This window comes from Magallana gigas, chromosome 2, assembly GCF_963853765.1.
Source record: "Magallana gigas chromosome 2, xbMagGiga1.1, whole genome shotgun sequence".
NCBI lineage: Eukaryota > Metazoa > Mollusca > Bivalvia > Ostreida > Ostreidae > Magallana > Magallana gigas.
In genome coordinates, this window is record NC_088854.1 from 59745337 (window position 1) to 59817425 (window position 72089).

Consider the following 72089-nt stretch of genomic DNA (forward strand, 5'->3'; position numbering starts at 1 on the left):
TTATGTGTACCTAAATACTGCGCACTGAATGGTATTACTGATAATTAACAGAATGAACTCTGTGGCTCTTTTAGCAATGCGTAGTATTCCTAAATGATGTTATGAAACCAGGTGCATAATACGGGCATAATAATATCCAAATTGAGAGTTTAACAACAAGTGACATATTTGGCGATTCTGTGTCTGCAACGATAGCTCTAGTACTCTATATTGACTCATGTATTGTGTATTCTATATATTAACCTTTGTAACCTTTTATGCCGTGTATGAATGAACGTATTGTGAGTAAGTGATGCCTCATACTAGGTGGGGGACTCCCAGACCCAGGACTCGGAGACTCAAATCCTGCATCCGTACTCTTTAATTGGCAGTTTTGACGGTTTTGTTACTTTATTTAGAAATAAAATATTAATCTTAATTTTGAACACTAAATGTTCACTCATGATCATCGTAAATGGGCCGAACTAGTCAGAACTGTCTATCATAAGTAAAATGTTATATATACCCATGTAAAATGATGTTGAACAGATTTAGATTTAGATAGATTCCGCTTATTGAGATAGATTATGAGACTCCTGATTTGGGCTGCTATTAGCTGATGTAATTGTAACTATACGATCACGCTTAATAAAACCGCTTGAGAAAGAAATACTGGACTTGTCATCACTAAGTTTGAGCTGACCCTCAATTGGATCCGTAAGACAGAAGGCTTACATGAACTTTCTTGGTGCCCGTGACCAGGACTGAGCGAAGTTCAAAACAGAATAAGGTAAGAACCATTTCTATATGTCTTTTATAGCTATCTCGAAGTAAACAACTTTGTCTAAGCAACCAATATGGCGACAGGTGATGGGTTTTATAAAAAAGAATTAAAAAATCAATTGGAGCAATTAGAAAAACAATTCGCGGGGTTGGGTCAGAACAAAGAAAATAAAGGGCAAGAAACAGGTCAAAAATCTTCAGAAAAAGAACAGATTAAACAAAATACTTTTGAAACATATCATGATGCTAGGCCGTATGAAACTCGTGAACCTCGACACCGAGTCCCAAATCAGGATGATGATAAAGATTTTTTCATTGGTCAAGTTAAAGCTATAACAGCCGCACTCTCGGTGCCCCTATCTTCTGTGATAACTTCTTTTGAGGGAGATGCTCAAAAACTTAAACAGTGGATAAAAGAAGTTGAAAAGTACAGTGTTATGTCTGGGAAACAAGGTCATGGGATCCCCATGCTTGCATACATAACGAGTAAGGGTTCAGTGGGGGATTATATTAAAAGGTATTTAGATGAAACAGATGCGTCTGAAGAAATCCCATCTTGGAGCGATCTTAAGGAATCCCTTAAAAATAGATTTGCAGAAATAACAGATCCCCAACACGCGTTAGCAGTAATGCGTAAGACTCAACAAAATTCAAATGAAAGTGTTCAGTTGTTCGCCGAGAGACTATTGCAAATCGCGGAAGACGCCTACAGTAATGACAGACTAAAAGATCCTTTGATACAACAACAGTTAGTAGATATCTTTTGTGACGGGTTGACATTCGACTACCTCAGAATGAAAATTTTGAGGTCCCGTCCTCAAATAAATAAACGACCCAGTCAAAACAAACCCGTCCATAATATAGAGCAGAAACCCCGTTCGCCTGTGGAATGTTGGAATTGTGGTAAAGTAGGGTGCAGATTGTTGGGGCTCGCATATGTATCAAAGAGCGCAGCAACATCGGGGCAGACCATCAAGTCGTCAAGGCCGAACATATAAATCTAGCGACCAAGTAAATAGGGGATCGTCTCAAAATTTCAAACCGCGTTCTTATTTTGACAAACAAAAACAGGAAAACTAAGACGTTCTTCCTTCGTTGAAGCCCGAAGAAAGAACTTTAAACAAAGACCTACATATGAAATTAATTTTACTAACAACCCCAGTAGCTGTTTATTAAAAGTAGGTAAAAATAAATTTAGAGCGTTGGTAGATACAGGTGCAGCCGTATCTTTAATTAGTAAAAAAATGTATGAAAATCTATTTCCCCGCCCCAAGTTGTTTAATAATGATATCCCCTCTTTACAAGCAGCAAATGGCAATTCTTTAATTGCGATAGGGTATGTAAATATTTCCTTTAAGATTTCAGGATTAACTTTAGACCACAAACTTTATGTGACAAAGGGACTAAACCGAAACATGATTCTCGGTCGGGATTGGCCCAAGAAAAACAATGTTCGTTTATACTTTGATCTTGGACTCATGCGTATTGATGGCAAAGTATACGCGGAACTTAAAGAAGATTTACACATCTCAACTATTGTAAGAACTCCTAAGAAACTTATTATGAGACCAAACACGGTGACTGTATTCTATGGAAAAATAAATAACAATTTTCCTCTGGAAAAAAGTGACTTGGTTGAAGTGAACAGCATAGACAATAACTGCATTATGGAAGACCCAGGACTATATTTAAAAGACGCCGTTTGTATAGTTCGGAAAGATAAGAAAGTTCCAATGATCTTCGTTAACCAAACTAACAAAAATTATAAAATTCCAAAAGGCTACATAGTAGGACGAATTACCGCATTAAAACAGAAGGAAATCTCAGAAATACAGACTACTCAAGACACAAAAGAAGAAATTGATGTACCTAAAAGATTTGAACACTCAATCAAAAGACTTGTGAGCAAAAACAATGATTTATTTGCAAAGAAAGACAGTGATCTTGGAGTGACTGATACTGGTAAAATGAAGATAGAAACTGGAGATCACCACCCAATAAAGAACAGACCCTACCGTGTACCCTTAAATAAAAGACAGATAATTGACAAGGCCATACTGGAAATGATGGACGCAAAGATTATTGAGAGATCACAATCGCCTTGGTCATTTCCCTTAGTAGTGGTGAAGAAAAAGGACGGATCAGACCGGATGTGCGTTGACTTTAGAAGCTTGAATAAGATAGTGAAACCCGTATCATTCCCGCTACCGTTGATTGATGACATCCTATGTTTACTAGGTAAGGCAAAATATTTCACTGCACTAGACTTAAAGAGTGGATATTGCCAAGTGAAATTAGAAGATTCAAGTAAAGAAAAAACGGCTTTTGCATGTCACAAAGGACTATTTCAATTCAACCGGATGCCATTTGGGTTGAGTAATGCACCGGCAGTCTTTCAAGAGCTAATGAACATAGTTCTTCAAGGACAAGAAGAGTTTGCCATCGCATACCTGGATGACATTCTTATATTCTCAGAGACACCGGAAGATCATCTTCGTCATATTCAAGACGTTTTCAACCGCCTAAGGAAGCATGGACTTAAAATGAAGCTAAAGCAATGTAGTTTCTTCAAGGAACAGACAGAATATCTTGGTTTCATCATTGATGAACATGGCGTTACACCTGATCCAAAGAAAGTCGAAGCTATAAGAAAGTTACCAGCGCCCACTACAGTCCGAGAAGTTCGTGGCTTTATAGGTATGTGTAGTTATTACAGGAGATTTATACCGAACTTCTCCAAGATTGCGGAACCATTGATTGACTTAACCAGAAAATATGCAAGGTTCAAATGGACACCATGTTGCCAAAAAGCGTTTGACTTTATTAAAGAAAGTTTAACGGTAGTGCCTTTACTAGCATATCCAGATACTAATAAGCCGTACATCCTGTACACCGATGCCAGCGACAATTGTATTGGAGCGTGCCTTACTCAAAAGACAGATGAGGGAGAAGATAAGCCAATATATTACTTATCCCACAAGCTGAGTAAAACTCAAGAAAAGTGGTCAACCATAGAAAAGGAGGCATTTGCAATCCATTACGCCCTTCAGAAGTTAGACCATTATTTACACGGTGCTCAGTTTACTTTAAGAACAGACCATAAGCCGCTCAAGTATATCTTAGAATCTCCAATGCAAAATAAGAAAATTCAGCTATGGGCATTAAGTATTGCAGGATATAACTGTAAGGTAGAGTACATAGAAGGAAGATTTAACTGCTGTGCAGATCTCTTATCCAGATTACCGACAGTCAACCTGGAGTGTGAAGAGGAAGAACAATCAGAGCATGATGAACCAGATGTTAAGGACAATTTCTTTGAAGTGAACGTACTTAACTCCAATGCCTTTTCGCCTAAGAGATTAGCCAGATGTGAAGTTAAACAACACGACGAATTGGTCAAACCCTTTATTGATCTACCAGAAGAAATCAACATCAAAGATAGTCAACAACACGATGAGCAGATCAAGAAACTGAAGAATCGGTTAAATAAAGGAACAGCAACGGCAACCGAAGAAAAGAAGTTTCTGGAAATTGATGGTTTAATGTACTATCTTTCAGATGGAGACTCAGATGGCCCAAAGCTTCGCCTGTATGTACCACGTGAGTTAGAACTTTTAGTGGTGCAGCAGTATCATGACGGACTTGGACATATGGGAGTGGACAAAACATATGACGTAATCAGACAAAAGTACTACATACCAAATTTGTACAAAAGGTTATACTCTTATATAGGATGTTGAAAAGGATGTGTAGTATGCCAAACGAGGAGCAATAAGAAAAATCAACCTCCACTTCAAGAGACAGATATACCACCTTTTCCAATGGCTAAAGTAGGACTTGATCTATCAGGACCATATCCAACATCCTTGTCGGGAAACAAGTACATAGTTTCTTTTATTGACATTTACTCTGGTTGGCCAAAAGCTTTTCCCGTTCCTGATAAGTCAGCTGACAACATAGTACATCTTATCCTAGAAGAAATATATCCAAGATATGGCTGTCCTCTTCAAATCTTCACAGACAACGGAACAGAAAATGTGAATAAGAAAGTGGAAGAAACTTTAAAAGAATTGAATATCAACCATATCAAAACCTCTTATTACAGCCCTCAAGGTAATGGTAAAGTAGAACGATTTCATAGAACTCTACATGACGTGATGGCTAAGAAAACAACAGACAACGCTCAAACATGGGATATTCATCTTAATCAGACGTTGGCAGCCATTTGTTTCCATCCTAACGATTCGTCAAAGTTTTCCCCATATTACCTTATGTACAACAGAGATGTCGTATTACCTCTTGATACGTTAATGAAACTTCGAAGGAGAGATGCGGGAGAAGATCAACACAAGATCGCCCTTCAAGAACAACATAAAGCTTTCCTGCTAGTACATCGTAATATGAAGGAAGCCAAGAAGAAACAGAAAGCCCAGGCCGATAAGAAAAGCAAAGATGAAAATTTTCAGGTAGGTGACCCTGTCTACCTTAAGAACAACAGAAGACAAAATAAGTTAGATAAAAAGTGGCTACCATATTATCGAATCATTGAGCAGAAAGGACCAGTTAGTTTCGTGGTGAGAGACCAATTGACTGGATTAACCACCAAATGCCATGCACGACAATTAAGACTGGCAGATATTTCGCACTGGCCCCTTTCACAAACTACTGAAGATGGTGGAAGAACTCTAAGAAAAACTAACTATGTGGTGCCACTGGAAGATGAATCGTCGTCAGAAAATGAAGACATGCAACCAGAACGAGCTATACAGTCCAAACAATGGGAAAGAGAAGGATCTTCAGACGAAGAGGATATTCCCCTAGCAGAACTTCAAAGACGTATACGAGGTAAGAAGATCATAGATGATCAGCAGTATAAACACGAGAACGATCAGACCGTAGATTCAGAATCGAATGAGACCCGTGAGTCAGAACAATGTGATGAAAATAGTGGTCAAGACTATGAAATACCCTTAGATAACCCAAATGTACCCTTAGATGAAAATATGGAAATAGATGAAATAGTCCCTAAAGTAGGTCTAGGCTTCAAACCAATCCTTAAACCGCGTAAATCAATCCCTAAGCCCTATAGAGAAAATAACAAACAAGAGTATGCGTTGGCTATCATGAAGGAATTAGCCAAAATAATAAATTAAATAAGTTATATTTATCGTCTATTGTAGATGTAAATAATCTTGAATAAGCTTAGCTTTATATATATTGCACGCTTTTAAAAAAGGTATGACAGGATGACCCCCTGTGACATAAAACATGTATTGAGATACGCCGATTAGTAAACGCGGACTCAGCACCTCGGTTAATTGTATGAATATGCGGAGTTAACAGAGATTTAACATATACTCGAAATTCGTGAAATAGCAACTAAGTAATAAACTATTTTTTGTAAGTGTAATTTTTGTAAGTGATTTAAGATAATTCGTAAAAACAATCAAATTTTGCGATCAACATCTTGAGAATGGGACAAAGTTGATCAGGTTTTTATGGTTCAATGTCTTAAGACCAACGATATTAAAGTTTTTCACTATGAAATCACTTATGGCGGAATTGCCAGTAACTAATTTGCATCCCATGATAATTCTCATCTTGGGTGGGAAGCCCCTGGTTTTATGTGTGTTTAACTTTGGCAGTAACAATAACGATATGACTTTGTATTAAGAAGCGTAAAACTATTAAAAAGTGGGGTGGTATATGCTGTGGTGGTTGCTGGACAGGTTGTCGAAAAAGGGGTAGTGACGGAGATACGAAAGGTTCTTCCAAAGACACTGTATTTTGTTGTGAGAATCCAGAGAAATGGACCTCTAGCGACATTATTGAACTTGAACCAATCCCAAAAGTCACTAGGATCCAAGAGAAACCCCGACGAAGCGGAAGAATCGCAACTCGCAAATTGACCAGTAACACGGGGACAATTTCGACTAAACTAGCACAACAATTTCTTGGAGAGGAGGAAAATGAAGACTATCCATGGACCAAATACTATCGACCGGACCCAGAGCTGGTACGTAAATACCTGGAAGAGAAGGCCGCGATGTCTACGCAACAGAGGAACGCAGGAGACGCTCCGCGAGAAGTCGCCTCTCCATCCGCGCCGACCTTCTATCCACGGGTGCCGATGATGGATGAATAATTCAGCTTAGGCCGCGAAGAAGTTGTGTATTCCTTATGAAAGCATTGTGAAGTTTAGTGAAAATTAAAAATGTGAATTATGTAATCTTGTGCTAATATAAATCTTATATTTGGTGATTCACTCCGGAGAACTTCAGGAAGAAACCGATGGACTCCGAACCTATGACGCTAACCTCACCCCTGCGATATTTTGTGAATTTACAAGCATGCATGGACTTAGTGTATATATGTGACATTAAGCTTAACCATACTTATTATTACTTTGATGATGAATTACGATTATATTCAACTATGGTTATTTCATCTTGGTCATTATTATCATACTTTATTCATTATTGTTTTCATGATTGTAATGCGATATAATCAAGCCATATGATTTTATGTACGTGTATAGATCCTGGTTATAGATTTGTTTTTGGAGATGAATGATGTTCCAAGCCGGAGGTGGAAACATGTCACTTGTTACTATCTCTTAACATAGATGTTCTGACTGGTATGTCACTAGGAAGTTCGTCTGATCAAGGGTAGATCAAGGACGCTTTCCTATTCCGGGCGCCAGGCATGAGAAATCTCCCTTCGGGACATTTCTTTTGTTTGGGGGACGTATGTAAACAGATAGCCATGCTATGACCTTGAATTGCTAGTATTACATAATAGTCACTATGGTATTTATGTGTACCTAAATACTGCGCACTGAATGGTATTACTGATAATTAACAGAATGAACTATGTGGCTCTTTTAGCAATGCGTAGTATTCCTAAATGATGTTATGAAACCAGGTGCATAATACGGGCATAATAATATCCAAATTGAGAGTTTAACAACAAGTGACATATTTGGCGATTCTGTGTCTGCAACGATAGCTCTAGTACTCTATATTGACTCATGTATTGTGTATTCTATATATTAACCTTTGTAACCTTTTATGCCGTGTATGAATGAACGTATTGTGAGTAAGTGATGCCTCATACTAGGTGGGGGACTCCGAGACCCAGGACTCGGAGACTCAAATCCTGCATCCGTACTCTTTGATTGGCAGTTTTGACGGTTTTGTTACTTTATTTAGAAATAAAATATTAATCTTAATTTTGAACACTAAATGTTCACTCATGATCGTCGTAAATGGGCCGAACTAGTCAGAACTGTCTATCATAAGTAAAATGTTATATATACCCATGTAAAATGATGTTGAACAGATTTAGATTTAGATAGATTCCGCTTATTGAGATAGATTATGAGACTCCTGATTTGGGCTGCTATTAGCTGATGTAATTGTAACTATACGATCACGCTTAATAAAACCGCTTGAGAAAGAAATACTGGACTTGTCATCACTAAGTTTGAGCTGACCCTCAATTGGATCCGTAAGACAGAAGGCTTACACCCTTTTCGGAGTTTACTCCGTTTTCGGAGTCTATTACTCGCTTTTTTTAATTTTCAGTTATTTTTTTGTCGTCCCTATTGTAACGGATGAGCGACAACAAGACAAACAACAACAAGACATCTTAAATTTGACAAAATTTATTAACAAAAAAAAAAAAAAGAAAGAAAAGAGAGAAATATAAACACTTAAGCACTCAAACACTCACACACCTTTCACACAACTAGAAAAAAAATATGATGAATATACAAAAGACCAAAAAATATGATTCAACGAACACCTCTTAACAACTTTTCAACTATCATATAAGAAGAGTGTCCGAATTTCCGGGGCTGTAGTCCTGGACCAAGTACGGACAACCACAACTAAAGTAGTTCCGTCACTACAATCATCATCATCATCATCATCGTCATCATAATCATCGACACTATCGTCAACATCATCATCTACAACACCATAATAAAAAAGACGTCATCGTCATCACCATAATCATCTACTTCATCATCGTCACCGACGACACCATAAACGACATCATCTACATCATCATCATCGACATGACCATCATCATCATCATCGTCTTCATCACCATAACATCATCGTCGTCATCAACAGCACCATCAAATCGCCATCGACATCACCATCGTCATCGATATCACCATCGCATCATCATTGTCCTCACCATCAACAATATGACACTACAATAAGTGTACAAGTGACACCATAACACTATATTAAAAACAATATTGTATAATACATTATATAAGTATCTCACTGATAGTATCAAACTATGAAAATGTATAAATAGTATTATATTAAAGCAACATCTCAAAATATTGTAAGAATATGGTAACTAAGTTATTTAAGTTATTTGCTTACAGTAAAAAATATGGCGTCTGAAACTTCCAGTGACGCACTTCCGCCCGAGTAGTTAAGTGGAAAAAGTGACAATAAATTGTAAAAAAAAAATATAACGCATAGAAAATAGTCCTTTAAATCAGCGTTTCTTTATACAGCAATATCAAAAACTGTACTATAGAAAAAGACGAATTCTATTATCGTTTTACTAACAGCGTGCCAGTTTGCTTGTCGGGCCGTGCTAAAATTTTGTATGCTGATTATCATATTACTCATCGATTGGTAGCAGGATTTTATTGAAGTGTATACTAATTTGCATATGAAGCACAGAACCCAGAAACGCACTGACCAATGACATTACATGATTTGTTGGGTAGTGAATATCAACACGTGGACAGTCCAAAGCTTGTTGTTTTAAAGATTTGAATATATAATGTAACATTACCTAATTATTTAGAAAAAAAAATATATTGTAACATTTAATCCTTTAACGATTTTCTTTTTTTAAAAATTAAAAACAGTATTACAGTATTATTGTAAAATATTACAAATTATGTAAACTTTATGATATTTCTTTTAATGTATTATTTAATTATTTTATTAGTATGCATTGTGCCTCCGGAATTCAGCATCAGGGGTTACCTGCAAAGCTTGTTGACCAATCACATTTGTGGGTCAGTACACGTGACAAGTTTTAGCGTCATTTTGGACTTAAGTTGTCAGTGTAAATGAACAGAATTTCTCGTCAGAATTAGCGTCGAAAGTTGTTGTAAAATAATCTCCCCTTATATTGGTTATTTCAAGTCATTTACTAAAATGACTTGAAGTCGCAATACATGTGTTGTCTCATCTTTTAGCCTCTAGCCAGATCAGAAAGTATTACATAAATACAGAACCTTCATCTACAAAAATATTTCATGTAAAATTATGACATTATTTAAATGAGATTAGATATAAATGAAATATACTCAAAATATATACAGGTAAAATAAAATCTCAAAACTTATACAAAATATGTACAGAGAGCATGCTGTAATAACAGCCATATTTGTTGTTGAAGATAAGTAAGACAAGCAAACTATAGTAAACATGTATACCTATGTAACAGTTCACACAGCTATTCTCTTGCAAGTCATTTTTGTTAAGGGATTGGTTAGTCGGATGGACAGTTTTTGTGAAAATTCACATAAAATGTTCACCATCACTGTTAGCTTGTTTCAGAGACTGTGACTTTGGCGAATTTTTCCGTGTACAAAAACAATCGCGCTTTCTCGTGGTTCTTAGCTCGCCGAGCATACTAGTGATGACCGCTGGAAGCTGTCCTTGGAAATTCACGGTCCGGAATTCGAGCGCTGAGTGGTTTATGTCGTTAGAATGAAACGCAGCGACGTTAGCAATGATTTTTTGCATTGACCAGGCCAGGCAGTAAGGCGGGCTTAGATAGATACCGGACGCCCAGAAAGGTTGCTTTAACAAAGATGGTTGATTTTTTTTTGCTTTGCGCAAAGCCTCCCGGAAATCGATTCCTGGTTAAATTTTGCTTTTATTATTTCTGTCATCAGCGCTAATTTTTTCCGATTTGAAACATATAGAATGAGAGATGGTCTTCTAAAGCGGTTGTTGCAGACTGAATTGCATTTGATTTGGGGATATTCCCACTTCGTACAGCTTTCACGTATTGGAACGCAATTATTTGTGAGTAACACAAAATGCTTTTACTTCGCATGGAAAAATATTGGATAGGGTATCAGAAGCCATTGCAAAATGTTCAACTTTGGGTTAAGGCACTGTGTAATGGTCACATGTATCGTCACCTGGGCAGTGTCCGCCCTTCTTACAAACACTTGGATGAGTTAGGACAGTCTCTTTTTAGTGGGTAGCCTCCTAGCAGTTAGTACAAAGTGAGGTGCGTTTATTCGAAGGTTGACTGTAGTGGTATATGAAACACTGCAACCCTGCATATTTGCATTGAGGGGACAGACATTTGTCTTCCGAAAGAGCGCTAACATAGATGAAGCGATTACCATTCAAAATTTCACTAAGTTTTCTTGTTTTGAGGTGTCTAATATTGTCATACTTTAAATCACTGTTGAAATTTAGATCAAACTGTTTAGCAATTCAATGATTTCATGATCATCTACAGACAGATACACTCCTTTAACCGTAATTTTGAGCACCTGATCAGACGGCTCATTTGTGCCTGCGGAGAATGGGTTGATGTCAAATACACAAATTTGTCTGTTTCGTATATCAAAGCCTTTTTGTAGAAGTTTCGATTTGCTGATGATCGGTTTGACATAGACCCGCTATACACCTCTATCTTTTTTAATGTATTGAATATCGGACACAACTTCGCTTGTTACCACAGAGAGTTCTTAATCAGAAATACGATTTGCTTCATCTGTTGTAATCCCATTAAACTCTTTGTCCTTAAAATATATAGGTTTCAATAGCTCGAATTTCAATCAATTTAACCCTTCGTTTTCCCGTTAGGTAAAATAATTTCACTCAGAACGCTGTTCAGTTCAGCTCGATGCATTGAATACAATTTACTATGTTGTACAAAGGTTTCAAGAAACTGATCGAAATAATTTCCAAAGTCAATAAGAAAAATAATTCAAAGAAAACCTATATAAACAATCACAATATATACAAAAATAGTGAAGAAGATTTTGCCAAAAGTCTTCCGCTATAGACCTCTATCTTTTTGAATGTATGGAATTTCGGACTCAACTTCGCTTGTTGTCGCAGAGAGTTCTTAATCAGAAATACGATTAGCTCCATCTGTTATAATCCCATTGAACTCTTTGTCTTTAAAATATATAGGTTTCAATAGCTCGAATTATAAAGGGCAATCAATTTAACCCTTCGTTTTCCCGTTAGGTATAAGATAATTTCACTCAGAACACTTAAGTGAAGAAAACAATAAAGAAAAACTATATAAACAATCACAATATATACAAAAATAGCGAATGATATTTGGCCAAAAGTCTTCAAAATCCCTCAGGAACTGCCAATAACTCGGAGCGTGGAACAAACAGGACCTCACGGTTACCGTCATTTGAGGTGGTGTTTATTTGAATGTTATATCCAAGTACATCAGCTATATACTGAATTTTATCCCAAGTAGCAGTTTGTATTCTCTGGCAAGAATCCCTTGCCAGTGACTTTTTGTATGAGTTTAGAGCAGCATGGAGGTCCCCTGTGATCTGTTGACAGATCCCCAGGATCTCCCAGGAGATGTCTCTGTAATATTCAGGTACATACAGTCCCTGATCATGGTGGACTAGGACCTGTAGCTCATCTAGAGCTGCTTGTGATAATGTTGTATCAATGTGTCTGTAACACAAGAACTCTAGGAAGTGTAACAGTACAAACACTGGGATATGTAATTTATGCATTCTGTTCTGTAGACCAGACTGTTGTTCTGGTATTAATTCACTGATATAGCAAATGTTATTGTCAAGTCTAATATCCTGGGCTACAGCCTGTCTCATCTTTGAAGACCAAGTTTGTCCCCCTACTGCCTCAGTATACCTCTCTCTGTCTACATGTCCATCATACATCAGATATGGCTGTGCTAACTTGACCTTTGTCATCTCTATAACAGATAAAGCTTCCCTGTATCTGAATGTCTTGTAATAATACATGGCAATGTACAACATGTCAGAAACACATCCCAACTTGGCTGCTAATTTCAGCATTTGACAAGATATTCTGTCGGCGATATACATCTGCTTGTTGAAACCTGTGTAAATGCACATGGTGTGTAATACAAAAGCAATACATTGAAGGTTGGAAACTGTAAAATTCTGTAACGGGACAACTTGATAGTGTGTAAGGGGCGAATTTATTAGCTGCTCGATTATGTGCATGACTTTGCTAAGACAGAATAGGTCTCCTGTAGTTGCACCAACTTTAGAAGACTGGTCGAAAAGTTCTACATCATAATCAACTTCACGCCTCATTATACTTTCATCTGTACAAATAGAAAGTCTAGGATTGTACAGGGCATCAATGATGTAGGACCTGATTGAGGAACTCTGTAACAGACAGGCCAGACCTTTCTTGTACAATTCATGTAACTGTAGGAACAATCTGTTTTGTGCTGAGCCATGGACCTTTGTCAGAAACAGGTTGTTTTGTGGAATGAAAAAGTTTGGACAATACCCCTCGAATACCCATTTAAGGAGGAGTTTAAAGCAGACCCAGAAACCGGCCAGGATATTTTGTGGACACCATTGAGGCAGTGTGTTTTGTTGAATGGCCCAGAAAATTGTTGTCTTCATGTGATAGGAACACAACAGTTTATTGGTATCATCTAATTTGGGATTTATAACTTCATTTAAGAACAGTTTTAACAGTCCATATGTCAAAAACTGAGAGTGGTTCATCGAGTAAACTAGTTTATATTCTGCCTGAGAAAAAGACATTCTCCATTCTTCATGTTCATGTGGGCCCAATGGATGTCCTATCGCTACAAAATGACATCCATTTCTAATGATGTCATCGACAACTTCAGGAGCGGGCCAAGAGTGACACCTGTTTATCCATGAAGAGGCAGATAGAGGCCAAAAATCACACACAAAACAGCAGGCAATGTCTACATCTATAAATCCTGTTGAAATAGTACCACAAGGTCCATGTGCAGTAGAATAAGGCAGTGCAGAACAATTTAACTGTCTGTATTTAAAGCTAGATATGTAGAGTTTGTCATTCATTTGGACACATGCTGGTGTGACAAATCTTTTTGTTGTCGGTGTCAGTAATAGAAGTAAAGTGAATCCTGGTGGACTCTCAGAACTGTCAGAGAGAATCAAGGTTGTAATGGCTGTGTTGTAATACTCAGACTGAGACGTGTCCATGATCACTCGTATGTTATTTGACCATTGCATCAAGTCGAAGTCTGATCCTTTCAGTCTAAAGCCTTCTCTCCTACTTCCACTTGTCATTTTAAAGTCCACACTACTACACTTAGGTGTCAATCTTCTTTCAAGCATCTCGCTGATGTCATCCGTTTCTCTCCTTATGGCAACCTGTTGTGAAGTTCCTATTATCTCACACAGTCCCACAAACATTGATCCTGATATGTGCTGTATTCCCTCACACCTGCCATTTTAAAGACATCTTTATTATAAACGCAACGATTGAGAAATAATTCTTTATCATTCCAATATTACATTTAATATAATTTTAAAGTATACAATATATGTTAACTGTTAATTAAAAATTGTCTGATTTATCTGAACTTAATTTAAATTTGTCAGACCACCTATGGAAGATTCCCAGTTTTTATCATGTTGACATTAAAAAATACTTTAACGTTTTGTTTGAAATAGTATATTTTCAAGGACAGATTTTGACTGAAAAGTGAGAACTTCATGATTGGCACTATTAAACTTAAGTAGTAACTAACTGTTTATAATGAATTGATTTCATGTTGCGTGAATGCCTAAAGTAAACCAAACGAAGTGTTTAAATTTTTATATGGTAGAATTTATCTTTATATCACCAATTAGATATAAGATTTCAACCTAATATCCAGTCAACCAGAAGTGTAAGCTTATCAGCTTCTAAATTATATTTTGCAACTATGTGTGTTATTTTAACAAAAATTAAATCAGTAGGAATCTTCAAATTTGTAATGTATACATATACATACAAGTTGACTGACAAAATGAATCCCAATTAGAACCTATGAACACCCGATGTCATGTTTTTCATGTTATCAATGGAATTGCCTCGAACATTATATTAGAAAAAAATCTTGTTACTTGAAGCACTGTAGTGCTAACATGCATCTACTAACAGAACATTTTTATTTTAGATACATTCTAGAGAGAAAGTCCATTTTGTAGGTTAACTATTTCTACACAAATGAAAATTACCATGATCTATTCAGGTAATTTTCCTGTAATTTTGCATGATTTTTGTAACATACATTTTGTTCTGTCAAATATCACTTTACAGGTATGTCTTAATCTTGATAATTGGAGTTACTCAGGAACAAACGTTTACTTTTTATTGATTTTCTTTTCTTCTTGATATTCTATTTTCAAAAACATCAAATAAGGGTGTTGCTATAACGCTATACAGAAAGTGGAATAGAACGGATAATGGAATTGGTTTTTTGAAAAAATGATGAATACTTTATAAAAGTAACCAGAACTAATAAAGATTGTCATAATTGTATTTCATTTTGAATGATTGTGATTATGAGATCTTATAATGCAAGAGTGCATAACTATCATTCATGATTGAATTTAAGGGAAGAATCAAAGTACTGAAGTACTGTCGGGAGTTGAATTTATTGATTATTATCAATTTTAAAATCAATGTTATGCAAATTTTTATAATATGAATTTTCGAACTTTTCCGGCAGGAATTTCGAGAAAACCCCGTATGAATCATGTTATGTAACATTTAAAGATGGAATTAATTCCATCAAACAAGTATCAGTAATCGAAATGTTTCTAAAATTGTACACGTCTGGATCCAAGCAATATTGAACTCTAGTCTCGTTTATGTCGGATATTTTCGGAGACAGCCGAGCGTCTGGTTGAACGAGACTATATTGAACTCTAGCGTATGAATACATGCAACTACAAAAACAATTGAGTTGTTCGTACTATATAAAATCTGACTATTTTCAAGGTATTTATAGATAATTTTCTTTTGAAAAACAATGGTACAGCATACAGTACACCGAATTTATCTATTATTTTCAAGATCTACGTCTTGTCAGCGGTGGTGATTTGTGCTTAGGTCCAAACACTGTTTCACTTTCGGTTTGCCAGAGTAACTGCATAGGAGAGTTGATTAAAATCAACTCCCAAAAAGAACATTATACAATATTTCTCATTGAATTTAAGCAAAAAAAAAACAAAAAAAAAAAAACTACGTATACCAGACAACTTTAACTAGACTTGCTCAAGACTACATGTTTAATGATTTTGTGCTCTTTTGAATACCCAATACTCAAATGATGAAAACCATAGAGACTTGTAAACAGTTCCAATTCATTGACAAAAACGGAAGGTATATGGATCATGATACAGCACTGCAATTTGGTGCTACAGAATCGATGATAAGTTGGGAGGTAATGTATGGCAATAGGGATAACCAAGATGTCACAAAGTTAAAACAATTTCTGATGAATAAAAGCAGTTGTCTTTAAGTTACTTTAACTTTAAATAAATGTTGTAAGTGCATAAATATTTATAATTATTTATGCTAAAAAAACGGTTGTGTTTCGATTTGTCAACGTGGAGTGTTAAATTCTTAACAATTGAGCTGGCACTCTTTTAATTTCAAAATTTACGTTCAAAGCATTGTGTTGGTAATTTTCCATTTGGCCTTTTTTATTAGAAAGACTCGGGTTAAAAACCAAAAAATGGAATTAGACAACATCTTCGTTTTGAGTGAATAACAAGATTAAGATGATGTTTCACTTATCTTTGCAAGTCCAGAATCCATCTTAGGAACTCAAAGTAAAGTGACATAAAATCAGGCAAAAAGAAATAGAGTAAAATCACGAATTTTAAATATAAGGTTAAAAAATAGACAAACTAGGAATTTAACAGATATGCTAAAACAATTTAATTTGGGAACAGGTAATTAGACATCCCTCGGGGAGGCGACAGATTAGATTAGGAGGCTGATAAGCCCTTTGCAGAGTCTACAGGTCTCTTTGCTTGATACCATTTAAAGGGCACCTCTAGTCAAAAGATTTTATTTCATGAAAATACTTAACTGATCATTAAAACAAAGTCTTGAAAAAACAACAAGTTTGTAGGATTTATGGTTGAGCTTGAATAAATTAAAATGTCAAACCTCACTGAGAGTAATCTTTCGCTCGGCTGTTTCTGCCGACGTCACAAATGTGTCAAACTGCAAAGGCAGTCTCTGTTGATTTACAAACTAAGTATTTTTATCTATTATCACAATGAACGAAGTCGGGTAGAAGGTGTGTTTCGGGGGGGTGTTTAAATACACATTTAGATGGAGTGTCCGAGCTTAAAATTTTAATTCAAGAAAGAACTACATTTGATCCAAAATAAAATGGATTGCCTTTCTCATGGGAAATTGACATACATGTATATCTGTTAATTTGCTATACGTACAAACTTCTTTCTTTCATAAAAAAAACCCCCATAATCAATTTATTAAAGGAGATTCAATCATATATTTTTAAAATAATTATTTTACACAAAATATTTGCCATTAGAAGTTGGACTAGTATAATTATACAGGATACTTTATGGACAGTTATAGTGGTCTGAATTAGAAGGGCAGAATGTGAAAAATGTTTTACCCTAGTTGGTGCCAAATTTTCAACAAAGGAAACATTCATACTTTATAAAGAGTTCTTATCTAATTATTGGCATTACATTCAGAAGAGCGTTTGATGGGGAGAAATACTGATTCACTACAACCCTTATCAAGCATGCTACAGGTACTGTAAGTTTTCCAGTATAGTTGTTGAGAGAGAGAGAGAGAGAGAGAGAAGAGAGAGAGAGAGAGAGAGAGAGAGAGAGAGAGAGAGCTTTTATTGAATACACCTCGTGCATGTATTTGTATTTTTTACTTACTTGCAAAATGGGTCTATGATTCCCAGGGGGTGTGGGGTGTTTAATTTCCAAAGTATATCATAACATTCACGTGTACTATATCAAAATGGAAATTGAATTCTGGGAAAGGGGTTCAGAATGTTACCTCTACCTACCCATACAGAGAGAGAGACACACACAAATATAAGTATCCTATTGTATTTTTACATTAAAGAAATGTGTAATCGAATCATATTTAATTATGAGCGAGTGATTTCTACATGTGAACAAATCTAATCTGATGAGGCAGACATTAGAAAATGTTTAACTTTATTAAGATAAATTCCTCTGATAGTTAGTGATATACTCTCTGACCATAGAGAGTCTAAGGCATCTAAAATATTTTCATTTCATTAATGACGGTGTTGAATCCTAAGGAATTGTTACACATGTGTGGGGACAGGATGCTATTTTTATTGTTATTTGCATCCTATAGGTTAATTGTATATCTTCACTAAAATAATCTTTAATGATTTGTAAAATCTTCCTTTACATTCAAAAAACATCACTTTCTCTTTTAACACTTCAGTTTTACTAATTGTGATGCATTGATGCTGGTGTTTTACACTTTGTTTACATTTGTTAGGTAGCACATTCCTCAACTGATAAGGGACTTTTTCAGATGTTTTTTTTTCAGATGTGCTTTTCCATGCAAAGGGAGAAAACGTAACATTTAATTGCTTATATTCGCTTAACCAGTGCAGATGTCAGGGTGCGAATTTTTTAAGCTTTCTCAGATAGATCAATTCTATCCTGCTGAAAAAAATGCCTGAAGGCATCCTTTAGGAATGATAGAGAGCAGGAATCAAAACTCCTAAAGCACAGTGGCAAGAAATATAATAAACACTCTAAAACCAAAACATAGAGACTTGAGCAACTCTAGCTGCAGGTCTGTATCTCCCGGTTACAAAAAAATTGGATGGACGACATGGAAGCTACAGTGACACGCATTGTAAAAATTGTGTTTTCATTGCGCACAAAAATGTGCGCTAGATTTTGACCAATTAACTTTATTTACACGCACATTTTCTGAAAACAATTAGTACCACTAAAATTTTCATGAAATTTACCACTGATATCGTCTCTTTACTTGTCTCAGACTTTCTACGCAACACGTTACCGATCCCAGAAAATCAAGTGTGTTAAATTTACATCGTGATCGAGAGTCGCCATTCTTACATGTAAACAAAGTGCACCATTTCAGTTCAAGGAGCTGGTGGTGGTGTTTAAAAGACTATCATAGGAAAAGTAATCTTTCAATAAAATAATTCGTATTAATAACTACTCATTTATCATAACGTACAATGAGCAGCTTGTATTAAGGATAACATGTCTAGTCCATTTTTCTCCCTATTCAAGCGATTAATTGGTAATTATATATTTTCCGTTTCTATTCGGCTCTCTGTTCCGTTCTCCGTTCCACGTTTTAGCTACACTCCCATGCAGCTATTAAACTAACAGATTGTAAAATGTATTTTTTGTCATGTGCTGTTTATTTGAACAAATTGTTTTCACTTACATTGTTGGGCAAAAGGAGTCCATTTTGTACGGCAACAACATTTACACCTTCGTAACAACTGAAAATTACCATGCTATATTTAGGTGCAGTAATTTTCTCTACCGAGTATTGACTTATTGATTTTTGAGACGTGATTTTGTTCTGCCAAATATCACATTTCATGTAAGTCTGAATGTGATCACTCGGGTATGACACGAAATGACATATCTAGTTAATATGAAATTACATGTCTTTGAGGCTTTATGCTGGAGTTTAATTTCAAAAATCAATTTATATTTAATTGGGAAAATGAGAGAGAGTTTAAACTATATATACCCCTGTCAACATAGATCTGGTAAAACTTAAAATTGATCCCAATTCTTTGCTATATTTACTTTATGAAAATTTTTGTCATTGGATGATATTTGTACACCAAGGGACACTTATTAAATTAACAGAACTGAATGCTGAACATGAGACTAAAAATGCTGGAGATGGTTAAAATATGTATGAATCAGTTTTCGGGCCATTTTTGAATACAGAGGGTTGCATACAGAGCAAAGTCCAGTAAACATCTTACATAAAAGTATAAGTTTGCCCTGAATATTCAAAGTGTAATTTTGGCCCTGTTGATTTGAGAGAATATGTGTTTCCTTTTTGGCAGTTTTTTTTTCAATTACTTGGAATTGAAGAAAGAAGGCTGGTGTAATAAAAAAGGATGGTTTGAATCCAAATCTTTCATAAAACCCATCTAAAGTTCAGATACCATTGTTGTTAAGAATATCCTCTAAAAACATTATTCCATTCTTATTCCACTCTGAGAAAAAGATTGGTTTGTTTTCAATACGTATATGATTGTTAAACCATAGACACTCTGTGAAAATAAGAGGATTTAGACTGATTTCATTCATACATTTTCTTAATATTTTCCATGAAGTAATAATATTATGGTAAAAAGTAGGTAACCTGATTGTAGAGGTTGACAGACTACACCATGTTAAGAGGAGATCGGTGATATTCATAGTTTCTGTGAAAGCATTTATCAACTTTTTCCACTTTGCTTCATTTGCTTAAAAAATTCTTTAGATCCAATTTAATTAAAGTGACTTAACTTGAATTTCAAAGTTAAGAAATTTGAATCCACTATCTTCAAAACTTTGACAACTAATTGTGTATTTTATTTTAGGGATTTCCGAATTCCATATAATCTATTTATTTCTTTTTGAGCCAAATGTATTATATTATCTGGAATTGGGATTACAGAGGCTACCTATACAATGCTAATGATTTTGTCACCAAAAGGTGATAAATTGCGCATTTTCTTCAAATTGTTCTTCTTGCGCAAGATTAAAGGGGCATGGTCACGAATATGGTCAAAAATCATTTTTTGATTTTAATGTTTACAACGCCTCAGTAAGGCATTTTTAATAGGCAACCAAAATTTGAGTGTCATTTGTTGAGTTATAAGCAAGTTGCAGAGCTTACGATTCTTCGCTATGTAAACAAATCTTTTGTTTACATTTTGAATGTTCAAGTGAAAATTCCCGTTTTAGACCTATAATGAATGTGGTAATCGTTAGGAACTGTTTATTTATGCTTAAAATGAATAAGAAGATAGACAAATCAGCTTGAAAAATATTTTTTTCTAGTATATTGAACCTATGTAAACAAAAACAGGCACATGCCTTGTTAACATGACAAAGAATTGTGAGCCCTGTATCTTGCTTAAAACTCATCAACTGGCACCCAAATTTTATTTGATCATTATAAATGCATTTCTAAAGCATTTTAGATAATAATAACAGAAAAATAAAATTGGATCAAAATCGTGACCATGCCCCTTTAAGGGTTACTTTTAAGTCCTCTAAATAAGTTTTCAGTTTTTTATTTATGACATTGTTTTCATTTCCACTGTTAAACTAGATACCTAGAGTGAAAAAATCCCCTTTGGACCATTTTACTGGCAAAAAGCCTGGTTTATGATTTCATTTTTATCTTATCCATGTTGCTTCAGTTTTGTTTAGATTTATCTTTAACCCAGATAAGCTGTGAAATGTTTGCATGATATTCAAAACTTCAAAACCTGGTTCTCCATCACTAAGGAAAAAAGTTGTATCATCAGCGGATTGAGCTGGCACTTTTCCGATCGTGTTCGGTATTTTTGTACTACTCATGAATGTATAAACTTTCAGAAAATTACAAAGTTCTCCATTAAATAAATCTAATTATTTCATTAAAATTAATAATTACGTATAACCTATCACATAAATACATCGCAACGTGTTACATGGTCAGCCTTCAATACTATTAAGCATGCGTATTTACTGTAAACAAAACACATGCAGGGCTCGCGAAGATTCTCCTGTACATGTTTGTTGATAAAAATATGTCTTTTCTACTTCTCCCAGGTAATAGTTTTTTAAATAACCACAATTATTATTTTGTAAGCATGTATTTTGCGTGCTTGTCATAGGAGTTGACTACAAGCTAAATTTATTTTTGTAAGTGAGGCTCCTTGATGGGTTATTTGACTCATTAACAGTACCGATCAGACACAACCTAACAGAAAGTAAACCCCAACTAAACCCTGGGTTTACTTTCTGGGTTTACTCTGGGTTTACTAGATTGGACCCAGAGTAAACCCCAAGTAAACCCAGAGTGGACCAGAGAGTAAACCCCGATCAGAAGTATACCCTGAAAGCAGACGCTACATGTGTATTTGGAATATACAAGGGGCAGGAATCACAAGCAGTAGGATGGAAAGATAAAAGACGGGTCTGCTTCACACTTCAGTGCGTATAGTTGACTCCAAAAGCAATTCTCGAGTAAACCCAAAGTAAACCCTGAGTGGACCCAAATTTTCAAAAAGTAAACCCAAAGTAAACCCAGAAATTAAACCCAGGGTTTAGTTGGTGTTTACTCTTGTGTTAGGTTGGGTCTGATCGGTACTGTATATCTGTTCATTTTAAAATGAACCGAAATTGGAAAACCATTAGTAGATTATCGACAAAGGGATCATATGTTCCGTTTAGAGAGTCCGTTTTACCTCATATACCACGATGATCGGAGTCGGGCGAATATCTTGTAGTTTTCAGCACATTTCAATTACTATCAATCAAAATCCACGTGGTACAAATAAACGATATAAGATTAATCCGGTTTGTACTACTCTTAAATTTCCGGCAGCTCATAATTGCATTAATTAGATGTGTGAAAGGTATTTTCATCTATTTCAACTTTTACAATCAACGTTATTTCTTATTTCCTAACGAAACAATGGGTAAATCTGAAGTTATTCACACATGTGTTTTCAACTGTACTGTCTCTTTAACAACTGAGCTAGCCCTCTTTACGTCCAAAGCTTGAAATATCTATTGTGTTGGTCATTTACCGTTTGGCCTATTTTTTAAGGCTGATTTATGTTCAATCACTACACCTAATGGGATAAGGATATCTCTTCTTTTTGAGTGAACAAGATTTTGCCAATGCTACAGTTATCTTTGCAAGTACATAATTTCAAAGAAAAGTGACATAAAATTGTGCAAAAAAAGAGAGTAGAAATCAAAAGTTTTATAATAATTATAAAGTTAAATAATTAATCGATAGGAATTTAACAGCTATGCTAGAACAATTTAATTTGAGATCAGGTCATAAAACGTCCCACAGGGAGATGCCTGATGACGGATTAATTTAGAAGGCTGATTAGCTTTGTGTAGGGTTTACAAGTCTCTATTATTTATAGCATAAAGGAGAGCAGGATTAAAAATTCCTGAAACTATCCAAAAGTATTAAAACACTCAACAAACAGAGACTTAAACAAGTCTAAACTACAATGTTTTTATCCGATCAAAAAAGGTTGCTTTCAATTAAGATAATGAATCTTTAAGATAAATGTAACAGATAATGTAGCAAAACTTTTCAAGTACTCTATCGTGTTTATATATAAAATATAGTGTAACCTGTGATGAAATCTATCAAGTTAAGGTGGTTTACTTTGATCAAGAGATTTCCATGTGGATGAAAATATATAAGAAATTAGTATGAAGACAACAAATATAAAATCCTCAATAAGTTTTGAATTTCTGACTTACATATCCAACGCCTTATCCAACAATTTCGCTAAGCTGTTAGGACATTTCATATTGTAAAACAAAAGAAAAATAAATTTATTCTATTTACTACATTTTATCGAATTGCACCTCTTATCTTTTTTGTTCTGTGCCCAAGCAAACCTATGCAATATCAATTTGTGTGAGATTCAGTAGAAAATAATATAAATGAAATACCTTGTATTGATTATGATTCAATTATTATTTCGTATATTGAGTATCAAATCTTAAAAAGACCATTTTTAGTTTATTTTCCCTCTTTTTCAATTGATTAATTGAAAATATATATATCTCGTTTCTGTTCCGTGGTGCTCTCTGTTTCGTGTTCTGTTTTGCGTTTCAGCAACATAGAATGCTGCTTATCTACGATTCTGAAAGCTAACAGATCGGAAAATGCTCTATTTGTCATTTGCAATTGGTTAGAACAAATGGAATGTTTTTTTAGAATGTAAACTAAACAAAGTCTTCATTTAATTTTTGTTTTAATTTTGATTACTATGACGTATCTTTTTTCCAATCAGTATATATAAGTTCATTTTATTTCTGTTGTGAAGTTTAATATAATAGAGGCATGCGCATGTGCAGTTTTGCTTTCTAACACCCTGTCAAACATATATGTTATAAGTTTAAAAGTTCTAACATTTTGAGTTAGTTTCCAAAAATTTAAACAGCAAAGATCATGAAAATTACCAAAACATAATATATATAATTTACAGAGGGTTAAATGAAATGATCTCGGGTGTTTAAAAGCTTGAAGGGATGAAGTACATGTACTCACAGAGGCATTTATAACAATGAAAGAACCTTTGAAATATACTAGCATTTGAAACAACATACTGCTAACATGCATCTTCTAACAAATAACATATTTTTTGTTACTTACATTGTTGGGCAAAAGGAGTCCATTGTGTAAAGCAACTAAATTTCTCAACTACTGCTTCGTAATAACTGAAAATTACCATTCCAACTTTAGAGTGCTAATTTTCTCTTCCGAGTATTGAACTTATTGATTTTTGAGACGTGATTTTTGTTCTGCCAAATATCACATTTCATTTAGGTCTGAATTTGGTCACACGCGACGGTTATGACAGGAAATGACGTGTCTAGTAAATATCAGATAACATATCTTTGGGTCTATCTGCTTGAGTTTAATTTCAAAAATCAATTCATATTTGATCGGGAAAATGAGGGAGAGTTTAAACTCCTTTCAACATGGGTCTAGTAAATATTTGGAACTGATCCCAAGTCTTTGCCATTTTTACTGTATAATAAGTTTTCGTAATTGAACGATATTTTTGCATAAATGGATACCTAAGAAATTAACATAACTGAATGCTAAATCTGAGACTAAAGATGCTGGAGATGATAAAAATATTTTTGATTCAGCTATCCTGTTTCAAGCTAAGTCTAAGTTTTGACTTGTTTTGATTACACCAAACTTAGATTGATAACGCATCTTAACTTGATATTAAATAGCTTGACAGGTTGATTTTTAGCAATGCAAGACGGGCTGGAAAGCTTTGAAAGAGATTAAAGCTTTTAGCAACTCGTATATGTAAAAGTTAGTAGTGATTTTCAGACTACTGTAAATTCTAGTGCGTTATGCCATACACAATCAATTTTAAAGCTTAATATTGATTATTCTACGACGTACTGTCTATGTATTTAGAGAAGTGGAAATAGGACAGAGTCATTATAAATCGAACTATGGCTTCACCTTTTCAGATTGAAATGCCTGTCATCCATTACTGAGTCTGATAAAAATGAACTGGATGGTTAAAGTGTTTGACGATAATAAATGCAGTACAGAGTATCATATTGGAATATCTGGCATTAGTTGCTACCTTATTTAGATATAAATGATAAATAAAATTGCATGGAAATTGTTTTTCAGATTATTAGGACGTATATAAGTGCAATATTTAGTTTTATAAATCGTTCAAAACAACTTCTAAAAGTCTAAAAGTAGGTTTAATATTTAAGAAAGAAAATGACCCACTTGAACTTTTATGGTTAATGGTTAATGTTCTATGAAAACATAGCTTAAAAAATGAAAACATCCAGTTTTACTTTATCGATGCTTTTTCTTAAACAAGTTTATCATTCCTTAGTAATTAGTAGCTTTGCTGATGTAATTTTTTTTTATTCCCTAACAAATGAGGATATATCATATTTTAATACCGGTATCATTTTCAGTATAACATATACGTACCGTATGTAACTTGTCGAGGCAAGATTTGCATTTTTATTACATATTCTAACAATTAATCTGATTATTCTGCTTGAATGATGAGATGTTCTCTTATAGAAGGAATGTTCTCCTTTTCTCTGTATTTATATGAAGCAGAATTTATTCAAAAATTGTACGTAAAAAAATAAATCACTCACTGTGGCTTTTAATTCAACATTCAGGTGTATATCGACAATGTATTATTAATTAACAATTGTTACCTACATCGTTATGTCGACTTGAAATAAACCAATGAAGTTGAAATAAAAAATAGCACAGAGTCTGCGTCATCTGTTTTAAAGTTGGATATATTACTGGAAATGGACATTGATGGTAGAAACAAAACTTTATCATAAACGCGAAGACTTCAATTTTTCCATAGTCAACTTTCCTTACTTATGTAGCAATATACCTTTATCACCTGCATATGAAGCTTTTGTCTCTTTGTTAATCCAATACGCAATTCGCATGCTATGCTCTACGTAAGAACAGTTTCCAAGGCGAGACAAGCAACTTAGAGATAAGTTGTTAAAAAGGGCTATCAACAGTTTTGACTGAAGAAATCTTTTCGTTAGTTCTATGGTGAAAACACAACGACCTTGTCAGCAAATATGATGGTAATGTACAACATGTCAGAAACACGCCCAAACTTGGCTATTATTTTCAGCATATGTTGCATGAACTATTTTCACTAAACACATCATTTTGTTGATGCTTTTGTTATTGTACATGATATTTTTAATCGATATGCAGTGTCTAAAGTAAGGAAGCTTTAATTCTCGGCAATGAGACAGCTTGAAAGTGTGTCTGGGCTGAGTCTATTAACTGTTTTATTTTGTATATGACTTTATGTGACTTTTTGAATGCCACATAGCTCTTTCATGAAATATTTCAGCAGGAAGAGACCCACGGACAGGTTTTAAATTATAATCAATTTCCCACTTTATCAATCTTTCATCAGTACAAATAGAACGTCTAGGATTATCTTAGACAAAAGTGATGTAGGACATAATAGAGGAACACTGTATTGGACAGTCAAAACCTTTCTTGTACAATTAATGTAGCTTTAGGAACAATCTGTTTTGTGCTGAGTCATGAATCTTTGTTAGGACCATGTTGCTTTGTGAAATAAAAAAGTTTAAAAAGCATTTAAAGCAGACCCAGAAACCGCTCAAGAGATTTTGTGGACTCCATTGAGGTATTTTGTTTTGTTGAGGTCCCAGAAAACTGTTGTCCTCATGTGATAGGAACACAACAGTTTATTGGTTTCTTCTGATTGTTGATTTATAACTTCTTAAAAGAAAAGTTTTAACAACTCATAAGTTAGACAAGAGGCCCAGGGGCCAAATCGCTCACATGAGAAACAATAGCCTTATAGTAGATCTTGCTGAAAACAATTAAAACAATCGGACAATTTTCATCAACATATTTTTATGGTAAAAACCAAGGCCCTTTTGCTGTTCAAGTATTTGTAAGAAGATTCTTCTCTGTTCCTACATACCCCCCCCCCCCCCCCGTGACTTTGTAACATCCCTTTTCTTAATTTTTTAATAATTCTAAATTATCTCACCTTTAAAGAAGGTGTGGCCCTTCATTTGAACAAACATGAATCCCCTTCACCCAGTGATGCTTTGAGTCAGGTTTTGTTGAAATCAGGAGAAGAAGATGAAAATTTACAACAACGACAACACCAACGCAAAACACAAGTGACATTGGACACATTTTGATCAGAAAAGCTCAGGTGAGCTAAAAACCGACAGTGATTCATTGCAGAAATAAGTTTATATTCTGCCTGAGAAAGAAAAACCACTTCTAGTTGGTGGGCATACTCTAAAACCTGGCCCCATTGGCCTGGTTTGGCCTCAAAGTTGGCCTGGCCTCACATTTAGTCTCAAAATTGGCCTGGCCCCATGTTTTGGTCTGGCCTCAAAAGTTGGCCTGGTCCCTAATTTAAGCTTTTCAAAAATGTTTGGCCTCAAATTTTAAAATTTCTCTTTTTCTCATGTTCTTACATTAAGATTGAATTTTTATTGATTTCTCTTAGAAATTCAAAATTCAATGCTTTTTCAATGTTTAACGAATAATCATAAATATATATATGACGAATGATTGATTGTTCAGAAGTGATTAATTTAATCCATGTCTAAACACTAAAAAAAATGACATGCATGTACAGCACTGCTCTTACTATTGTTAAGGAATATATCATGCCATCAATACCAAAGCGATTAACTTTAAAACTAAGAGTCGCCACCCCCCCCCCACCCCCCCCCCCCCCCCCCATCTCCAATTTAAAAGTTAAACATCGTTTTAAGAGATTGACCTGATTGGTATCCAAAACATTTTGTAAACTGTATACAGCATTAAATTGTTATCAATGTGTAATGCAGTTTAAAATTTGCAGTTTGTTTACATTACCTGATCAAGCCGAAATTTCCCTCCCAAGCAGAAATTCGATATCAACCTTTTCTGTCGCTAATCTAACACATTGGTGTCAGATACATTGCTTATCCTGTCATTTAACATTTCACACGGTCTAAAAAAAAACACGGTCTAAAATGGCATTTGTGAACGACTGCAGCATTGCATCCTCCGATAACCTGACTCAGTGATGGTCATTAATCATCTTCTCCTGATTAGAGTAGAGTTTCATGCATGTATTGTTTGTATATTTAGGAAACAAATATTTTCCTCTGGAGAATTGTCATTATCAGAATCTGAACAAAGCAAAACATTTTGTGAGCTTTGATGTTGGTTAGAATAAACGAATATTGACCAGTCTTCCATTATTTTTTTCTCAAACAAGTCGCTGGTAAAAGAAGAGTTACATAGATAATGTCTGATCCTGAATCCAGTTTGATAAAAAAAATTATTGCAAAATATGCCAAGGTTATAAAGGGCAAAATCACATTCTTAAGTTCTTAAGAATTCCAAACAGACTGAATAAAAATCTATTAAAATAGAGTACTTGAAATACCTGTCACTGGCGTCGGAAGCAAGTTGAAAGTGGGGGGCTAGACTAATCCTCATAAATATGGAGGGAAAAAAGAATAATTCCCAAAATCATGGAAATCCTAATCCCGTGGGAGGGGGGGGGGGGGGGGGGGGGAGTATACCTGTACTTCAAAAAAAGATGTTTACCTACCAATTCCCCCCCCCCCCCCAAAAACATGAAATTCCTAATCCGTGGGGGAGGGGGCTAGTATGTCTAGTATGTCTATGACTCCAACTTTTCAATCTTTCAGGGTATATTTAGGAACAATTATCTTTGCTGCAAGAACAAGTGGGGGGGGGGGGGGCTGAACCCTCTATGATGCTAGGTTCCTAATTGTTAGGTCTAACTCGGCAAAAAAAGTGGGGGGGGGGGGCTAAGCCCCCCTACCCCCCCCCCCCGGTTCCGACGCCTATGCCTGTAGTTATAAATATACATTGTTCGTACTTTGTTTTCAAGGTAACTATTATTTTTAATAGACTATCACTATAAGACACTTAAAGCCACCAAATGGGATGTTGTGCATTAAAAAAAAATCAATAAAAAATCAATAAAAGCATCAAATATGTAAAGAAAAAAATAAAAATGAATTTGAGGCCATACATTTTTGTAGAGGCCAAATTTGAGGCCAGGCCAATTTTTGAGGCCAGGCCAAAATTTGGGGCAAGGCCAGGCCAGGTTTTAGAGTATGCCCTAGTTGGTGCCCTATTACTACAAAGTGACAGCAGTGTCTGGCAATGTCAGCAACAATTTCCGTAGCATCTGAAAAAAAAATAGAAAAAAGGGATTCTACTGTTAAAGAAAAGAATGGAATCTTATTCATTATTATTTGCTGTTAAAATGTACTTAAGAAACTAAGTTACAATGGCTTCAAATCCAATAACTTCACAGAATTTCTAAAACAAATAAATGCTTACATAATTGCATTTCAATAAACTCGACTGTGTACTCCTTTTGTGGACAGTAACCAGAAACAATAGAACATTTAATGTCTGAATGCTACCTCAAAAATGAATTTTGGGACAAAATTAAATACTGGCTTGATGCTTTACAATTAAATGTGAATTTTGATAACAAATCTATCTTGTTTGGTAAATATGTAAACTGTTACACAGCACCTTGAAAAACAGTATACAATAACAACGCCTACATGGTCTAATGTGTACTAGAATTAAGATACACCGCTGAACAAGTTAACTCTCTGCATGTAGAACTAGATATGATGACAGTAACTAAAGTAAAGTGAATCCTGGTGGACTTTCAGAACTGTCAGAAAGAATCAAGGCTGTACTGGCTGTGTTGTAATACTCAGACTGAGTCATGTCCATGATCACTCGGCGGTTGTTTGGCCAGTACATACATTGTGTCCACATCCGATCCCTTCAGTCTGAATCCTTCTCTGTAATTTCCACGTAACATCTGAATGCCCCCATCATTTGGTGTTGCCGGTCTCTTTACCATCTCCCGAGTATCTCATATAAAACGTATAAAAACCCTACATTCAGACGCAGTCCCGCTAACACTGAAAGAATCAAGTCATATTAAATTGACTGTGCTGTAATACTCAAATTGAAACATATCCATAACAACTCAGTGGTTGTTCAGTCACTTCATAGAGTACACACCTGATCCCTCTAGCCTGAATTTTTCTCTGTAACTTCCACTCAACATACTCCGTTATTAGGTGGCACCTGTCTCTCCAGTCTCCACCATATCCATGATGTCCCTCCTGATGGCCACCTGTTGTGAGGTCCCCATTCTCCGACACAGTCCCATGAACACTGACATGCGCTACATTGCCTTACGTGACATATGTCATAATTTACAGTATACAGGGATATATTCGCCCCCGTTTTATTTTTGCCCCTTTTGCCCTCGTTGTCAAAGGGCGAATTTAAGTCTGGGCGAGCTCTGTATTACAAATAATATCTCTGTCAACACAACTGCATCTGTGCGAATTCCGAACGGGGCGAAACTGTTTGCAATTGTTAAAGGGCGAAAATTACACGGGGCGAAAATAATCCTGTATACAGTATATTATCAATATCAAAACTTAAAGGGACTTGGGCGCGATTTTAGATCAAAATTTTATTTTTTATTTTTTTAGATATACAATGGTTTACTTGCACATTTTGAATGATTGGCCAAAATTTGAATGTTATAATCTAAGTTATAATAGAGATACAGAGGTAAGAATTCATTGTTATGTAAACAAAGCTTATACTTGTATACAAATAATGTAAAGTATGGAATTACCATTTCTTTGACAATTTAAATAAGTCGTAAGAAACAAGGCAAACTTGTTTAATGTGTTTATGATTTATATTATCCATAGAAGAAAGCAACATTTGATTGAAACTTTAATATACCAATAAAACACATATGTAAACAATAACAAGGCTCGAGCTTTGTTTACAAAACGAAGAATTCCAAACTATGTATCTTGCTTATATCTCAATATCTTACTTTCAAATTTTGATAAAGCATTAAAAATACCCCGATCAACCTTTCTTAACATCAAACATGTAAAAATAAAATTTAAAATTTTGAGCTCAAATCGTGTCCAAGTCCCTTTATTAGTTAACGGGTAGCAATTTAAGATAAACTCCCATCTGACTTTCACATTAATATTTTTTAAAAAACCAGGTAGTTTGTTAAAAAAAAAATAGCACTCAGTATGATAAAGCTTGTTTATCAATAATTTTTTTTTTTGGCATTTCTGGGGCCCTTTTCAAACAAATGTCATAAGTGCTATTTTATTTACAGCATTTACATCTTTACAATAATTACTTCATTTTTTTTTTAATTTATGTGTTTTATTGACCTTTGGATGCGATACTTTTTTAAGCTTCATGCAAATACTTTGTTTGAATGAGAAGTAATATTTCAGACTGGAATTTCATATATAAAAGACACTGTGAAAACAAATGTTAATGTATTTTGCTAGAACAAAGAAGTGAACACAAGAGTTGTCCCAAAATAGCGTAGACAAGTTGTATTATTCATTTAATCAAAGACACAGGAAGATATCACTTGTACCACCAGAGTTAAAACAATTTGTTTTAAATTTTTGTTTTGGTATCAAATATTGAATGAGATACAATAGCAAACTAGATCATAAATTCGACATGCGGCGCTTTTCAAAAAGAAAAGGCTAAAATAACTATTATATACAAAATTAATATTTTTCCCATAACGAAACTTTTAAAGATTTTATAGTGTGTTTCGTGACAAGATAAAGGGTTAGCTCGTGGTAAAACAAATTTTGCGTTCAAGGCGGCGCACCGACAACTAATTAAACTTTGTAAAGCCCTTGAAACAAATGATAAGCAAATTTTACGGTAAATCAAATTATAAAACTTCCGAAGAATTGCATTATGTAAACTAGTAGTCTAGCAATATTGAAAATTTTTGGACGAGTATAGTGTGACATCAAGTGAAAAACGAAACCCCGATAGATAGAAATGAACAAAAGGCTGAAGGACATATTTCGGAAAACTGACGTTAACAATTCATACAGGACATGTTGTGAGTCCTGAGATCGTTTGATCTCAGGAAATACTTTAAAAACAAAACTAGAAACGTATAGTGAATGTACCCTCAAGGGAAATATTATTTATTTCTCAAAAAATAAACAAAATACAGTTTTGATATTTGGGGTATTGTTTGACGAAGTGTCATGAAACAAAATATACAAGTATCTGTATATTAAAATTGCAGTTAATACGTTAAAATGTTTTTGATTGGTCTACGAAATTGTTAAAAAAAACCTCGAAATTAAATTTGCTCTAAAACAAGAACGTACGATTTTTGATTCCTCTAATTTTTATTAATTTTTGTCAGAAAAAAAAGCTTCAGGATTCAAAGGTTGATCTCAGGTAAAATATTTTTACTTAATTTCTAAACATGATGACATCAATAGTATTTAAACTTGATAGATTTTTTGTATGTCAGAAGAAGTAAACTTTAAGGGCAGTTTGTGACTGAAAAGTGATGCTTAATTTGGCCACAATAAGTTTTAGTTTAACTATAACCATGCATAATAAATAAAATGTATTGATTTCTTTTTGCTTATACATGTATATGTTTCGTGCAGTTAAACGCATTTGGAAGTGGCATATTGTGTTTATTTGCAATTAATTTAAAGACATAGGAAAATTTCTTTTTAGTGACATCATATATATCAAATTAGGTGTTCATTGTTTAAAGGTTGATTGGTTTAGTAAATTTCTTCTCTGTTTTTAACAGGTGTATATAATATTAAAATTGAAGTCTGGTATGTAGTTTAATATTCTAGTCAAAATTGAAGCCAAATAAGAGGCAAATTAACCTTGTTTGTAGCATTTCGTCAATTGACTGTGACATACGTTAATTAGCTTTTAAAAACATCGTGTAAATTAAGAAATTAAATCAGCAGAAATCATTAGAATAAGATAGCTTTCATATATAACAAAGAACTGAAAAATGACCTTGGATGTTCGAAGGATCTACGCTATGCTGGTACTCTTGTACTCAGTAGGTCATTTAAAGCAATAAAAGCCCCTTGAAAATTGCAATAACAAAATACATAATGGTATTTAATTAAGACAAAATAGTTGTCACATGCATGGACCAATAAATAGATATTTTTGTTCCCTTTCATTGTTGGGTGAAAGAAGTCTTTTATGTAGGTAAACTACATCTACGCCGTCGCAACAACGGTATGTGCTCAGGAATAATACATTTGTTATCCAAATATTGATTTGTGTCAACACATTTTTCTTCTGTCAAATATCATATTACCGGTAGGTCGAAATCATATGTTAAACTTACTTAGGTTTGACAATGAAGTATGTTGTAAATATTGTCTTTTATTTCTTAGTGACTTTTGTCTGGGATTTTATGTAACGTCAATTTGAATTCTATGAGGAGGTCTATGTTAGACCCCGGCATCGACGTCAACTGTGATCTGATTAATTAAAAGTTTTGGAGCAGGTCAAAATATTTTTGGTATAAAGGCTGATTTAAATTGTTATTACTATCAATATATATAAAATATATATGTGTTATTTTTGTGTGTATTTTTCAGTAACCTGTATGTTATTCTCCAAATACAAATTATTCTGTTAACATGAGTTTGTACGCAAGAGACAAGATTTGTAAGGACTGACCGTCCATTTTTGCCTATATTTTTGTATTGTTCACCATTATAAGTGCTATAAGACGTATGTCTTTTGCAATAAAGAAATTGAAATGAATTGATTAAAGATTTTGGAGCATCTGTCCTATAAACAGTGAAAAATATGTAGATATTGCATATTGCCTAACCATTGAATTGGAACATGGGAAATTACACACCTACAAACAGGGACCGGGGGCACAGATACAACGTATGTAATCAGAGTGCAAAAATAAACAAATTAAAAAAAAATTATGTACCAGGAAAAAAAAAATAAAAGTCAGATAACAACAAGGTACAAAAGAAAAATGATACTGTACATGTACTTCAACATATCACTAAGTTGTCAACTTGACAACGATGCAAGGTATGTGTAAAATTTTCTTGCTGCTTGCTGATGTTACTTTGGATATGTAAAGTCAGAGCTATATTAGATAAGAAGTATGAGCTCGAATATTAGATCACTGCAGCTGTTCCTTTGTTCAGCAGTCAAAGTGGTATCTAACCCACAACCTAAAAACTCTAGCTCTATAATGTTACCTGATGTCTGGTGCTCTAACCACTGAGCCATTTCAGTCACAACAAATTTCATTGTGAGATGCTAAATGCAACTTCAACCACGAATTTACGGACTTGTAGTATTTCTCGAAAATGTTAAATTGTTGGGATAAAAATGACATTTTTAAAGTATAGTGGGTCATATCTCCACGTTTTTGTTGATTGAAATCGGTTTGATTTCCTTTAAACCTTATATATAGACTATGACAAAAATATGGAGCCCAGACCCACTCTATAAAAGAAAAGGCATTGAAGTTCTAAAAATGACACTATTTGAAGGTTTTGACACGCATACGCCAGTTTCAATCAACCTATTCTAAATATTTAACATATTTTTAAAAAGGTTATAAATCGATGTTATGGTATATATACATTGTTTTCAATAATTTAGAAAGAAATTATGAGATTTGTTCATATTTTGATTTTATAAATTGCACATTTTGAATGATTGACCAAAATTTGAATGTAATTTAAGTTATAAGAGAGATACAGAGGTAAGAGTTCATTGTTATGCAAACAAATGTTGAGTCTTATATTTGTTTGCAAATAATGTAATGTATGGAATTACATTTCTTTGACAAAATAATTCGTAAGAAACAAGGCACACTTGTTCAATGTGTTTATAAAATATATCATCAATAAAAGAAAGCAACATTTGATTGAAACTTATACCAATAAAACACATATATGAACAATAACAAGGCTCGAGCTTTGTTTACAAAACAAAAAATTCTAAACTCTGTATCTTGCTTATAACTCAATATTTGATACAGCATTTAAGGTCAGACGACACGTTCCTCAATTTTAGATAACTTTTTCCAGGAATTTGTTGATGGTTTACTACTATTTTGACAAGCTTTCTTGAAAAAATTAGGGTACCTTACCAGGCATTTCTGCAAAATAATAGAGTATGCATTTTCCTATATAACTTCCTATACAATATTGGATCTCTATCTCGGCCGGGGCGGGGCTTTGAACTCACAACCTCTAGAACCTATACGCTTCTGTCAGTGAGCGGCCACGGTTCTAACCACTCGGCCATAGAGACACATAACCATATCCAATTAAATCACTTTTAAAATAGTTATAGAATTAATATATTTTTTATTGGAACTCTTTATTACGAGGAGATACAAAAAAGATTCTCGAGGAACGTGTCGTCTGACCTTAAAAATTACCCAAATAAACCTTTCTTAACATTAAACATGTAAACATGAAATTTAAAATGTTGGGCTCATATCGTGTCAAAGTTCCTTTAAGTACGATATATGCCTCAAACATTTCTGTACGAAAAAAAATATCAGACAGTTCTCGGCCCTAACAGGCTTTGAAACTGTTTGATATTTTTTCATACAGAACTGTTTTCGGCATAAATCCATCACTTAGGTCAGTCTAATATTTTTAGCAGGTATAAGCAGGGCGGTCATATTGATGTAAATACTAGCTTAACCTGCTTTCAACTTCCCTCAAGTCATTCTCAGCTTTAAGTTTGACTTTTTACCTCAAATTTAAGCACCCTTTTAATAAGGGCTTTGAGTTGGGAACTGAGTTGAGTCATTTTAAAAAATGGTGACGGCGAAGCCACAGACGAAGACTTCGGATGCTGAGCCGGATCATAATTACCCGGATGTTATGGCCATTGAAGCTTTTCATTTCTTTTATAATGTTAAGCTATAAAAATGTGCATTAATTAAGGAGGAAGTTTAGTTACTCATAATGAAAAATAATTTATCTGATGATGATGATGATGATGTTGAAAAACAATCTATTCTGTTGTATGGTATAGTCCTTTGACTGTAGTGTTATTTTTCAACTTCAAAAATAGCTGAATGGCCTACTTTTTTTTAGTAAATAGCCATTGATTTTTTTTTTTGGGGGGGGGGGGGGGAATTAAGAAAAATCCATTAAAATTATACGCTATGTTTGTTATATTTTTAATTGTGAAAATATTACAAACAATTAAGTCTGAATGAAAAATTGAAATACAGTTATGAATGGCAGTGGGACTTTAAAAGAAGTATATTTTCAACGACAATTTCTAAAAATATTCCAGTCCGAATTTCCTCTATCAGATTTAAAATCCCTACCTATTTTTCTAAAAACTGAATGATGACAATATTAAACATTAATAGGATATAACAATTTATACTGACCTTTATCTGGTGGTATAAAATTTGTATGAGGTTAATGATCGAAATTTAGAGATATGGTGTCTTTTATAATTTTATGCATTTAAATTTTCTCTAAGTTTGATTTGCGTGTCATACGTTTATTTTCATAAATAAGTGAGATAAAACCAACAGAAAATATGCAAAATAATATAAATGACAATTACAATTTTATAGTACCTCCAAAAATGTGTTAGCGAAAATAATATAGTCATAATTTCTTCTGTTTTACAATAAGTCCATTTTTGTTTGAGCTTAATAATTCCATGATATAGGAAATATTTAATTTTTATGTCAATAATATTTTATTTTATAAATACTTTTTGTGTTTAGAACAACTTGTACTCATGACATTGAACTTTATAACAACTCAAATTTGACATCTCAAACCCTGAGTAAAAAACATCCCAAAATTTGACAAAAAAAGGATAGAAAAAAAAATTCTAATTCTAAAAAATTTATTTTTCCTTTTATTGAACACTAAGAGACTAACTTGCATATAAATGATATACAAAATATTGCACAATTTTAGTCTAAAAAGACCAAAGAGAGTATATTCTTTTGTCACTATCTTCCTTCATTCTAACCAATGATATTGGCCCCAAGTGTTTGTGATCACTTCGAAAAGATGAAAATCTGCCAGTGCCTGGAGATGTTTTTAGGCGTTGATAGGTCAAGATCAGCCAATGGCTAGTGGTGTTTCATACATCGATAGGTGAGGATTGGCCAATGGCTAGTAGTATTTTAAACATTGATAGGCGAGGAGATTCTGGGTGGGCTGTTCTGGGAGGCTAGTTTTCCTTTGGCTTTCTTATTCTCAAGCTCTTTAAGGAGTTCATCTACTTTTTTCTGGAGCTGTGCCTTTAGTATCAACAGTTCTTTATTTCTTAGATGAATTGGTTCCTTAAAAATAAATACCGGCATATAAAACATAGACCTAGTATGCAAAAAGTACACACACTGCTTCAAATTTACTTTTGCAATCAGAAAAGTGCAAAAATTACTTGTTAAAAAGCTGAGGTAGAATATTTTTAATTCATTTATTTGCAGAGTAATTTATTTGCTTACTTGTAAAATACATTTTGCTTAAAACCATGAAAGTTGTGCATTTATTGGCCAAAAATTTATTATTTTCAATAAGAACTCAATAAACATTCATAGATATGTATAACCATTAGCCCAGAATCAAATATAATTTCTTTGTATATTATTTCTTTGTATTATAAATCAATGGAATCAGTGGATATACAAGATATCAGAATCTGTTTTCCCCATTTCAAACAACAATCTGTGATGGGCTAGGAGTATGGGTAGTTGGTATGTGTATGTTGTGATGTAGGGCCTCATTACATGGTTCTACTGATAGTGCCTAGTATGTATTGTAATGTTGCCTAAAGCCTCATTGGGGTGATCAAGTGTATATGTAAAGAAAAATGTTACCTGGGGCCTCATGCGGGGGTTCCAGCGACAGTAGTATCCAGTCCACAGCTCGATCCTCCGCAGACTGGCCACAGGAAACAGCACATGTTGCTGGAGAGTCGCGGCGTACAGAGGGTTAGTGAACTCCTCCACCTGACAATTCACGAACGACCACAGTGAGACCGTCTTCTGCTTCAACCCCTACAACACAGATCATATGCATAAATACATATAAAGAGATGCACAATGAATCTGACAGTTCACAAATGACTACAGGGATATTGTCTTCTGCTTCAACCCCTACAACACAGAAATAAACAGATATAGACATACAATACAGAAATACACAATGTATCTAAAAGTTCACAAACAACTACATGGAGACAGTCCTCTGCTTCAGTCCCTACAACACAGATAAGTAGGTGTACTATGGCACTGATTACCGGTAAACATTTTATGGCCAATATTTGTGGACTAACAATTTTTTAAATGTTCAGTGGAAATACCAGTACATGTAATTTCACGGAGTGGCTTGTTTATTTACACAACAAATAATGTCCTTTGCAATTCACAGAGGATGTAAATCATAGGTATAAATGACCATTAAATCTTAAAAAGAAAAGCTGTCAATGTGACAGCAAACTGGGTTTTCTTTTGCTTGAACAGTATCTATAATCCATTTGTCAACCCTGAATTGATGAACACTACCTATCCAGAGAAACGGGGTATTCTATGGGTACCCCTTTGGCAGCCGCCCACCCACCATTTTCACCATTTCAATAACCGGATTTTTCCTGAAAAACCTGATTAGAAATTGAACTTTTAAGAAATCAATTAATTTCCAAGTATGTGTCAACCTACATTAATATTAACACACACAACTTAAACACCTCTCAATATATACAGAGCTGTTTTTGTTTCACTATAAATTTTTTACAAAGTAGCAATCCCTTGCATCCCATGCCAAGTTTCCACATGAATGAATACATGAAATATTTTTGCAATAGGTTAAAAATATAATATTTACTTAACAGAAAATGCACTGAACATGAATGCTGAATCCCATGTAAATTTTATATTGATAAATGCTCTTTCATAACAAATTTCAAATAAAAATTTGGTGTAAAATTCATACGAGGCACAACTGCCAGTGAAAATGGGCATGGGGCAGATTCTTGCTTTATAAGTTACCTTATCTCATGCACATGCATATTTGGAATGCTAAATTGTGTAGCAATATAGCTGCAAGTACTGATAGAATATTTGATTTATAAACAAGAAAAAACTGAACTTTAAAGGGAGATAAGTCTGACCTTTTCTGTCCTCTGTTGGTCACAGTTACAGAGGAAGGTTCCGAACAAGCAGCTGTAGGCGTTGTCGATGATGGTGATCAGGAAATGCTCGTTGAATTCAAATGCATTTGGGAACTGTAAAGGTCAACAACAAATAATCAAGATCTATTGCAACACAAAATCATAATCAAATTTATAAACAGGAAAAACCAGATTTAAAATCTATTTTTTTCCCAACCACTTCACAGTAGCTCTAAAATCTTTACATAACTGTACACTATACTGTAGATTCCTTATTTCACGCGAGTACTTAATTCTGCAATTCAATCGTTCAGCATCAAATCATGAGTCAGATTATAATACCGCTGATGCCAATTTTTTATCATAGTTTCATTTAATTCCTTGCGCTTAATTGGGAATCTTCAATACTGCATTGATCAACATAAATTGAATGAGTAAATTTAAGTGATTGTTGAGAATTCTTGGAGGATGTGTAGACTCTAACCTGCTGGGTCATCTGCCAGACACAGTCCATAAACTGTAGGAACACAGGGGATCGGTCAGTGTCTGAGTGTCTGTCCTCCCCGTGCCCCACCCGCTGGGCAAACTTGTGTCCAAAGCTGAGCCACTCCTTCTCAATGAGCACCTCAAAGCCCTTGATGGTTCTGTAGTAGGGGTCCAGCATCAGGGAGGCTAGGCTGGTCAACTGTCAAGTAACATTGATAATTAAATGTACAATAGCAGTCAATATTAGAAAACTGAATTTCAAAAGACATGGTAGTAGGCCGACATGCTGGTCAGCTGTCAATTACTGTTCAGATTAAAACAGATTAAAACAGTATTATCTTTAATTTGGATATCAAAAGAAGAGATAATCAGATTTTATTTAACGGCTAGATTAAAATACTGTTACCTGGGCAGTTCTGTCCCATCCATCACTGCAGTGCACCAGCACTGAGGTCTTGGCACTCTCCACCTTGTCAGCCACGCGCAGGGCACCTGCTAAAATTTGCTGGAAAAACAACAAACAAATTAAGTTGTTACTACATAAAGAAAATAAAGACTTCAGAACAAAGCACTCTGTATAGAACAGCAGCACACCTTGATATGATCCAGCCAGTGTGTGGCCTCGATGTTGGACAGCCATTTACTGTCGTCAATCGTTGGAAACACAACCTCCCGAAGCTTTCTCAGACTGTAAATAAACAAAATAGTCATCAACTACAAACAGATACTTCAATGTACAGTAGCTCTAATATTGAATTAGTGAACCCAATACTAGTAGTCCAAGCTGATCTGCAATAGCATGAAGTAGAAGTAGATGTGTTTTTGACAGTGATGATATACATTCAGTGTATTTATCATTTTTTACCTGTCTTTCATGACATGGATGTTGTGGATGTCCAGGAAGGCAATCTCAGCATTCGTGTACCACTCCTCTCTCTCATAGCCTCCTCCTTTTGCCTAAAAATAAAGAAGACACAATGAAGGCATGATAATACAATGGTCATTTGTAAACCATTCATTAAACACAGGTTCTTAAAAGTATATGTACATGTATAGGATAAAGTTAAGGACAGGTCAACAATGTTTTCTTGTGTTTAATTTTTTCTTAAAAACAAGTTTGCCACAACTCAATAAATTTGATTCAATATCAAAATATTGAGCAAAAGTAGAGGAAAAAGAGTAAATATATGTGTTTTTCACTGAACACTAAAAGGATCAATATGTGATACTTTTATTTTTCAATCTACATGTATTCCAGGCATCACATACCATGTTTGCCAGTGCATTGACAAGCGGGCGTGCGTCCATGATGTAGAGTTTGTGAGACTGAGCGTTGGCGTCCATGATGGTTTGTATGTAGTGTTCGTCCTGACGGTTTCTGCGGAGCGGGGCCCCACCCACCAGGGGCTGAGCCGAGCGGGTGATGGTGGCCTGACTCTCTGGGTGGATCCAGGATAGCACCTGACCAATAATATAGGAAATAGGAACTAGTTAAGGTCCATACTGGGAATATTTATGTCTGTCAATATATTCATTGATAAGAGCACTCACCGGTGTGATAGAAAGGTGGATCGTATATAAGACCAAAACAGTGATAATTTATGTCACATACACTTGAACATGTGGCAGAAATGTGGAATAGTTAATGAGGTCCAAACAGTGATTATTTTTGCCACATATACCTGATCATGTGACAGAAATGTGGAATAGTTAGGGCTTGAATATTAATTATTAACATCACATACACCTAACTATGTTACAGAAAGTTGAACTACTAGTATTTCATTTTACTTCAAAATGACAAGAACAAGCATCATAAACTCACCGGTAGGCGGTTACGAGATCTGTGGGAGGCCACTTGTTTCAGGTCCTCATCTGATACAGAGGCTGGGACAACCAGCTACAAAAGGTTTAACATTTTACTTAGTAACAGGAAACTGTGAAAAACATGAAATTATCTTCTTTAACTACATGAGGATGGTAAAGATTTTTCTCACCACAGAAGGATAAGTGTCACACAGCTCATATTTTTCGTTTACTTTTGTGATTCTCCAGCTTTCTGGAGGAAGGCCCTGTAAAAAGAATTAAATGTGTGGAATTGAGATTTTATAGGCCCCAGTGCCCTTTTCCTTAAACACTTGAGATCAAACTCTATTCAAAGACTGAACTTACAACTGAACTGTTCATCTAGCAATTACTCAGAATTTTCCATATTTTCAAATTAACTATTTGAAGATGAGAAACACAAAAATTGGTTCACTTGGTGTTTATATTGACAGATCTTTAAATTAGCAAAAATCAATTAACTTTAAAAATGATAATAACACTTTATTTTATAAGAAGTAAGTTTACACAGCTATAATTACCTGTCTTTTATATTCTTCCTCTGGATTATATACCTTCCAACCATCAATGCCATAGTCTTCTTTGAATTCAAATGCAAACAATTGCTAAAATATGCAAAAGAAAATAATGATTAGTTTATGGTATCTTACTTAGTCCCTGACCCATGATAACTGTGAGAAAATAAAATGAAGAATAAATCATTAATTTACAAGACATCATCCTTGAGAAGCAGGGACCACTGCTGATGTATTAAATAATGTACCTGTTTGTTTGTGATGGGGAAAGCAAACTGCTGGATTTTTTCAAACACCTGTCGCCTAGAGTGGTTTTCTTGCCTGTGTGCAAATCTGATATTCCTCATATCCTGAAAAATATACATGGCCAGGGTTAATTCCCATACAATTTTAGATTCAATTTATTCCAATTTGCTATATTAATTGAAATCAAAGAATTTTCATAGAATTCTTTTTAAGTTCTGTAACATTTTCAGGGTTTTTATCCAAAAAAAAAAAGGTTGCCTTTTTGTATCTTTTTGTGTGGCTTACTAATTATATACGAGGTAAACATGGACAGGTTACATATATATCTCAATTCCTAACTCCTTTAAATCACCATGTAACATATTTCCCACTTAAAGGCCAAATATTTTTACCGGATGGTAAATTATCAGGTAAGGGCAGGGCTTAATTTTTAGAGGTGTAAGCCTCCGGGGCTTGCAGTCTACCTATAGTCGTGAACGCTGCTAAACACTGTACACAGGAAGCAAATTAATACACAGGAAAAAAAATAGTTAGAATTGGTCTTAGTTCAAATATCTTACTGTTCTAATGACCATACAAAGCAATTTTAAACAGAAATGTTATGTGTCGTCTAAATTTTCTCTAAGCACATGTGTGTAAAGGACAATTGAAAAAATACAATCAGTAAGAATGTGGAATGTAAAGGCAGCTTATACGATGGACAATAAATGGAGATCGTTTTCCATGGAGCGACGTTTTCATATACCATGTTTAAATTGAGTGTATAACCAATAAATAAAGCTTTAGTAGCTCATAAGTTTGTTTTCAATAGAAAATCTTATATGTTTTGGAGCTGTTAGTGTATCTTCGTGGAATTTATGAGGTCACAACATTCAACATGATGAAAATATAAACTGCGTATTTTCAAATTTGAATAAATATTTTCTAAACAATTTTAATATCGGTTTTGTTAAAAATTCAATATTTAATTCCCCCTTTTGATACATGACGGATTATCAAAGATACTGTTTTAATTGCTAGTAAACAGAAGTCCGCTGACCTTGCCAGATCACTCTCGGACAATCACGTCAATCAAACTGGGAGCTTTCAAACTTGATTGACAAGCGGCATCATTTTGAAGTTTGTACAGGTAAAAAAGGGGGCATTTGTAAAATGTTTGGCCTTTAAAAAGCAAGTGATATTGACATTTTTTATCAGTAATTTCCTACCTTGCAGAGAAGATCAATTCCATATGCATTCTCCCCTCGACTTGTTGCTCCGCCTATTTTCTCAATTTTACTAATAACTCCTAAAGGAACATCAAGAACAAAAGGGGATTCCTGTAAAATGAGATCACAAATCATGTCAGACTGATTATAATTATGTTTTCATGATATGTCCATATGTCTACACATTATTAAATGATATTACATTGTACTACAGATTTCTCTTTCACATTGCATGTCCATATGTCTACACATTATTAAATGATATTACATTGTACTACAGATTTCTCTTTCACATTGCATTTTTTAAACTATTTTTTTTATCAATCATTTAAAGTTAAAGTGTTCTAGATTTAAAAAAAAAAACATTAGAAGGAAATATAGATTTTATGTACCTGTGGTATATCTATATGTTTTTGTATATGTTTGATTCCAGAAATTTATACTCCGTTTACATTTTAAGACTATTGATTCCCTGTCTATTGTTATTCAAATTCTATTGCCTTTTAAAAGTGTATAAATACATACAACCATCATCGGGCATTTGAGAGACTCTTTTGTTGGTCTACAGACCAAGCTCTCCCTTTTTCATTTCTCATTCATAGGTTATAAACGGAATCAAACAAAGTGAATGTTTTAATTATGTTCAATATTTGATTTTGCTTAATAAATTTGTAAAGCTTCGTTATCTTTGTTATTTTGTAATTCAGAGGCAAACTGAAGAAAATGAACCTTGGTTGATGTTGAAAGACGTTTCCGTCTTGTTTATTTATGCTACATACCATTATCATTTTCCATTTTCATCTGATAAATCAGGTATGTAAAATCCAAACATAAATGTACACAAGCTACAATGTAACTGTTTTAACAATTCTGAATGTTCAATGCAAACAATAAAGAATGGTTGTAGTGTTATACATGAGTTGGGATTTGTACAGTAGTGAGTTATCTACCAGATGATATTCTACTAAGCAAAATATAACCTAACCCTCTCTATACTCTTGAAGTATATTTTGTATTTAGTGACTATAGGAGATAATCTTACCCTTTCTACATTCAAAAGGTGGCATTAAGGGGTAAAGAGTTAAAGTACAGTTTGTATTTAGTGACCATAGGATATAATCTTACCCTCTCTACACTCTTGAAGTACAGTTTGTAATTAGTGACCGTAAGAGTTCCTTTGATAGGTCTGTTGTATGGACACAGGTATGTCACATTCTCATCTGTAAGATGCCAAGTTTGAGAAGAAATTAAATGCAATTTAATGCAGGAGAAAAAACTTGCACATAATATATGTGGGCCTGAAAGCTGTTTCTGTATAAACCCATGCTAGAATTTGTACTCTGTGCTTCACATACTTGCAAGAATTTCATATTTTTAGTGCAACTTTAAAATACAAGTAAGACTTACAGAATGGAGTATGAACGTTTGAGTACAGAGTACAGTTTCAAAAGTTTCATGATCTGCAGGCCAAACCTTTATATAAAAACTTCAAAATACTTTATCTTATCCAATTTCATTCTATTTGTAAAAATTAATTAATTTAATTAAGTACACAATATAGCCAAGGGACATGAAAGTTAATTTAAAATGTATTGGTACCTATCCCTTGAACCTTTTCTCCAGGAAGCAATGGTATTTCTTCAGTAACTGTTACTTTCGATGACTCAAAGGAAACCTGTAAAATATTGATACATACGCAATCGAACTTATTACAGAAGTCCAGAGTATTTTTATTGGTGAACTAACTGAAATTACAGTAATTATTTTCTCGAACATTAATAATTATACCCTCATATCTATTTGATCCAAAACTTAAAAGTAGAGAACTTATGAAACTAAAAGTAACGATCTGTTGACATATAAAATGAACACAATGCATACTTTGGTAGGCTCTGTCGCAGCAGGCTGCTCTCCAGAGGAATTCGAGGAAGTTGAACAAATTGATTTGGAGGGAGATACCGATTCCTTCGAACTGTTGGTGGACGATGGTTCAGATATCGAATCCGTGCTGGCTCCTGGCGCAACAGCTAGGGTGTCTTTATCATTTCCTTCCATTCCTATACTTTCTCTAATTGAAACTTATTTTACGGTTCATTAAATTTCAACCAAAACATTTCCCCACAAGTTTTTTGACATTTAATCTTCCGATAGGTGTCGCTAAATGTCGGAGTATTTACTTGAATTTTTTTGCGCTGAAGAGTAAATTAGATAGGTCGCACTATAGTTTATTCGTAGATATATTCACCCTTCAATCATGCTGAAAATATGATCTACCGTGCATTACAAGATAAAACACGCTTTAAAGGGTGCGTTTAGAACTAAAGAAGCGAGCATAGCTAGACAGAGTCTCATGGACAACATCGCTCGTCTGAGCAACCATGTCTTTTGATCTAGTTTTTTGCTAACCAGATGCAATGCAAAAAATAAAAGCACAATATTTTTTTTTTATAAATCGTTGTTAAAAGCTTTAATTCATATTTAAATGTTACCCCCCCCCCCCCCTCACAAAAATAAATAAATAAAAAAAAATACCACAACAATCGTGGCTTTAAAAACATCAACAACAATTATAAAATTTATTTCTGAATATCGATCTATTTATATCCAGAATCTTCAATATATATATAAAGAAAATATTACATAAAGTATTGTAAAAAAAAAAAAAAAAGAAAAAAAAAAGGTGCAATAACATCTTGTGGCATATCAGGATATACTGGGATATATAAAAACTGTCTGTACATTTAATTCAATAGGTAAACAGTAAAATGAATAAAAAATCAAATTAACAGGATTAACAAAGTGTATACAGGGTACAAGTTTACCAATGAAATCGTTAAAAATTTTAATAATTAATTATTTGGACATATACTACTTATTCTCAAAGTATTGAAAATAAAATGATGTAAAAACAATATCACTCATACTTCCGTAGATGTCAGAATCGACGATCCATCATATACAAATTCAGGTGTTTTATTGGTATTGAAATGGTCGGCCCAGGGAGGGGGGTGGGGGTGGGGGTGGAGCGCACGAATCGATCCTCATGAACTATAATGCTGTAAGATGAACGGTGATCGAGATTAGGACCTATCACGACCGATAAACCTACTCTAAAAACTTTGATCCTTGTAATTCAGTAAGTTGATGTTAAGTATACATCAAGCACAACTTTTTAACTCATTTAAATAAATATAAGTACATGTATCCGTGATACTTAGGCATCTACGGTTGTGACACTTTCACATTCCAGACAGGTAATCACAGGTAGTACGGAGGCTCTCAGACGGTCTCGGGGGAAGAACGGAACCAGGCGAGGATGGGACGGGGAGTATGCTGGGTAGTTCTTCTGGGGGTGATGTTAGGGGCGGGGTCTGGGGTGCGGATCGTGATCAACACCTGGCCAGTGACTAACTCCACGAAGGCAGGTAAGTAATAATTTTAAACTACAGTACATGTTTTAATATGATACATTATGCCTGATAAGGTATAAATCAACGTAATATTCTATACATGTGCTTTTTTAAAAAATAAATCTATATAGTCACCTGTAGATCTAATCAAATAACTAAACCCTGAATGTAGATAGGAAAAACATATCCATTTAAGTCAACAAAAGCCCCTTACTCATAATAATTTTAAATTGATTTCCACAATAATAAGTTCTCGTGTTTCAGTTTCAATGATATCCATACACCTATACTATGCTACAAAAATAGGTGCAAAGGTGAGGTATTCAGTATAACGTTATTCGTTTCAATCTAATTCTTAACACGGACATTTTTACTGGATCTTTACTTATAACATTACGGAAGTCTATACTAGAAAGCAAATTAGAATAACAACATCGTTTGTAATATGAATAAAGATCAGCTCCATTCGTTGTGGATTGTTTTGCCATGGCTGTCCTTTATTTAGTTAGTATGTGGTCTAAGTATATGTGCACGATCATTTGTCTAACATCAATCGTCCCAATATTTAGACGGCCTGATTACATAGTTATGGTTTTACGCTGTTAAACGATCCTTCACCTAAATCAAGACTAAACAGATAGTCAGTTTTATAAACCAAATGTTTAATCAGAATGAATTTCAGAACTTATATTGTTTGTTTTACTTTTTTATCTAGTGACTCTATCATAGTAAAGACCATACGAGCGGTAACTTCTATATTGACACATATATATGATATATCTACCCCATTCTCCCGACTAGTGCCCCTTTCTGAGTCCAGCTGAGGATATGACATGAATGAAATAAAAAGTTTCTTTATACGAGCTTGCCTCATCTTTATCTCTTTAATGTATGCATAACAAAAACTTTGATCCCATTATGGCCTCTAAGGTTATTTTTTATGCGTAGTAATTTCAAGGGCTAATACAGGCTATGGCTGTTAGAAACATTTTAGCCGTAAAAAGATCATTCAATTTGATTTCTATGGAGCGTCCTTCTGTCCGATGAAAGGCATAATTTGAAGACATAGAAATCCACCATCACTGGATTTGTAGTTATATACATAGCCTCCGTATTCCATGCTTTATGCCAAGTTTTGTTTAAATTCGGCTCAGTAAGTCGAAAATGTATTTAGTTAAGAGACTGAAGACCTGAGTACGGATAACAGATGATTAGAACAGCTGTAATATTTAAAGCCTTGTTGTTTCGCTTTCAAAGAGACTTCGTTTTCAGATTTTGCCGCCATGTTAATACAGCGATGTTTGTCTAACCTCAGCATCCGTGACGTAAATTGTAAAAAAGGGGCGGAGTTTAAAAAAAGAGCGGCGATTCACTAATTGAACCATCGGTTTAAGCGAGCTGAAAATATTTAACCCCCCCCCCCAACACACACACACAAAATTTACTGATCAGTCTTATCTTCTACTTTAATTGTACAGCTTGGGACACACTACTGAACAACGGAAGTGCAGTTGACGCCGTAGTCAGCGGATGTAGTCAATGCGAGGCTGAGCAGTGTCGGGGGACGGTGGGACCTAACGGAAGTCCTGACGAAGAAGGGGAAACCACTCTGGACGCCATGATTATGGACGGGTAGGCAGCTGGTAGGGGGCGCACAGTCAGGAATTTGGAATATTCAACGAAATTGTTGATGCTTTCATCTTTGTTAGGCAATAAACTACTAGTAACTCATTTATGAGAATAAACGAATCAGACCCCTAGCTAGCAAATATGTTATGCTTCCTGTACTGAAATTTATTGATTCTGTAACGTAGCTACTCGGAAAATTATGGTTGGTAGAATTGAACAATTTTTGCAATTTTAGTGTGTAATAGCTTAATTACACTTCTAACCCGTTTCTAATCTTATCATTGAGATTTAAAAATCAAAAAGTAATTTTTACTAGAAAGAACAACGTGTTTACCAATCATGAAATACTATCCAATGTTTACGGAATCGGTAGCAGGAGTATAAGCCTTTAGACGATAACACCCCTGCCATTGTTACATCAATGTACTGATGGAAGTCAATCTTTCCAAGTGTGTTTCTAGGTCGACCATGGATGTGGGTGCCGTAGGATGTCTCCGCCGGGTGAAGACCGCCATAGCTGTGGCCCGGGCGGTGATGGACCACACAGACCACACCCTGATGGTGGGAGACTTGGGTAGGTGGCTCACTAATTGACAAGTAAAAGACACCCGCTTCTTTTTAGTGCAGATTTTTTTTTAGGAATAAAGTTTTCAAATTTTGTTTCAGCGACAAAGTTTGCCTTGGAGATGGGATTCAGCGAAACAAATTTAACTGGGAATAGATCTCTGAGCAAATGGAAAGCCTGGTTGGCGAAACACTGCCAGCCGAACTTTAGACAGGTGCGTGCATTATACTAATATATTCATTGCAATATCAAGTTTAATGTACCGGGAACGTATTGCATGGGCGTGGAAATGTTTGTCAAATGATACAGAATTAAGTAGTTACTGTAACATTGTACTCTGCTTTAATTTATGGCGATTTTATTTTTTTTAAATAGAAAAGTCATGAAAAAGTATAACCTGTGCTTAGTGCTGTGATTGTTTGACACATTTAATTGATCACAAGCAACAAATTTCCCGATATACGTGAACTTTATCTCATCATGTAGGACGTCACGCCGGACCCGCGGCAAAGTTGTGGGCCTTACACTCCTAAAACACAGACAATGGGGGATCCCGAGGAACAGGACAGTCCTGGTAACGACATTCAGAGTGCCTTTGCGCACAACATTGGCGAAGATAATCACGACACAATCGGAATGATTGTTATTGACCAATCAGGAAGAATCAGCGCTGGCACGTCAACCAATGGACTCACATATAAGATACCCGGGTAATAGTCCCGAAGTCTTATGGTAAAATAAAACACTGTATAGAGAGTTAAAGTTCTACAATGCTGTTAGCTTACTAAGAATATAATGATGATTTATTTTTAGACGTGTTGGGGACTCTCCGATAATGGGCGCCGGATCTTACGCAATGAATGGCGCTGGCGGAGCAGCGGCGACCGGAAATGGTGACGTCATGATGAGATTTCTGCCATCGTATGTATTTCTTAATAACTTGATTCTGGCTGTATCTCCTATTTGACTGGCTCAACGAAATTTATCTATCTTGTTTTATATAAATTGCCCACTTCACAATGTAATACCATTGAGAAACGTAATAATTACTGAAGTTGACGTGATATTAATCTATTGTACAAATCAGCCTTTATTTAAAGAAATTTTGCCTTATTTTCTTAACTGAATGTAAACAAAATCAAAATAAAGAAAATGAAGTCGTACATTTTTATGTAACACCAGTTTAGCATTATTTTATTGTTTTTTTAAATAACCATTTATAAGCTTAAACTACCAAGTTGTGTTGTAACATAGGTAACTTTTAATTCATTCTTAAATCAAATTAGATTAAATGGCTTTTTAAGTTTAGAAATCGATTGAATGAAAATAAAAAATAGATATACTTAAAATTGCGACTTTAAACTTATTTCTAGCTATTTAACTAATGCACATGCATAAATTATTCTCCAAATTCTCAATAATGTCTCAATCGGAACAGACTTTCAACAAAAATGTATAAAAATTCATTTAAGAAATGAATTAATGTCAAAAGAGCAAAGGATGATCTCGCAAAGATATTCTTTGAATGTTTTCAGTTTTAACGCAGTGTCACAAATGCAGGCTGGGGTTGATCCAACAACAGCGTTACAGAAAGCGATGGCACCCATTATAAAATTTTACCCATCATTCCATGGGGCAATGATTGCCGTAAACATGGATGGCAAATACGGTATGCATTTAAAGTTAGCTCATGTACTCTTTACTGAAAATCTCAATCAAACCTTATAATACAAACCGCTACTGTACTATAGTATATCCGAAAAATATGTTTATAAAGTTAACTCAAGTACTCTTGTTAGCTCAATAATCTTCAAAAATCAGAACTTTTTAATGACCACAGCGCGCTACCGTACTAGGTAATCTGTAAATTGTGAATTTGTAAGGGAAAAAATAAAATTACATTAAATTGGACACCTTTTAAAAAACATTTTAACCATTTACAAAACATACATAGCGATATCATACAATATACATTTTGTGATTTTTTAATATAACTTTTCGTTGAAAATGAGCATGAGGCACTTTTTTGTCAATAGTCTGTCCCAAGTTATTGCTTCCATCAATTTTTGATGATTTTTAATAAAAATACACATACCTGTGAAAGAAATACAATTGAAATCGATGAAAGGGAATATATCCAAGATATCTTCAATGAAGAATTATCCCTTTTCACTCATAAAATTTCACAGGAACGAAAACAATTTTCTTACGGAGATTTGTAATGGGAAATGTTTACATCTTTTCTCCATTCGGAATACACTCGGAATACATCGCGCAATTTTTTAACATTATCATCCGGGCTTATTAATGGCTGATCCAATGCAAAATCTCCGTAGACTTTCAATTTTTGGATGTGTATTGAAACCTGAAGCGGTAGAGAGGGCGTTTCAAAACATATAATCTGGACATTTTTCTTATTAAATTAGTGGATGAACGTAGTTTGAGCTCAAAGGTATTTACTATTATTGAAATATCAAGCAAAAAGTGGTGGAAGCAAAAACTCGGGACAGAGTATAGTGTCTGTATGTTCATTTCCTGCAATTAAATTTTCACACAGGTGCTGTTTGCCATGGCTACACAAACTGGACATTTTGCGTAGCAGACGACTCTTCATCGGAAGTCCAACTTCACTTCATAGACTGCAAGAGCAGTATGACAGGAGTGAATTCAGCAAACGCGGATACATACCAAGCTAAACTTTTACTTATCATCTTCATTAGCAGTTTTGTATTTTGATGTCTTGTAAATCGTTGAGTCCAGAAAAGTGAGACGCGACCTACCCGATATTTATAATCATGTCTTACTGACAGTTAGCTGACGTGGGTATTTTTAGCAGCAGTTATTTGTAAAAGGGTTTATAAGATTTATCTTTTAATGAATAAATCACCTTTCGACATAAGGCACTAACTTTACATATATATACCTGTATTATGACGTGTTTATTTGCAAAATGTTGACACGATTTTCTGCACTTCGTGTCTTCAATACCATTTCTGGAAACACTTTTGAACAACAAATTCTATTCTTAATTTTATAAGAACTTATGTACGTCAATTTTTATTACGAACAAAGATATAATGAAATCTTGGTTTCAAAGAAACTAGAAACATAGACCTTTCCCATATTCCTATATTTAAGAAATAAGCTCTTTTACAGATATAATGAATATAAAGTGAAAATTTATTCACCGCAAACTTGTGAAATTAATCAAACCCCAACCCCTTCCCCAATATTTGACATTTTCTCTGATTATGAGAGTGAATGTATTATAAGAACTTTCAAACAATTTAAAATAAACCTTTTAAGAGGTGTCTTTGTAAAATGATAAACCGATCCGCCTCAATTTGGTCTTTATAAATCCCTTCATATCTGAATTTTCTTTGAGGGAAAAACCGATAGATTTTTCACAGGAGCCTTTGTAGTTTAGAAGTTTGTGACATTGTCATTTGACATTTAAAATCCGTTTCCGTTGTGCAATCTGATTGCCCCGGGATTGAAAAACCCAAACATCGAAGGAATGAATTAAATTCCGAATGATTTCATCACAGGACACTCAAATATTTGGTTGCATAAAGAAGAGGAAAGTTGTGTTTTTTCCTTTTTGATCTTTTGGGTGACACCGTTAAGGGAAACAACTTTTGCAAAGTGTGCGCTGGACTAGTATATTAAACAATTTTGTCAGTAATATAACATGTATTTAGGATGAAAAATCATTGGTTAAACTCTAGTTGGAACTCAGTGGAAACTGATAATTGGTATCCGTGGAGCAACGAAATGTTCCTCTCAAGATGTTAAATCAAGATCTGATGGTTTTTCTGGAAAACCTTGTGAATATTTGTTAATGAACACGTTTTCTCTCAGATGTTGATAACAAGTTCTGCAAACTAAATCATATCTTGATATCTGACATTTTTTATGCATAGATATATAGTCTCTAAATTGTGTAATGCAGTTCTAACACCTTCTTTAATCCAAGCTTGGATGTAACTTTAAATCAGGACCTGATTGAACTTTATAATGAAACTTTGAAATCAAAGCATCCTCACTCTGAATGTCAACAGCAGGATCATCTTGAATGAAAAAATGAAAATAACAAATCGTCAACCATATCAAAAATCCATAAAACGAAATACAAATTCAAAGCAGAGCAACACGGACTTCAAAAAAGATAGAGGTAGGATCAGGTGCCTAGGAGGAGTAAGCATCCTCTGCTGACCGGTCACACCCACCCTGTGCTCTTTGTCGTAATCGGGGAAAAAACGGAAAAGTCCGTAGACAATTGAGTGATTAATTATGGTCTAATAATTAGTACGAAAAACGTCAGTCAGCATGCGACTTAGTGGAAAATTGTATTTGCTGACAAGGTCGTTGTATCGACCATAGAACTTACGAAAAGATGACTTCAAACGAGACTGTTGATAGTCCTGTTTTATCAACTTGTTTGTCAGTAGGTTGCCTCGCCTTAGAAACTGTTCATACGAAGAGCATGCCCTTGCGTATCGAATTAACTGAGAGACAAAAACACCATATGCAGGTGATGAAGGTATATTGCTACATAAGTAAGGAAAGTTGACTATAGAAAAATAAAGTCATCGCATTTATCATAAAGTTTTGTTGTTAGGTTAGCATCAATGTCCATTTCCAGTAAAATATCCAAATATGAAACAGATGACGCAGACTCTGTGGTATCTTTTATTTCAAGTTCACTTGGATATATATATCGAGTCGACGTAAGAATAGAAATAACATTGATTATTCAATTGTTAATTGATAATACGTCGTCGATATACCTGAATGTTGACTTAAAGGCCACAGCGAGTGATTTATTTTTTTCACGTACAAGTTTTTGAATAAATTCTGCTTCATAAGAATACAAAAATAGATCTGCTAACAATGGGGCACAATTGGTACCCATGGGAATTCCAACAGATTGTTGGAAGACTTGATTTCCAAAAAACTAGTACATAGATGTTGTCTATCAGAAACTCAAGCATCTTTTTAATGTCTACTTTAGAGTACTTGTGCAATCAGAATGGTTTTTGAACAAAATCATTTTTTAGATTTCCAATAACAAGGTAGGCATTTTTACGACTTCCATTTTTACTGAAGAAGCAACTGTCGATGATATCAAAAAGCCTATATTTTAATTTGTAATGGGGAATGGTTGTATAAAGCGTTGAAAAATCGTACATTTTGATGCTATTTATTTTGATAAGATTTTGTGACCTCAAAGTTTAAATATGTTTATCTAACATATCTTCTTCTTCTTTTTTAATAAAAAGCTCGACACAAATCAATAAAGCACAAAGTATAGCTGACTCTGACTCTACGGCCAGAAAAGGACCATTTTCCACAAAAGATTCCACAAAAGATTGACTAATATTGCCGGAGAACGTGGAGAAGTCTCAGCATCGCAGCAATGTGTTTTAAAGACAATAATAATTTGTTAGATCACATAAAATTAAGTAAACATACCATACTGTCGAACATGCTGATACAGCTCATCTCCATTTTTCAACATGAAATCTATATCCCTTACAGAACATCCTTTACATTGAGATACCTGTACTTGTACAAAGTACCGATGAGTGCATTTGAAACACCTGCCATCCTTGACACCATTCTGGAAATATACTAGAACATTGGTGAAATTTACCTAACACACTCTTTTCTCACGACTACCACAGGCAAAAATTACACCCTTTTGTTGTTGCTTTATTTAAAACAAGAAGGTGATATACAACTCTTTGGCATATTTGTTTCAATTTTTTAGAACAAATACCCTCATGATAAGTTGATTCGATACACCCTTCCCTTTTGTGATGCATGTCAGAAAATATATAACTTCTCTAGTCCCATGTCTTAGAGGTCAGAACTGGATGCACGACTCAATAATCAATGTTCATTTTCATCTCCGTGTTTTTCAACTCGTGATAAGATTTCTATTTAATAAAATCAACATCACCTTTTGAATTCAAAACATACTTGCACTTAAGTTGTAAAGAGCAGAACAGAGTAAAATTTCTTGTGTAAGGGGTTTCAAACCAACTTCTTTTTGATTTCATGGAATAAAACTATCCCAACTCATAAAACATTGATTCTTACACACAGTAATTTAGAAGAACTTAATTCATTCAATGATTTTACAAATAACTACCATGTACAGTCGTAGTGAATATTATTGCACTAATTCATAATTACCACAAAACATATCAGCGTCAATTAAGTTGTTTATACGTCCCCTCAGTCACTGGCAAAATGGTTTTTTAAAATTAATTTTAAGATCCTGTGCACTCTGACTTCAAATTATAATGCAAACTATGCACAATATATTTGAAACATTCATTTACTTTTCTTTTTTTCTCGCAACAGGATAAAAACAACCCGATTTCAAAAACAGTCGATCACTACAAAACGTCATATCATGCTTATATTTAAGTATACGTGTACTTACTGCAATAGATATAATTATATGTATTCAGCCAGAATTGGCTATCACGACACACACAAATCACGACAACATATTTTTTTTTTCAGGTTCATACTGAAATAAAATTACGCTTATTCAAATATTGGATTCTCATATCAAAGACGTAAACGTGATCAGAAGATTTTACATAATCCTATATATATACTTAAACTACAAAACGAAAATTTGTGAACGGCTTGCACGTATACAGTTCTAACGGAATTGCTAGCTTTCTGATGAAAATGAACATCATATACATTGTGCTGTTAGAAGAACAGCTAAGTTAACCATGGAAGGCAATGTTACAATCTTTTAAGTTTTATTGATAAAGCGTGCGCCAACATATGGTAAAAGGCTGTAACAAAAAATAGAACACAAATAAAGACACCATTACAATACCATGTCATACAATACACACACAGTCACATGCATTTATATTCTAGCAAGCTATCTTTAAGAGTTAATAGAGAGAAAATACATATTCAGAAAACTTAATAAATTCAAGATCTATTAATATACCAGAAACTTTTAAAACAAATTGTTGATACTAAATATACAGAAATAGCAAATTTAAAAATGGCCGCCAAAGTATCGATTAAAATATTAAACCGTGTTCGATTTAAAAAGAGTTGATTTACACATAAAAAGCAATCTAAGAAACAGGGATATTCATAACTATGAGTTTATATAATCAGTCTTACATTTTGAGCAGGCTAGGATAGCATTCAAATCAAGGAAACGAAGGTGGAGCACCTCGTGTATTTCGACTAGGTAAAACGTTGGATCAACGAAAACACTGAAGAGTTCCAAAATACAAAAACATTAGATAACTCGTACAACAAAGACAAAAAAGGGGCATAACTCTTGTTGGTTACAGCACATACATGTAGTAAAAATTGCTTTCATCATTTACCTTGACTATGACTGGATTTAATATAATCCTAATCTGATTTTGTTTTCTTCTCCCTCGAGCAATTATTTTCGATGTAAACAATCTTTTTTTTCTTCATGTACACATTCTGTGGATTCATCGGCAATATTCGTTGAATACCAATTTTCGTGGATTTCGTTGTCAATGTTTATCAATGAAATCAAATGTTCACTGAAGTGCAATTTCTACTAACAATTCGTAGATGGGTGATTGGCCATGAATTTACGTATCCTTGAAACAGTAATTTTCACTTTATCCACGAAAATTGATACCCTTGAAAATTAATGAAACCACAGTACTAGATGACGCCATCACGTATTGATATTTCAGTGTAATATCAATATTGAAATTAACGATTAATTTTTTTTCACACAAAAACCTGTGATTTATTTATATAGATAGTTTATTAACAACTACAGTGTAATGGTATGAAACAAATAATGAACTATTTTTCATAATACTCTATACATTGCAAAGCGGGTTCGCGTCACTGTGTCTGTCTCGTCAAAAGCACTACTTTTACAATGCGCGTTTCCTTACAAAACAAAAACAATATTAATAGTTCATTCTACTCCAGATATCTATATAACATTTCAAAGAATTTAAATAGAGAAAATGAATTGATATCATTAACATCATATTCATCTTTTCGTGCATTTTATCAACATTGATTAATATGGATTATTTGAAAGCGCCGATATTTACACCAAAATTCAGTCAATGTATGAATAGTATGCCCCACACAAAATATACTTACGCTAAGTCTGCGTGACAGCCAAGGAAGGTTGAACATCGTTCAACTCCCTAAAACCCAAGGAAAACCAAGGAAAATAAAACAAAGAGTTTACATATTGTGTAAAACGTTACAATATAGCAACTTTTTAAAACAAGTTCCAGTACACAGATATCGTTGTTCAGGTCAAACTTGAAAGGGGTATACCGTGATAGAAATCAAGACACTTTTCCTTATTACAGTTCTTCCCGGTTTTTGGATTTAGAACCCAAATTCCCTTGCACTATTTTCTCCAATTTGGATCTTCTTTCTTTAATATCGCCAAGACCAGCTGTAGGATTTGATTCAATCCAGTTAATTACGGAATCTACTTCTTCATGGATAACTTTTTTTTCATTTTCACTTAACTGTCCCTTATCTCTTATCATATTTTTGACTGAATACGCAAATCCTTCGAGATCATTTTTAGCATCAACAGTTTCTTTCACTCTTTTGTCATTTTCGGCAAATTTTTCCGCGTCTTTTTTCATTTGTTCTATTTCCTCCCGGGATAAACTTTTTATCTTTTTGTTGATTTTGATTTTAATCTTTATGCCAGTTTCCTTTTCCTTTGCTGACACAGTCAGTATACTGTTGTCATCAATATTAAAGAATACCTCGACTTTCAGAAATGCTTGCGAAAGTTTGGGTATGTCAACCATGCCAAGTGTTCCAAGGAGAAGGTTTTCTTTTGAAGTAGTCCCTTCTCCTTCGTAAATATCTACAGCCATTGATGACTGATCGTCCTCAGCTGTGACAAATATGTGTGATTTTTCAACAGGTAAATGGGCGTTACGAGGAATAAGTTCCTTTAATGTTTTATTGATTGTTTCAAACCATAGGGTGCTTGGATTTACGTCCATGAGAAGGACATCACTGAACTGATCAGCCCCACTCATTACAGCTCCCTGAACGGCTGCCCCGTATGCTGCCGATTCATCTGGACTTATGCCACGCTTTGGTTCCTGCCAAAACGATAACAAAATTCAAAACGTTTCATTAAACGAGGCCGAGTACAGTTCGCATGACTTTGCGCATCTTTTTATGATCATGTTGGTGCAAAGTTATGACTTTCTTTTTTAAATGAGCCTTAATACAAATTGAACTTTATATGTAACATTTAATATTTTTGAAATTGTAATTTCGGGCACGTAGCATCGTTTTTGAAAGTGTGTGTGGGGGGGGGGGGCAGACTCATCCAACAAATCTTGAAAAGCAAAAAAAAAAAAAATTAGGAATTTCCCAAAATCTCCAAAATCCTAATCTGTGGGAGGGGTGGGGGGGGGGGGGGGCGGGTGTACTCTATAAATTCAATTTCAATCCTAATTTCCTTATTTTCATATCAATTTTTTACATGCCCCCCAAAAAGTTGGGGGGGGGGGGCAGCTACATGATAATTCAATTATTTATATGTAAATTTAAAAACATTGGTTGCAATTTTTACAGTAGTTTTCATATATTTGAAAAAAAATAATCCCCATGACAGAAATGCAAAAAGTATGGGGAAAACGTGAACATTTTGCGCCTATTCAATAGATTCTTCTAGACCCATGGTAAACAGTGTTAACTTTCGAGACGACCCCCTAGAAATAAGGATTGGTAGTAAATCATAATTTATCTTTAAATAATTGATAAAGTAGTAAAACTACTTGCTAGAAATTTCATCAAAATATCTTCGGTAGAAATAATAAGACTCGGTCTCGTTAAATAATAATTAATATCAGATAAAAAAGTTATTTTATTTGAAAACAAGCATTATGTGATTACGTTTTAGGAATGATTTATGTTTTACGTGTTTTCAATGGGATGTGTTAAAGATATTCTTACCAATCCATTGAAGAAATTCTTGACAAGTTGCTGGATTTTGGGAATGCGTGTTGATCCTCCAACTAATATTATTTCATCGACATTAGATCTCTTCATGTCACCATCTTTTAAAACTTTTTCAATGACTTTATCAATTGATTGGAACAATTTCTATTGAATACAACATTATATCAAAATGTAATGATTGTTAAAGCACAATACTTTCAAACCAAATGCAAAAATATGTTTAAAATTATATATTCATAAAATTTTTAGAACAAACCATGTTAATTTCCTCAAATCTGGCTCTTGTGAGCGTGTATACAAAATCTTCAAAATTCACGAGGTTTTCAACTTCTATAAGTGCTTCATTGTTGTATGACAACATTCGTTTGGCTTTCTCTACCTCTCGTCGAAGCTTTTGCATGGAACGGATATGTTTACTGAAATCACAATGGATGTAAAAAAAAAATATTTGAATAGTGAGAATATATATATTATTGAATATCACATTAACAATTGTATCGGGTTATTAGTAGAGTTATAGTAAAACTAAGCGAATAAAAAAGTGCTTCATATGGGCAAATGGTTATGATTAGAATTATTATACTTATAATCTAAAAAGGTTTTCACATAGATTCGAACCTTATATCTGTTCCAGTTTTTTCCTTGTGTTTCATAATCAGGAAATTCATGACTTGGTGGGTAAAGATTTCTCCTCCAACGTGGGTGTCTCCGCCGGTGGCTACCACTTCGAATATTCCCTGATCTACATTTAACAGGGAAACATCAAAGGTACTTGCTCCCATATTAATTACCAAAACAGACCTCTCAGTACCTCTATTTAGTAACCCGTAAGCCATTGCAGAGGCGGTTCTATGTTTGAGAAATGAAAATTCGCAGAATTATTTATGAGATATTTTTTAAATACACTTTAAATAATATAATGCTTGCAAAGGGAAAAAGATAACTCACGGCTCGTTTAATATTCGTTTAACATCTAGTCCCGCGATTTTTCCAGCATCTTTTGTGGCTTGACGCTGAGCTTTGTTAAAAGAGGCTGGGACAGTGATAACCGCCTTTGTGACTTTGCGTTTGAGATAACTTTCTGATAATTCTTTCATTTTCCCCAACACCATTGCTGATATTTCCTCTGGAGCAAACTCCCTAACTTCTTCACCAACTAGAACCTGGATATATACCTTGTCGTTTTTCCCAGTCACATTATAGGGATAATAGTGTACATCTTTTGTAAAGAAAGGATCGTTCCAATTCCGCCCAATAAATCGTTTGACATCAAAAATGGTATTTGTTGGGTTGGACGTCAGCTGATTTAAGGCAGAATCACCAATAAGTCGTTCGCCGTTGACGTTAAAAGCAACGTAAGATGGAATTATACTGTTTCCTTGTTCGTTTGGGATGATTTCAACCTCTCCATCTTTAAAAATGCCCACACTGAAATACGTTGAAGTAAATATTTACAAATAGTTTGTATGTTAAGGGCCTGATCATTTTGGCCCTTTCTTCCTTCTCCACCAATTCATTGTTTAAACAGTTAATGCTGATTTATTTCATATAAGGAATTTTATGTCTGTTTCACCTACTTGTACAATTACTTGCACATTATCAAAATAAGAGAAGGATATAAGCCTCAAATTGTCCAAATTTGCTTTAAGTTTTCTAGTCTCAAACAGTCAGTTCTATCATAGAAACACACTGACCCCGGCCCGCAGGGGGCCTAAAACAATAACACATGCTCTAATCAGGTAATCTGGTAAACAATGCTGCTGCACTGTATGGAGGATCGGAATCCTTTGTCAAATTCAGTCTTTTGATAAAGATCATCAAGTCATCAAAAAAAAAAAAAATTGAAACCATATACACGCTCGGATGCATTTTTTTTCCGGAATGTGGATGAGGTTATATGTCAAAGTATAATTTTATGATATTTCTTCAAGGAGGAAAATGTCTTGAAAAATGAGAGATAATTTTAACTTTCAGATAAGTATAGAAAGTGAGTATCGTATAGTGCTGGAGGATGTCTTCATCTACATGCTGATGTTATTTGTGATTGAAAGTGATTTACGATTCTAAACAATGGATTTGAGATATACAATGTTGGGAAATTATTTACTCAACCAAAATAATTTCCTTTTTTTTAAATTAAGGGTTTTAGTCGAAATGTGTGTAAACATTGAACAAACTTCAACAAATAATAGAACAATCGATATCCATATTTCTTTTTAGACCGTGGCTATAAATAGCCACGGTCTATTGCTACGGTCCTGACCGGAAGAGTATTTCTCACGGGGACCCTAGCGGATAAGGAACGATAACTCTGTTAGGTACATGTATGCAGTGTTACAGGCAATGTTTTATCTATGTGTCGATTTCAGTATGAGAATTATTTTTCATCTTATCAGATATTTTAAGCATTATAGCTGCTAATTATTTTGTACATACATTTATATAATGTATGAAATTAACATGTGTTTTATTCTAAATGAGCCGTTACCCTGTTTGCTTACGCGGTATTAATAATTTAAGCACCAACTGTCAGTTGTGACGTTTAACTCTGTATCAGAACTGCATTTAAACTATATCACTGCGATAATTTGTCAAGAGATCTCACAATAATTGCTTCTTGTTTTTTTGATGATGTAAACAATTGTCAGAAACACTATTTAAACTGGTTTGCCATTTCATATTTCAGCAAATATGCTTCATCGATAAATTAAGTCTTTTTCAACGCATTAGTTTTAGTTGAGGCAGAATATTTATTTTGTTGTTGCTTATTCCAAAGAATTCATAACAGATACTGACAATGAATATTACATAAATATTACATAAATATTACATAAATTACATTTTATTGAACTTCAACCGATCAATGGCACACTTTCTTCTACAAGTGTGCACGTGTTTTCAAACACACAAAAAACTTAAAATTTACGATACAAAGTGTTTATTTTGGACTGACCCCTGTGATTTACAATGTACCTTATTTGTACCCCACTCAGTCTGTAGAAACATTATTTTTATTACAGGCACTTCAACATTCATCAGACAATATTTACTACTGATGTTGACGCTTTACTTGCTGCTGACTTTCTCTCAAACACGCTAATCGACGTCAGATTTTAAATTCACGTGCAAATCGAGGCGCCATTTTACATGTATATAAACTACATTTTACGATGTTTCAAAGATTTTTAGTTCAGTTTTTTGTAAGCAAATAAGGGATTAAAGACATTTGCTGTAAAACGTCTTATGGATTTCACGGCGTGTCATTGATCAGCTCGCGTATCTCTAATTTGTAACAAACGCTAGCGTTTTTGTGAGAAAAAAGAATCGGTTCAACTCATGCGTTATTCCATATACATTTATGGTACATTGTGAACGGTAATGTAAGATATGATAATTTTGTTAACTAAACAGTTTCTGTCGAATTTTTTCACAATGATTGGAATAACGCAATTCAATGAGCGAAGTACAAATATTGACTTTAATTCATATGCGCCCGTCCCTGCTAAATGTATTAGGGTTTTGGGGGCATTTTTTCACTAACAGATAACATTATTTACATATGTACGTAAACATCGCCCCATTTGTTCTCAAATAATTTTCAACTCGCGAGTTCAACTCTACTATGAACTTTCTTCGACATTTGTTTCCAAGTGTTAGCATTTTGTCAATTAACATGCATTTACAAATAATGCGCCAGTTTGTTGTCGACTCGCAATTGAAATACACACCGGTTAGAAAGTGTCATCACTTAACGCAATGCTACATCGGCCGTAGCGTATACATCCATGCTATATTTACAATAAATAATGAATCATGAAGGCCAAAAAAAAATGTGCTTCATAGATGACTGTAGAATTCTGCTGAGCTACAGAACTATAGCTTTCCGAAAATATTGCAGGGATTTGCGAACCCTAGATCTATTGTCTAGTACATGCAAAGAATAAAATCAAAGGAGGTGGGTGAATAAGGCGTGTAAAATGCCTATATGAGGAATGATTAGATACGGCAAAATTAAAATATCATAAAATCTGATACTTTTTTTTAAAAATAATTAAAAACAATGTATATTTAACGTAAACGTAACATCGGGTTGTAACCTTAAAAAAATTTAAATACTTGCAATATATTGATTTAAACTGGCGCGCGTGTGTCAAAACCTCCAAATAATGTACTTTTTATAACTTCATTGCCTTTTCTTTCATAGAGTGGGTCTGAGCTCCATATTTTTTGTCACAGTCTAAATGTGGTTTAATGGAATTTAAACTGAATTTTTTCAACAAAAATGTGGAGAGATGACCACTACAGTTCAAAAATGTCATTTTGTAGCTCAACAGTTGAACGTTTTAGAAAAGTCCGTAAATTCGTGCTCAACTTCTCATATAGCATTTAAACAACTCACTTTGTTGTGAATGAAATGGCTCAGTGGTTAGAGCACCTGACAATAGGACACTTTATAGAACTTGGGTTTTTGGGTTGTGGGTTCGATACCACCAAAACTTAAGGTTTATTATTTTTTTCTTATCGTTTTTTTTTAAATATTTCAAACTGAATATAGTTAGAAATTACCATTTTGTAAACTTGTATTATAACATATCATATATATTTAATTGAAAAAAGTCATTCTGGGGCAATCAAAATACATAGTATTACCGAAAACGGGTTGTCAACTGATATAGATACTAACATATAGATACAAAATATAGATACAAACTTCTATACTACAAAGGCTACTGTGATAAATCTTTGGGTTTTCCCCAAAAGATGACGGCCAAGAGACACAGCATTTGTAAAGTGTGGATTGAGATCACAGCTACGATTTCCACAGAATCATCCATGTAGGAAAACCACGACCAGTTGTGCGAGTAAGCGTTAAGTATTATAGTCTGTCCTAAGATATTTTTGCCGCATATTTTCTTAAATTATTCAATATTTATAATTACCTCTTGGTTCAGACAATGTTCATTCAATAGTATGAAAAAATCCCAAGATTTCCCCTCTGAAACGCCCCCTCTAGCTTGTCGGGTATCAGTACACGGCTAAAAATAAAAAGTCTACGAGGTTTTTCCATTGCCAAGGAGATGAAGACGCCCGGATGATAACGTTGAAAAATTGCGCAAGGTGTCCTGAGTACTTCCGAATGGAGAAAAGATATGTCAACATTCCCCATTATAGATCTCCGTAGGAAATCTGTTTTCGTTCCTGTGAATTTTTACGAGGGAAAAATGATAACGTGTGAATGAAGTTATCTTGGGAATTTTCCCTTTCATCGATTAAAATTGCACTTCAGTCACAGGTATTTGTATTTTTATTAAAAATCGTTCAAATATGCAGCATAAATATCTTGGGACAGACTATAGTACATGTATACGATACTGGCCGCGGTTTTCGACAACAATAATTATCATACATCACTCATTGTTACATGTAATATGCCACTTTCAAACGAAGCCACCGTCTAACAGTACTTTCAGTACTTTGATTTATATTACGTTGGTACACAAACAAGTCGGTAGTCGGGGTACCCTGCGCAGAAATATACTCGGATAGGAGAAAACAAAACTGTTCAGTACACCTACAGTTCATGTATACGGATCCCTTGCGCCGGGATAAGCGGAAATAGTGTATATATATATATATATATATATATATATATATATATATATATATATATATATATATATATATATATATATATATATATATATATATATATATATATATAAATCCATAAAAATCTCACTTTGGTGACATATTGAAAATTGACGTTGTGGCGGCGAAGCGAATATACATCAAATTTGAAAGAATCTTGAAAACAAACATTTTGGCCAAGCAACTGCTATTACAAACATTATACAAGTGAAGGAGGCCATGAGTTTTATTCGCCAGGTTTGTTTAACTAGAACAAAAACTGTAAATAATTAGTACTTGTTATATGCAAACTGATATAAACAATGGTAAGAAATGTATATAATAACAGAAAAAAGTCTTCTCACAGTGATGAATTTGGGTAGAATTTTTTTTTTAAAAATGGAGATAGTATGTGAATGCTGGCTTCTAAAATGAAAAAAAATATATACGAAAGGTTGAATAATCATTATCCATGGTTTTCTTCAAAATGGTGTTGCAATTAGTTTGCGGATGTTCTGGGTGACCTAACCTATGCAAGTTTGTCAGCTTACCATGATACTTTTCTGATGTCATGAAGTAGCAAATTTCTACATCTGATTGAAATGTGGTGATAACAAACAGTATTCAAAATCAAAGTCTAAAGAAAGAAATCAAAACAGGAGCAGAGCAAGCACGGACCTCTGGACAAATTAGAGGTTGGATCAGGTGCCATAGAGGAGTGACCGGTCACACCCGCTGTTTGCTCTTTCTCGACCATAGAGCTTACAAAATAATGACTTCAATAATCTTGTTTTATCAACATCTTTGTCAGTAGCTTGCCTTGTTTTTGAAATTGATCACACGTAGAGCATGTCCTTGCGTATCAAATCAACCGAGAGACAAACACTCTCATACAGGTGATGAAGGTATATTGCTACATTAGTAAGGAAAGTTGACGATAGAAAAATTGGAGTCAACACGTTCATCTTAATGTTTTGTTGTTGTTAGCTTACCATTCATGTCATCTTCTGGTAATATATCTAAATATGGATCAGATAAATCAGACTCTGTAGTATTTCAAATAAAATTTATCTGTTTAACTTTATGACTTTATAGTTAATTTTCAAGGGTTTATCTATTTTGTTTTCAGGAGAATGAAAGTAAATGTCTCAATGATCTCAATAACGCCCTTGTTTGCATTTCAGTGTCTCTATGCCGCTCCGCGCTATATGTGTCATTTCTCTTCAGGTGCAAGACATTATCTGTTTCTTTATTGGCAATTGTTAAGTCTAAGTCTTGTTTTAAACTAACCTTTACCCACTAACTAATAAGGAAATACATGTAGTTTTACCAGCCTTTTTCCATTATTTTTTACAAAGGACAGTTTTTTTCTATCAATAAATATAAAAAGTAGACATGTCCAGGTAACTTATCTGATTTTTTTTTAATTTAAAAGTATATTATCTTGTATAAAACCGAAAATAAAAAAAAGAATTCTGTATATAAAAAAATACTTCAATTTTAGATATATCAAGCCTGTGTAAGTAGATATCTATATAAAAGTAAGTAGTAGTTCAACTGAGGGGTCAATTTTAAAAGGTCTAGCTGAGTCTCTATCCGTTTGTAAAATAAAAAAGCTTGGTCTGGCAAAAATCCCATTACAAAGTCGCGTCATTTTGATCTATTCATAAACCGAAAGTAAAGTTTATAATAATCCTTTTCCACAAAAGTTGTTTATAAGAAATAATACCAGAGTTAAAAAGATTCAGGAATATTAGTACTAATATGGTATCTTAATGAAGGATTAAAAGTACAATTATTTTAACATATTGTAAAATTTGATCATCACGGTCAGTATCATCCTTTCCATCTATATCGGTAACCTTACCACGAATACGTGGTGCCGAGGTCTATCCCTATGATGGGTTCTGATCCATCGTTGGGGTCGGAGGCTGAAGCTTCTAGAGCCAGCAAAAACAGAACGACCAGAGAACCTATCATTGGCGTTGTTCTCCACGTTGTCTTGTTAAGCTAACTAATCTTGTTTCGATTTCTTATATGACTTAAACACTAAAAATACCTTACCATAAAATCTCAAAATCTAAAAACGTATTGTTGTTAAGTGCAATTTTTGAAACACAGCCAAAAATCCACCTGAAGATATCACTTTCACTTTATGTGACTTTTTACATAACATTTACTTCATATCAACTTTAAAAGATCGGAGTTGGAGCTAGAAAGCACGAAGCATTTACTTTAAATAACATTCGATGATAATTTGAGAGATTTTTCTTTGTTTTTGCTTTGTTCTGGAACATTGCTCATAAAAAATGTTCTTCACTGAATACAACATCTAGGACAGAACCTGTATACATTCTATTAAAGTGAAGTTAAAGTATGTGAACAGCAGTGATGAAGTATGTTAAGATAACTTTAATTGGTCAGGGAAACTGCCGTTTTTATTTGGCGGAAGCAAATTGCAGTATATCGATATTGAAAATTCATTCAGTCGGCGAATGGTACACAATTCAATTTTTAAAGGACGAGTCAAATTTAGTTCTCGTAAATCAACAATTTGAAAAGTAGTTTTAATAAAATGGATCTTTTTGTTTGTTTGCTGTTGTTTTTCTTTTTTGATAAAAGAATTTATAAAATGATATAAATTTTAGAAACATTTGCAAGCCTACTAATTATATATTTTTCACAAATGAATGTGTAATTTGAATTGGATAACTAATATTAAATCATTTTTGGTGGGTTTTTTTTCTTGCAGTGCAGCTTGCTATTACTATTTCCAAGTATGTTCAAATCTAATAGCACTTACCAAACAAATAACGACAACTTCAATTGTTTTATTGAATATTTAAATGACAAAATCAATTGCTCTGTTAAATATTCACAAGACAGGTCTCTAGAAAACCTGTGTACCGTTCATTGCAAGATTGCAAACATTTCGCTAAAAATAGCTGATTGATTGAAAAACACCCAAGCTTGCAGGTCTGTAAAACTTCTTCAGACTTAGTCAGACATTGTTTCAGTGGATCCACGGCGACAGCATGCTGGTAAACGGATATCATGCTCCATAACAAAACTACCACCCTTTTTTCCACCATTCTAAAAATAATCAAAGTACTGAAGTACTGAAAGCCGGGCTCTTTTGGTGTGTCTTTATGCATATTGTGTAGTAAAGACTGAAAATCTCTCTCTCTCTCTCTCTCTCTCTCTCTCTCTCTCTCTCTCTCTCTCTCTCTCTCTCTCATGCTTTTAATGTCGGCAAAGCATCAGAGAGCGACCAAATTTTGAAAGCGGCTATAAACAAAAAATATGTCTGTCTAGTAGAAGTTAAAAAGTTCAACAGTTGCTGCCTTGAATTTTGCAACAAGCATTATATATTCAATCCCCATTTCTTCATCGCGAAGCAAAGTAGTTCATGGAAATTCATGCGCATTGTATGTGTCCAAAATGCATAATAATGTTTTAAAAACACGTTATTAATAAGAAAACTAAAAAAGATAGACAATTCATTCGAAATTTAAAAAAAAGAAACAAAATGCCAACACTTTTGACAAATCGTGGCTCTTTGTGTAAGTATTTGGTATAGCGGAAGCTTTACCTTGACGCTGTTTGGTTTTTTGTTTACTTGTGCTATTTATAGTAACATTGGCGATTTGCCTGCCTATAGCCAGGACTCTGCTTTCAGCAGAGCCCGGCTAAAAATGAATATTATTAAACGACATGTGCTTCTAAATGTAAACTTATGGAGGTTTACATAAGCATTGCCTGCTACCTAATTCATTTATGTAAATGTATATTTGTATAATAAAATTTGTTCAAATCAAATCAAAATTAAATGTAAACTATGAATTACTAGTGGAATTGTTTGTAATGAAATTTTCTACGTTTTATTACAAAAGAGTTTTTTTCGTTTTTCGTTCAAATTGAATCATTATAACATTCAAATTTTCGATGGTATATGGTTTTGTGTTGTTGTTTTTTTTCTATCCACGAGCCTTGGCAAGGGGATAGGATACACACAACGAGTTGGATAAAAATTATATACCATTACAAACCATGATAGATTCTTTTTATCACATGTTTTATCACGTCTTTTGTTAAACCTCAATTGTTTCTGTAAAAAATGATAATTGCGAGCCACACAACACATTTACTACAAGACCTCAACAACTTTACGCATGGAAAAAAGTTCTTTGAAGATTAACAAACAAACATTTCATTTTCGAACATGTGTTTATCAGTCCTTGAAAAAATAAAGCAGCTTTTAATTTCACATTTAGAACTCCACTCTTCAAATGAATTTACTTTTTCATTCTACGTTAATCAACCGCCTAACTGTACGTATTGTTTCATTATGGCGTCATATTGGGTTAAAATACACAGTGTTATATCAAAAATTTATCCCAGGAGTGATATCCACCGTTTAGAGTGATAAACATGTGATCAATTTATTTATATTTTATACATTCTGTATAGAAAATAAAAAATGCCAAAACTGAAGCACGGTGTCGTAATTGAATTATTCACTACATCAGTGGAATGATATAAGGTCTTTTTATTACTTTACAATATATCAGTTTCCATAAAGTATTTGTAAGCATTGTCTTTACTACCACTGGGTTTTAACATGTTAGTAAATACAGAATGTCAAAACAAAAAAATGAAAAATATATGGTATTAATATTCCGTTGTAACAATATTTAACAAATTGGGTATATCTATTCAGCTTATCTTTTTAAAATTCATACTATTTTCACTATATTCTTACCTTTTGCTGGTGTGTGGGTAATAAACGGATATAGGTTGACAAGTTTGACCTTGGGAATGTCTACAGTGAAGTGTTTTGTACACAATGAATTAAACCAGTTTCCATGTGTTGAGTGTATATCTCTTTAATGACCATCAAACCGCCTGGGGCCTAACCAACATCATCTAATATCCGCAATTAAGGTAAGATGTATTCACATGTTCATTTTACACTAAAGCATGCATGAAATCTACTACGATTTTATGCTATCGTTAAGATAATTGTTAAACAATTCACGCCAAAATTGTACCGATTTCAATAAGCGTGTAAAAACGATTTTATTCTTCATTCTTACCCCAACACTTAAAACTATTGTTAAAAGGTAACTTGTCTGTGTATTACGGTAAATTTCACAAAAGGTGTACCATTGAATAACTCCTGTAGATCCTAAACGAAAAAATATGACGAGAAAAAACAAATCACAAAAATTACTTTCTTACAAGAACAAAGAACAAATTGAGAACTATCATGTGATTCCTTACGAAAAGGCTCGGGTTTAAGAAAATGTAGTCAAAATTATTTTGAGCTGCTAAACAAAAAAATTTACTATTTCAGGTTTCATTAAATTAACTAGATACTAGTAGTAAGCTTTGTCACTAAAATTTATCGTCGTAAACTAAATTAAAACTGGAAGGTTGTTCTTACAAATGTTGACTGCAATATTCGTTACAACTTATAGTGCTTCGTTTTATTTTTGCATATACTTTGTTATTCAGACCATAGCATAGTCCTTGGTGCAAAGAAACTGATATAAAAACCAAAATTATACTATTGATTTCCGTCTAAAGTGAAAAAATGCATACAAGTACAGAAATACGTTTTTGGCATATCTTACCTGAGAAAAAAATTGGCATACAGATAATTTATACGTCCGAAAGTGAAACCGTCGGAGTATTTACTTCTATAGAATACAAAATTTAAAGAAACGAAGCAATATTTGCAGATCAAGGCATATATATAAAGGAATTAAACTTATTGCAGTAAACAGTGAATATTTAGAAAACTATATCGATACATAATTCAATTTCTCTTCCCTATTTCTTTGTGAAAGAATTTAGCAAAATAATAAACAATTCAAGAAAGTTAAAAAAAGAAATGTATCCCATGCACTCCGTTCTTTTTTTAATTATCTAAAGGTTTATAGCTTATATGCTGTTATCAGTATGTTACCTACAAACATCTTTTTACATTTATCGTCAGTTATTATGTTTTTTATCTCTAGGTATTTGAGATGCAACAAATTCTTTCCAACAATTCAGATGTTTGCTGAGGTTAGAGTTGTCTTCCTTACAATGTAAGACTCCATTTAGTATTAAATCCAGTACAGATTAATACAAACAATATACACATCATTTATAAATTTTGTTTGGTTTTAACAAACTTAATTATTGATTTGTTTGAATTATTTGTATTGCTTTTAAGAAAACGTTAAACACGATTCATAAGAATTGACATTTCACTGTTGTATACTTATTCATTGTATTTTTCTATCATAGCAAACACAACCATTACTTAAAAAATGTCTTGATATCAGACATTCTAAAAGCTAAATGTAAGTACCCGGTGAATATCCTTGCATTCAAAACACCACAGGGTACTAAAAGTTCAATATAAATTCCATTTTTATGATAAATAGCAAGTATGATTTCTATTTTTTTAACTTGGGCTTAAGAATAAAAACATAGATAACATTTGTTATGTTTTAATAAAAATAGAAAAAAAAAATGAAAACGCGAAGAATTTTTCGACTCGTTTGGTGATAAGAAATTTGATTGCGGTAAAAAAAAACGATGTCTGAGAACATGATTAGACAAATGCATAGATGTGCTTTTTATAACAAATTAAATACCAAGAACTCGATAATCCTTGTTTTTCTTGATGACAAAGCTGTGAGTCACATGTTGTACACGGTACTAGATGCAGGGCTCGTTTTCCTGACCGGTTTTGCGAAGATCATTTTAAACTGATTTGTCACCACAGCGGATATTTTTATGAGATGAAATTCCGATAACTGACACTAACAATAAATATCAAGTTTTATAAATCATTTGCGTGTACGAAAGGGTTTTACGTTAATTTATCGTCAACTTCATAAAGAATATAATTTATTTGTCACAATAGTGTCGCTATCCTAACATTAGTAAGAAGTTTTTATTGATTAATTGTTTTAAGCAGAAAAGTTCTACATACAAACAGTATGTGTAAAACACTCTCTTTTAATGGATTGCCACTATCTTTTTAGGCTGATTTTAATTAGTGATCAAAGTGTTTAAACACAACCAACCTTATCATTAAGGTTCAAATCGATATATATATATATATATATATATATATATATATATATATATATATATATATATATATATATATATATATATAAAACAAATTTTCAGCATAAATTTTGAAAATATTTTAGTACAGAACCTCAAAATATCTAACGGTGCTTATCAATATGAATATGTCACTATGTCAACTCCGGTTCACACTAAAATAATTTACAATAATACTCCATGCTTAGAAGAGACTTATTCCAGGTTACCTAACATATGAATTA

The 72089-nt window shown here is 33.9% G+C and overlaps 5 protein-coding genes across 8 annotated transcripts; 2 read left to right on the plus strand and 3 right to left on the minus strand.

Moving 5' to 3' along the window:
• Window positions 1-2177: 2177 nt before the first annotated feature.
• On the plus strand, window positions 2178-6907 carry LOC136271784 (uncharacterized). Its single transcript, XM_066072289.1, has 3 exons — window positions 2178-4450; window positions 4868-5826; window positions 6492-6907. The coding sequence occupies exons 1-3, from the start codon at window positions 2178-2180 to the stop codon at window positions 6905-6907; spliced, it is 3648 nt and encodes a 1215-aa protein (XP_065928361.1).
• A 1517-nt stretch (window positions 6908-8424) lies between these two features.
• LOC136273219 (uncharacterized) lies at window positions 8425-24401 on the minus strand. Of its 3 annotated transcripts, none has more exons than XM_066077559.1 (3): window positions 19272-19341; window positions 9165-14252; window positions 8425-8983 (listed from the first exon to the last, which is right to left on the minus strand). In XM_066077559.1, exons 1-2 carry the CDS (start codon window positions 19310-19312, stop codon window positions 12137-12139), a joined length of 2157 nt encoding a protein of 718 aa, XP_065933631.1. In that variant the 5' UTR covers window positions 19313-19341; the 3' UTR covers window positions 8425-8983; window positions 9165-12136. The 3 variants fall into 3 exon arrangements, with proteins under 3 accessions (XP_065933631.1, XP_065933632.1, XP_065933633.1); XM_066077560.1 differs by having other exon boundaries at window positions 8425-9014; XM_066077561.1 differs by lacking the exon at window positions 19272-19341 and adding an exon at window positions 24243-24401 and having other exon boundaries at window positions 8426-8983.
• A 12669-nt stretch (window positions 24402-37070) lies between these two features.
• LOC105348463 (myotubularin-related protein 2) lies at window positions 37071-45672 on the minus strand. 2 transcript variants are annotated; one of them, XM_011457889.4, is made up of 16 exons: window positions 45379-45672; window positions 45097-45172; window positions 44623-44717; window positions 43498-43608; window positions 42292-42393; window positions 42050-42133; window positions 41681-41755; window positions 41509-41583; window positions 40953-41144; window positions 40549-40640; window positions 40278-40371; window positions 40090-40188; window positions 39682-39882; window positions 39198-39311; window positions 37906-38085; window positions 37071-37368 (listed from the first exon to the last, which is right to left on the minus strand). In XM_011457889.4, the coding sequence occupies exons 1-16, from the start codon at window positions 45550-45552 to the stop codon at window positions 37210-37212; spliced, it is 1923 nt and encodes a 640-aa protein (XP_011456191.2). In that variant the 5' UTR covers window positions 45553-45672; the 3' UTR covers window positions 37071-37209. The 2 variants fall into 2 exon arrangements, with proteins under 2 accessions (XP_011456191.2, XP_065933634.1); XM_066077562.1 differs by lacking the exons at window positions 37071-37368; window positions 37906-38085 and adding an exon at window positions 38140-38184.
• A 1110-nt stretch (window positions 45673-46782) lies between these two features.
• On the plus strand, window positions 46783-52023 carry LOC105348462 (N(4)-(Beta-N-acetylglucosaminyl)-L-asparaginase). Its single transcript, XM_034447485.2, has 8 exons — window positions 46783-46922; window positions 48386-48539; window positions 48998-49110; window positions 49203-49315; window positions 49588-49811; window positions 49915-50022; window positions 50637-50770; window positions 51659-52023. The coding sequence occupies exons 1-8, from the start codon at window positions 46814-46816 to the stop codon at window positions 51835-51837; spliced, it is 1134 nt and encodes a 377-aa protein (XP_034303376.2). The 5' UTR covers window positions 46783-46813; the 3' UTR covers window positions 51838-52023.
• Window positions 52024-57166: 5143 nt separating this feature from the next.
• LOC105348461 (endoplasmic reticulum chaperone BiP) lies at window positions 57167-66812 on the minus strand. Its single transcript, XM_011457885.4, has 6 exons — window positions 66602-66812; window positions 60055-60534; window positions 59725-59955; window positions 59363-59522; window positions 59101-59250; window positions 57167-58238 (listed from the first exon to the last, which is right to left on the minus strand). Exons 1-6 carry the CDS (start codon window positions 66712-66714, stop codon window positions 57471-57473), a joined length of 1902 nt encoding a protein of 633 aa, XP_011456187.3. The 5' UTR covers window positions 66715-66812; the 3' UTR covers window positions 57167-57470.
• Window positions 66813-72089: the final 5277 nt, after the last annotated feature.

Excerpts from the sequence above, each read along its gene's own strand:
- LOC105348463 (XM_011457889.4), bottom strand. The coding sequence starts at position 45,552 with ATGGAAGGAAATGATAAAGACACCCTAGCTGTTGCGCCAGGAGCCAGC. Across the intron at positions 42,134-42,291 it reads TCCCCATCACAAACAAACAG|CAATTGTTTGCATTTGAATT; the intron begins GTACATTATTTA and ends TGCATATTTTAG. Across the intron at positions 38,086-39,197 it reads ACCAACAGAGGACAGAAAAG|GGGTTGAAGCAGAAGACGGT; the intron begins GTCAGACTTATC and ends TCTGTGTTGTAG.
- LOC136273219 (XM_066077559.1), bottom strand. The coding sequence starts at position 19,312 with ATGTTGTTGCCGTACAAAATGGACTCCTTTTGCCCAACAAT. Across the intron at positions 14,253-19,271 it reads GACTCCTTTTGCCCAACAAT|GTGTGAGGGAATACAGCACA; the intron begins GTAAGTGAAAAC and ends TTAAAATGGCAG.
- LOC105348462 (XM_034447485.2), top strand. The coding sequence starts at position 46,814 with ATGGGACGGGGAGTATGCTGGGTAGTTCTTCTGGGGGTGATGTTAGGG. Across the intron at positions 49,812-49,914 it reads CTCACATATAAGATACCCGG|ACGTGTTGGGGACTCTCCGA; the intron begins GTAATAGTCCCG and ends ATTTATTTTTAG. Across the intron at positions 50,771-51,658 it reads AAACATGGATGGCAAATACG|GTGCTGTTTGCCATGGCTAC; the intron begins GTATGCATTTAA and ends ATTTTCACACAG.
- LOC105348461 (XM_011457885.4), bottom strand. The coding sequence starts at position 66,714 with ATGATAGGTTCTCTGGTCGTTCTGTTTTTGCTGGCTCTAGAAGCTTCA. Across the intron at positions 59,956-60,054 it reads AAACGAATATTAAACGAGCC|AACCGCCTCTGCAATGGCTT; the intron begins GTGAGTTATCTT and ends TCTCAAACATAG. Across the intron at positions 59,251-59,362 it reads GATTTGAGGAAATTAACATG|AAATTGTTCCAATCAATTGA; the intron begins GTTTGTTCTAAA and ends TGTATTCAATAG.
- LOC136271784 (XM_066072289.1), top strand. The coding sequence starts at position 2,178 with ATGATTCTCGGTCGGGATTGGCCCAAGAAAAACAATGTTCGTTTATAC. Across the intron at positions 4,451-4,867 it reads TATGACGTAATCAGACAAAA|CCCTCAAGGTAATGGTAAAG; the intron begins GTACTACATACC and ends CTCTTATTACAG. Across the intron at positions 5,827-6,491 it reads CAAACCAATCCTTAAACCGC|GTTGTCGAAAAAGGGGTAGT; the intron begins GTAAATCAATCC and ends GTTGCTGGACAG.